At 31.5% G+C, this 72,089-nt stretch overlaps 3 protein-coding genes and 2 pseudogenes across 3 annotated transcripts; all 5 read right to left on the bottom strand.

Annotated features, from left to right (window-relative positions):
• Positions 1-23,454: 23,454 nt before the first annotated feature.
• LOC124820463 (uncharacterized) lies at positions 23,455-24,955 on the bottom strand. Its single transcript, XM_047292161.2, has one exon. The coding sequence runs from the start codon at positions 24,887-24,889 to the stop codon at positions 23,759-23,761; it is 1,131 nt and encodes a 376-aa protein (XP_047148117.2). The 5' UTR covers positions 24,890-24,955; the 3' UTR covers positions 23,455-23,758.
• A 1,092-nt stretch (positions 24,956-26,047) lies between these two features.
• LOC148205690 (pentatricopeptide repeat-containing protein At2g18520, mitochondrial-like) lies at positions 26,048-26,946 on the bottom strand (annotated as a pseudogene).
• Positions 26,947-39,199: 12,253 nt separating this feature from the next.
• On the bottom strand, positions 39,200-50,099 carry LOC124822339 (homeobox-DDT domain protein RLT1-like). The gene is made up of 18 exons (XM_088103685.1): positions 48,903-50,099; positions 48,291-48,728; positions 47,885-47,961; positions 47,033-47,443; positions 46,843-46,923; positions 46,567-46,731; positions 46,258-46,480; positions 46,026-46,126; positions 45,495-45,581; positions 45,243-45,395; positions 44,988-45,143; positions 44,478-44,687; positions 43,728-44,390; positions 43,095-43,646; positions 41,147-41,767; positions 40,950-41,054; positions 40,602-40,865; positions 39,200-40,318 (listed from the first exon to the last, which is right to left on the bottom strand). The coding sequence occupies exons 1-18, from the start codon at positions 49,102-49,104 to the stop codon at positions 39,422-39,424; spliced, it is 5,406 nt and encodes a 1,801-aa protein (XP_087959811.1). The 5' UTR covers positions 49,105-50,099; the 3' UTR covers positions 39,200-39,421.
• A 5,005-nt stretch (positions 50,100-55,104) lies between these two features.
• Positions 55,105-59,562, bottom strand: LOC124822346 (triose phosphate/phosphate translocator, chloroplastic). Its single transcript, XM_088103684.1, has 12 exons — positions 59,205-59,562; positions 59,048-59,119; positions 58,891-58,956; positions 57,947-58,025; positions 57,577-57,697; positions 57,383-57,478; positions 56,760-56,872; positions 56,549-56,626; positions 56,322-56,438; positions 55,861-55,960; positions 55,625-55,725; positions 55,105-55,395 (listed from the first exon to the last, which is right to left on the bottom strand). Exons 1-12 carry the CDS (start codon positions 59,459-59,461, stop codon positions 55,378-55,380), a joined length of 1,218 nt encoding a protein of 405 aa, XP_087959810.1. The 5' UTR covers positions 59,462-59,562; the 3' UTR covers positions 55,105-55,377.
• A 4,899-nt stretch (positions 59,563-64,461) lies between these two features.
• LOC124822347 (protein DMP6 pseudogene) lies at positions 64,462-65,721 on the bottom strand (annotated as a pseudogene).
• Positions 65,722-72,089: the final 6,368 nt, after the last annotated feature.

Here is a 72,089-nt window from a genome sequence, read left to right as displayed (position 1 = left end):
ATGAAAGAAATTGCGTTTGGGTGTCAAAAGATGTCAAAGCCCTTCCATTTTCGGGTTAAATAAACCCAATCTGCCAAATCAGCAGCAGTCGCGCTTAAGTTCGCACTTAAGTTCGCGCTCCAGTGCGCAACAGTCAGCAAAATGGCGCCCCAACGCCCATATGTAGGGGGCATCCCAGCGCGGTCCAGCCATGGTGCATTGGCGCTCTAGTGCCCATTGAAAAATGGCGCCCGAGCTAGCTTCAACAGAATTCTGATTCTTCATATTTTTGTTGTTTTTCTTGTTTTCCTTGGTTCCAACACCTTCATTTGATGCAGAGACTTCTTCCAACTAATTTAACTGTGTAAATGAAGGTGTTAGTGATCAATTTATCTAATTTATCTAATTAAAGCTTAAGATGAAACCACTCATTAAACTAAAAGAAAACTAGGATTTACAAGGCAAAAGGCTAAGAAAGAGTTGATATTTTCTCTAATTCAATACTGAATTCATGGTGAAATATGCCACTATCATTCATTTGGCATATTTGGGAGCATTTTACCTCCGAGCTGTTGAGCGCCAATTTTGAATCGTCAAGCGCTATATATTGTGAACAGTATAATGTTAAGAAATGTTTCACTAAGCATTTATTTTTGTGAATGGTTTAGCGTTGAGCGGTGTTAGGGTGTCCTTGAGTGTCATTATTGTATTATAGGTCTAGTGCATTTTAACTCTAGGGTGCTAAGCACCATAAAGTGTTGTTAAGTATAACTTTTTGCGAAAGGAATGATGCTAAGCGTCATAGCTAGCGCTGACATCACATTTTGTGAAAAGTATAGCGTTGGACGTCACCTTTGAGCGCGAGTGTGTATGTATGGATCTATTTGTCTTGTTTGACATAGATTTAAAATGACTTTATGTATGCTTGTGACTATTTTGATGATTTATTGAGATGAGGATACTTTGTGGATATGTGTGGTATTGTGTCGAGAGAATTTGAAGGAGAAATTTTGTGTGGTGGTGATGTGTAGCGTATGCATTGATATATGGGGGTTTATAAAGTAAGTATCATAATATATTACCAATCATTCAACTCATATAGAGAGGAATGGTAGGGGAGAGAATGGGAGAAGGTCCTAATCATTGGACTATTTTGGTTCTATGCGCAAAGGGGATTAACTTTGTGAGTAGTAGGGCGACAACACCTTTGTTTATAACTCTGCACAATATAAACACTACTACAAGTGCATGCCTATGGTGAAATCCAATGTCAAAGGCATGTATCTGGATCATAGAGTCTAGTGTCAACTGTTTATGAATGTTTATATGAGTGATTGTATTTTATCAATGTTTAACTTATTTATGTGTTGAGACAATTTGTTTTGTTTGATCAATTTTATAATATCTTATTTTATCATTTGTAAGCTTTCGAAATTGAGAGGTTACATATGCAACATTAGTCATTAATATGGATTGTTGTTCATTTATTTATTTACTAGTAATTTTGTGAGGGATATTCATTCCTTTATTTGGTAAGTTGAAGAGTATTTTTAATTTATTTTAAAATGTTATTGTATTTTTATAGATTAAATTGTGTCTAATAAGATTAAGATTTTGTCTAATTTTTTAACAATAGTAGATCTTAAGAAAATTTGTTGTGGTCTCATAATTTAAGTTTTTTAAATGAATTTATTTTTAATTTAATGTGAGACTTTCGTGTGTGTATATATATATATATATATATATATATATATATATATATATATATATATATATATATATATATATATAAATAAAAGATTATTTAGTTGAAATATGTTTTCACTCATAGTTTTCATATAGGTTAAGAATTAAACTTTAATTCCAACCTAACTTTACTAAATTGAAAGATTTTAAGTTATTTAAATTAACTTTATTTATAGTTATAGTGAGACTTATAATAATTTTTTTTTAATTTTTTTTTAATTTTTTTTTATTTTTTATCAACATTTTATTTTGTTAGTATGAGATATAAAAAAACATTCATCTTTTGTTTTTTGGGTTAAATATGTTTTTAGTCCCTAAACTATCAAAGCGAATTTGCTTTTAGTCCATCTTTCAAAGTAAGGTACATTTTAGTCCTCCTCCTTCAAAAAAACCTTAATTTTTAATTTTTGATCCTCCCGTGAGGATAAAAAATTAACGTTTGTTTTAAATAGAAAGACTAAAATGTACCTTACTTTGAAAAAGGGACTAAAAGCAAATTCGCTTTATAGTTTAGGGACTAAAAACATATTTAACCCTTGTCTTTTATACCTCTTTGCTAGACATCTTGAATGTTGCACTAGTACAAAATTTCATTTTTAACTCATACATTATGCCTAAGTTTTTTTGGAACCGAAGCGTATCAGACGCGGTGGCAGAGTTGTAATTTTCAAATCATTATATGCTTCGGTTATTAAATAACCGGTGTCTAAAAGATATATTGACTCGGTTGACAGAATAAACCGAGGTATATACCTCAGGTGAAAAAGTTACTGCCTCGGTTACCAAATGGACCGAGGCATATGGGCTTGGACTTGGACTGAAGCACGAGAAAACCTAGGAGCTCTCTCTTCTTCCTTTTATTTTTCTCGCTTCTCTCTCGTTCCCTAGAAGCTCTCTCACTTTCCTTTTATTTTTCTCGTTCCCTAGAAGCTTCTCTCTCGTTCCAATCTCGCTTCTCTTGTTCCAAGCTCGCTTTTCTCTCTTCCAATCTTGCTTCTGTTGTTGTAAGTGTCGCTATCGCTGCCCCGCTGCTGCCCCGCCACTGCCGGGAGCCACCACCACCTCGTCCTGGGCGACAGCTCGAGTGCAGCTTCCACCTCACCTGCCATTGAGTCTCTGGAGCGAAGAGCAAGCGGCCTCGCCGCTGCCCCGGCGCTGCCCCGCTGCTACAAGGAGCCACCACCACCTTGCCTGTGCAAGCGGCCCCATCTCTGTTGGCGGTGGCTGTTGGCGGTGGCTGTTGGCGGTGGCTGTTGGCGGTGGCTGTTGGCGGTGGCTGTTAGCGGTTGCTGTTGGCGGTGGCTTTTGGCGGTGAAAAATCTCAGATCTACAGATCTGAAGGCCCGGCTCACCCGCAACAGAGATCCCCAACGTCCCAACCGACTCTCGTTCCAATCTCAGATCTACAGATCTGATGCCTCTTCGCGGATTCGCGTCTGGGGAAGTGCCGTTCGCAACCTCACGTTGGAGCCGAGGCCAGTCGTCGGACCGCCGTTGCTCAACAAAGTCGCCGTTGTTGGCTCCATTTTTGTGTTTTCTTTTTTGTGTTTTTTTTATATTGTATGATTCTGTTATATTTATGAAAGAATCTGAATATGATTTTAGCCTTTCTGGATATTTTCCTCTTTGGTTGTGAGATTTTGCTTTCTTTTTCTGGTTGTGGTTTTACAGTGTTTGAGATTGAAAGATGCAACAGAGAAAATGATAATAAGTTAATGTGATGGAAGGCCTGGAACATTGGAAAATCGAAAAACACTATACTCACTATACTACCTCGGTTCAGGTCTCAAACGAGGCAGTAGAATCCAAGATATTAACTCGGTTCAGCAGAAACCGAGGCAAAATTCTATCATTTTTTGATTCGGGTCACAACCGAGGCAAAAAGAGGTAACCTTTTTACCTCGTTTGGATATGCACCGGTTACCAAACCGGTGTCTATAACCCAAAATAACCGAGGCTATATCCTTTTAATGCAGTAGTGTTGCTTTAATGGAAAAATCTTCCAACAATAAAAAAATTATACTTTATATTTTAAGTGAATATTTTACATTAAGATGTTTTAGGTACTATTAACATGTCATTTAACAACCAAACCGATGTATGTGGTTGATAAATATGTGCCAAATTTAGTTTATATGATTTTATATATTCAATATAAACCAATTAATATAGGTCAACTATTAATCTATTGTTTAACTGAATAATTTACCAATCATTATTTGATAAGTTCAATAACAAATTTAATGTTTAAAACTATGTCATTCTGAAAATCTAAGGATAAAATTATTTATCAATCATTGAACGCTAGTGAAGAAAATTTCATTTTGAATAAGAAAAAATGTCCACTCTTCCCAAATTTAAAATTATCAATGTATTCATTTGTTATAAATGAACTAAAATTATTAAAAGTGAATTTCTCGTATGCTAATTATAAACATAAATTAGGATAAATTATAAATTGGAATACTAATGTCTATGTTAAAAAATAAAATAAAAACCTTTTGCTGAGATTTTTTTTCCTGTACTAAGTACAGCAATTGAAGTTTGGGAAAATAAACATATTAGTTCTATAAAAATTATTGGAATTACTAATATTTTTTTAAGTTTTCATCTTTCACATTCTCCTTATTTATATGGAACAATAGATAGCATCATTATTTCATCTTTAGTGAAATTCTGGGTAGAGGAGAGTTTGTCTATGTATATTTTTTAAACTTTGTGTTTTTTGGTGACTTTTCTTTAAATATATTTTTTTAAAAATTTAATAATCATAATCAAAATAATTCAAATATTATAAATTAAAATATAAAGAGAGAAGGTTTCATTATCTAATTAAATATTAATAACTTTTATTTTATTTTCTCTTTCTACCTTGTAAACATTATGTTGTTCTCCTAAGTAGTCATGTTTCTCTCTCACAATCCTTTTCAAATAACCTTTCTAAATTAATTTCTAATAATTTTAAATGAAATTTTCAATATTTGAAAGAAAATTCTATTATAACTTTAAATTTTGATTTATAAACTACATATCTTTCAATATTTCTCCTTTTATTCTTATTTGAATTTTAAAAAAAATAGTGAAAACACATACACACATGTGATTTAACTTATTTTATAGTAAAAAAAGAAACTATAGTTATAAAATAAATATAAATTATTTTTACAATTTAATTATATATAATTTTTATTTATTTAGTTATAAAAAGTGATTAAATTAAAAAAATAGTTAAATACAAAAACAGTTAAATAATAAAAAATGACTTAAAAGAATAAAATTGAAAAAAAAAGTGATGAATCATCTTTATATAATAATATAGATATAATAATATAGATTATGAAATTAAATATATATAATTTTTATATTTTTGTAAATAGTTTTTATTTATTTTATAAGTAGTTTTATAATTAAAAAAGTGTTAAGTTTAAAAAGAGGTCAAATTAAAAAACGATTAAATTTAAAGAAAATTATAAAATTGATAAAATAATTATTTTAATTAAAAATATTATTTAAAAAGTAAATTTGAAAAACAAATATAAACAAATAAAAATCCTCTTATATATATAGAGAGAGAGAGACTCACAATTTAAAATTCAAATGATGTATTCAAAATATTTTACTTCTAAATAAAGTGATCTTAGATAAAGTGATCTTAGATACCATTATAAACTTTCAAATGTTAACATATTAAATTGTATACATACAGTAAAATTAAACAAGTATAAAATAAAACCAAAAATAAAAACATATTTGTAATAGCATGTTTGGTAAAATAAAACAAACTAATTAAAAAGTAAAAATAATATAATTAAAACTATTATATTAAGATAACTAAATTATATTTTTAAAATTCAAACTCATAAAATGAACTTTGAGTAGAGATAATGAGTTCTAACATTTATGTAGAGATTCCATGCACATGGCTACAGAAGTTTTATCTGCATTGGGTGTCTCTTATTCGTGGGAGGAATCATACAGGGTGTTGCTCCCTCCACCACCACACCTTTCTTCCTCCACCTCCCCTTTACTATTTTGCCCTTAAATAAAATTTTATTTTTAGGGTTAATTTTTTTAATTTTACCCATTCACAACCTATTCCACTAATAACCTATTTTAGTTCCTCCTACATGACTAAAATATTTTTCTTTTATTTTAACATTATTTTTCTTCATCTCTTTCTTTTGTCGCGGTGAGATACTACAAGTTGTAAAGGTTGATGGTAGTGGAAAGAATTATCAAGTAGTCTCCCTCTCGTGGTGCAGTGTCGCTCTCGTGATGCAGTGTCGTTCTCGTGGTGCAGTATGTGGAGTGGTGCAGTGCGTGTGTTGCTTCCTTAAGGTGTGTGTTTTCGAATAAACCTTCAAATAAAACCCTAAAATAAAAAACGTAACTTTTAAACGGTGACATCCTTCAACGGATGTCAACATCCGTTTAAGGAAAGAACGGATGTCAACATCCGTTTAAGGAAAAAAACGGATGTCAACATCCGTTTAAGGAAAAAACGGATGTCGACATCCGTTTTTTCCTTAAACGGATGTTGACATCCGTTTTTTTCCTTAAACGGATGTTGACATCCGTTCTTTCCTTAAACGGATATTGACATCCGTTCTTTCCATAAACGGATGTTGACATCAGTTCTTTCCTTAAACGGACTCCGAGTTACGTTTTTAATTTTAGGATTTATTTTATTAGTTTATTCTTTATTTTGGAAATATTTTAATAATTTAATTTAAATGTTTTGATTTATTATTTTTTAATATATTTTTAATGTATTTTAATAATGTAAGGAAAATGAAGAAGAAAGAATCGTATGAGGAGAAGTGAAACGGAGAAGACAAATGGAGTTGTAAAGTAAAACAGAAGACAAATTGTTAAACGAAATTGAGAGATGGAAAGATTGAGTGCAGGGAGTAAAGTAGGAGAACTAGGTTTGGAATAAATTAAAATAATAAAAATAAAAAATTTTAATTTGAGGATATAATTGGAATTAAAAAAAATTGGGGAGGTGGAGGGAGAAAGGTGTGGTGGTGGAGGGAGCAACACCCAATCATATAAATATGTGAAAATGACTCACCCTTATTTACTATTATAACCGACACCTAAGATTATATTGTGATGAAAGAGAATGGCACATATGGACACAAGCTCATTGTAGCGCATTGTCGGTTTGTGCATGACTTATATTAAGATCTTCCTTTTCCTTCATCTGCCAAAAGCTCTTTATTACTATTATATCAGAAGGTATTCCACTAATATTATTAAAACATTTTTAGACAAAATCATTTATTTTCTTTCACTAAAAACATTATTAAATAAAAACTATTTTTAAAGAAAAAATAATTAATTACTATAATAATTAATTTTAATAACAATTTATAAAATATATACACCCAATTGATTCGGACTTTTCTATTTTAACTTTCAATTTAGTTTGATCAATTTGTTTTTTTATCAGTTTCAAATTACATTAATGAAAAAATGACATTTTATAACGTACAACTAAGTCTTTGGTTTAAATTGACTTGATTAAGTCTTTACTTTATGTTAATTTGATTCAACTTAAATGGAATGAAAAAAATAAAAATAAATAAAATTTCAAATTTTTTATATTTTTGAGTATTTGAAATTATTTTATTTCAATAATTTAAAATACCTTTTAGGATGGCTTAAATTTTAATTCTTTTTTAATTATTTTATTCAAACAAATTATTTCAGTGTAAAAAATTTTAAATTATTCAAATTAATTAATTATTTTTCTAACTTAACTCATCTAAATGCTAGTTTCTTAGATTTGATGAAAGGAAATTTCAGTAAGGGAGCTATTCTCCTTAAAAATAAGTGAGATTCTTTTATGTAGATAATTTGGTTTATGGAAATTCTTAAAAATGGAGAAAAATTGAATTTTAGGATAAATTTTTCTTGTTTACATGATATTGTTTTGATTTTATATGGTAATTTGAATTCTTTTGTACACCAAAATGATTATATATACATTAGTGCAGTCAGGGAAAACGACAGCGGTTATTTTTGCTCATAGGCAGCGGTTCTCGAACCGAGGCATATCCAGGCGAGACAAAAAGTCTACTACTTTTTGCCTCGGGTGCGAACCGAGGCATAAAAGGGTAGGATACCACCTCGGTTCATCCTTAACCGAAACAGTAGATGTTTTGATTTTTTTTTTTTTCGTAGGACGCACGAGACTACTGGCAGCACACGGGTGGCAGTGGTGGACGAACCCGCAGAAGAAGAAGTTACGCAAAGGAAGAAGAGGTATACGTAGAGGAAGAAGAAGCTGTGCGACGCAAATGAAAGGTCTGTAGGTTAAAAAAACTGAAGTGGAGCTACTACCTCGGTTACTCAAAAACACGAGGTAATAGCGCCATATAGCACCGGTTAAAAGCAAAAACGAAGTATAAAGTGTTGGACAAAACGTATGAAATCTTAAATGTTAGGAGGTGCGGGACCAACGACCTCAGTTCCCGACTGAACTAATGCCTTAGGTCTGGCGTAGCAGACAAAGTACCAGGCAACGTAGCAGGTGCAGAGGTTTAGGCATCGGTTGCCTAGCAGACCGAGGCAATAGGCGAGTTGTCAGCCAAAAAGCCTGACTTGCAGAGGACTTTCAGGCAAAAAGCCTGACTTGCAAATGTGTTTAGACATCGGTTGTCGTCAACCCAAGGTAATAAGGCCTTCTGTGCAGAAGTATAGGCCTCGGGTCTTATATTAACCGAGACAATATCAACATTCCTCCACGAGTTAAGTTGTAACCGAGGTATATAGTGTTGTACGCTTCGATTTTCGCATAACCGAAGCGTATATGGTGCGTTAGAAACCACACTTTTTACTAGTGATATCAACAATAATTATACAATTTCATAGAAACGGGGATTTTTGGATTAAATAGGTTTTGTTATTGATATTATATTATTGAATTGTTTCGTAGTTTACGAATAAGTTTTGGATACTATAGGGTATATATGGGGTTTTTGAATGAAACTATAAAATCCTTCTCCGTTCACTGCTCCAAACGTTGTTGCGCCTCCCACCGTTTTAAAACATCACTTTAATTGATAATTGATTATCTTTTCACATAATTAATTATGTGTTGATGGTTATTTTTATCCAATAATTTCTTTCGTTATTATAAATAATTAATTAGGACTTTAATTTTTTAAAATTGACTCTTATATGACTTGCATTAATGAAGTATCATTTATAATAATTAATTATTCTTCTCAAACGTTTAAACACTCATTGTGCAAATAATAAAATTAAGTGAAAATTATATTGTATTTAAAAAAATTAAAGCAATCAATTATTACTTAGTATAATTAATTGAGTCATATCTAATATGCTTTTTGTAAAAGGTTTAGTGGGTTTCTCTTAAAATACATGAATTACTTTCAAAAATTATCACTTACATGTTTTTAAACTTTGTGAAATGATACTTTATAGGATCAATTTCAAGTTGTTTGTTGATCTTCTTACGTGTGTGTCTGCGCGCGTGTGTGCGTGTGCGCGTGTGCGCGTGCGTGCGCGTGCGCGCGTGCGTGCGCGTGCGCGCGCGTGTGCGCCCGTGTGCGACGTGTGCGCGCGTGTGCGCGCGAGTGCGCCCGTGTGCGCGCGTGTGCGCCCGTGTGCGCCTGTGTGCGCCCGTGTGTGCGTGCGTGCGTGCGCGCGCGCGCGCGCGCGTGCGGGCGGGCGGGCGGGCGGGCGGCGGGGCGGGCGTGCGTGCGTGCGTGCGTGCGTGTGTTTTTTATGGTATTTTTTCTTAAGAGTTATTTAAAAAACATGAGACACAAATAATTATGATTTTTTATAATTAGGTTTGTTAAACATGAGATATAAAAATATGTTATAAACAACTTTTTAGTTGGTTCTTTAGATATTTTGAGATGTGTTAGTGCAACAACAACTAAGTTCACTATATGAAAGTGTGAAAATAAACTCACTAAGACATCATGATACCTTAAATATAAATAAAAAATAGAAAATAATCAAAACTACAAAAAAGATTAAACCAAGCATTGCGTTAAAAAAAACAAAAAAAGCATGGAAAAGTGAAAAAATTTAGCAAGAGAGAACAAACAACAAAAATTGGACCTTGCAATTTCTGTATATTTTTTCACAAAAAAAGGTTTTGATAATTCAAAAATATTTATGATAAAAAATAATATAGGTAAATATGTATTTTTAGTTATTTTATTTGATATTTTCAAAAAATTATATTATTTAATTGTATCAGTAATTATCAACCGATATTATTTGTCAAATATTTTTGAATATGACAAGGTATTCTTAAATATTTTTAGATCTCCACAACAATCAAATGTAATATATCTCGAAGATATTAGATTATTATTTAGAAGATAATTGGAGGAAATAACATTATAAAAAATAAGATTACACCAACAAGAAAACCTAAAATAAAGCTCAGTCTAATTTCTATATAACTAGAGTTAAGAAAACACATTAGAAGAGCTTAGGAACCCTTTAGGGACCTAATTTTGTCCTCTCTCTTAACTTTCACCTTCTCTTCCCTCTCTTCTTCTATTTTTATATTGTTTATACATTTCATGGAGTGTTGAGCTTTTAGGATTGATTATACTATAAAAATAATGATTTTTACATTATAGCAGGTTAGCACAATGTTAAATCTATAAAACATGTCAATCAAATGAGTCCAACGGTTTTTAATTTTAATTAATAATGTATTTTGATTAAACTTAGAAACTTTCATGTGATTGAATGAGTTTTTGTCAATAATTGAGAATGTACTTTTATTAAAGGTGAAAACTTTAACAAAAATTAATCAATAATGTACTTTGATTAATTAGTTTTTTACTTGATAAAAGTGGTAAGAGAATGTACTTTGATTAGGCATAGTAATGTTTAATTGAGAATGTACTTTGGTTAAATTTACTATTATTAATCTAAAATGTTCTTACTTTTAATTGAGAATGTATTTTGGTTAAATTTAGTATGATTAATCTAAGATGTTCTTGCTTTTAATTAAGAATGTACATTGATTAATAGTTAGAACGCCAACAAATTAATTGAGAAACTACGTTCATTAATTTGAAAATCTAAGACAAGAAATAATTGAAGAATAATATTTAGACAACAAATAATGAATTCTATTTTGAAAAAAGATTGGAATCAACATATTTTCTTTATTATTATTTTTGTCTCTTTGTATCTTTTAAATTCTCTTTATTTTTGTTATTAATATTTTATTTATCTTTATTTTTGTATTATTTTTATTTTGTTTGACTCTTTTGTATAATTTTTATAAAAAATAATTTGTTAAGAATCAATTTTATGTTCATTGGGAGACGACTTTGGGTTATCTTACCCATATTATTATTATTTGCTACTAACTTAGAAATATTGAGTTGCTATAGTTTAGTAATATTAATTTGGTCACGTCAACCACGCTATCAGTAGTATTATAATATAAATATTTCACTATAATGGAAACAATCACTCCTAGGTTTAGTTGATTGATATTAGGTGTAAAAATTGATAATTTATAACCATTTAAAATCTCTTGTGCAATATTTCTTTCTCTATTTATCAATGGTGGATTTGAACAAATATCTTAAGAATGCCAAAATTTTAGTATAGATTTATAATAATTTTTGGAAGTGTCAAATATATAAAATATATTAAAATTAAAAAAATATTTCAAATTATATATATAAAAAAGTTAGGGGGCACATTCTTCCTCAACAACCATAATGATCATTGAAAATCTCGATTATATTTGGTTTTCTTATAACTTCTAGTCAAGTAGTTCAAGAAAACTTGTTAAAATTTGTTAATTAGAAATTATACCAATTCACCCCCTCTTGATATTGAATAACTTTATAGTGCTTAGAATATTATGTAATAAGAAGAAATGTCAAGTAATCTTAAATGTAGAACGAAAATAAGAACATTTCTTGCACATGTAGAATACATATTTATAAGTCTCCAATGTGTGTTATGAAAATACTCAAAATCATAACATACACAAGGTCCATTATAAGCATTTCTTGAACATTCCTTAAACACCATCATCGTGCTCACAAAAACATTTTCACCTCAATTAAAAACAATCAAAATCATAAACATACACAAGGTCCATTATAGATTTATCTCAAATAGCCAAAGAAGAAAACATGGCAAACATACAATCTGGCACTCAGTGCCTAACCTCTAGAAAAAAAAATGGCTCTCAACATCTTTCTTCTCGCAAAAAGTTACGTTTAACAAAACTTTTGAACACTCAACATCCTAGAGCTAAAATGCTCCAGACTTGCAGTACAAATATGACGCTCATCAGTGCCCTACTGCCACTCAACACCAATGTATTCGCAAAACACGAGGCTTAATGGACAAATTGGCACTCAACGGCCCGAAGCTAAAATGCTCCCAAACCTACACAACAAGGTTGATGCTCAAGGCTAGTCTATCACTACTAAACTTTGTATCAGGTTTCAACCGATGAAATTGTATGATTTAGGAGAAATGAGACCTGTTCAATTGATGAGTTTGATACTTCCCTCTTATTTTGGTCAAAAGTAGTTTTAGACATTGGAGCTCATACCAATTTGCTCAATTGCTCGAATTATAATTCCCTAAATCAACACAAAATTGACCAAAACACTCAAGCATGAAACAATAATCCAAATTATACAAATCAAATTAGCAATATACACCAAATTAGACTAATTAAAAACAACCAAATTTCATCCCCAATATGAAATAAAGCAACAAAATGCAAAACATCCAATTGATAACACTCACATAACGCAAATCAATACTAGTTTCCCTTACTTTGTCGAAACAACCCCAAAGCTTCTAAGATAACAAACACACCTCCAATTCACAATATACTCTATCTATACATAGAAACATCACAAACATTACTAGACCATATCATTATGATCACTGATCGATAGAGACTCACAAAGAAGCTTAGAACCTCACATGCAACCAAATAAGATTCATATGCAAGCCAAGACAAGTATTGTCTACAAGAAAAATAAGCAAAAGACGAATTACACAACTAAGGAATCTGATCGGATAAAAGATGATAGTTCGTTGAGAAGATCACTCCACAATATCTAATCTTCAAACAAATGACCATAGAATTAGAAGACATAAAGAGAAGCGAGAGAACTCTATAAAAATATATTTTAGAGAAATAAAGTGTTTTTAAATAATGATATCTTTTATTAGATTTCCATTTATACTTAAACATTTTAGCATTAAAATAATAATGTTTTATTATTTTAAAACATTGTGCTCCTATAATTTTATAGGTTCTTACAATTAATTTATTTATATATATATATATATATATATAAACAAAATATTAATAAGTTAATTATCTTTTTATTTTGTTCAAGTATCAATTTTTTTTTTCGTTTTTATACATATTACTTTTAATATATCTCCATCTTTATTATATTGCTTTATCTAAAAAAAGTTAAATATGAGGTTTTATTTAATAAATCTAAATTCAATTTCACTTGGATGATCATATATTTCAAGTTAAATTTATCTGTCCAAAATTTTTGCACGATTTTTATATGCATTTTTCTTAATTTGTAGATAAATTTATTTACAAGTAATCTTAGCTTTTACTTAATTTTGAATTATTTTTACGGCTTGTTTAAAGAAAAAAATTTATTTAAAAAATAGTATGGTAACCGAAATAAATAATGTAGTATTCAATGAGTAGCAAGCATGGATGGTTTTTTTAAAGTATTGAGATTGAAAACAAAATCCAAGTTATTATAAACTCATTTCTAATAGCATATGAAAAAACTTGTATAATTTAGTAAAATAAGTTTATTTACTACATATTTTAGTTAAACAATTTGTAACCAAAGAAATAAAATAAATTAGTTGAAAAGACTAATCAAATACACTTTATGTTAAATTTCTTTTAGTGCACTTTTGCACCACGTGGACCTGTGATTCTCTTCCTCATTTCCAATTATCAAACAACATCATTTCATTTGTGTTAAGGATAGTTGGTATAAAATGCCACAAATCTTAATTATACTCTTTCAGGGTTCTCATTAATATCTCACGCTTATACTAATTTGTTCATAAATAAGATGGTTGAGTAGAAATAATCACAAATCGATTGCTAACTTAACTTTCAATTCAAAACACCATTTTTACGGGTTATACACACATACATATATACACACATATAATATATATATTTTGTTTGGTTGTTTGTTTCTTAAATATTTCAGTGTAGGTAATAGGTGATTTCAGACTTTCTTTAGATTATATGTTAAAATTAACAATCATATGTAAAATAGTATTTATGTTAGAGTTTGATGAATAGTGATAAAAACTGCAGGGCATTGCTTCCTGCACCTTCATATTTTATTTTCCTGTACCTCCTTGACATGATGAAATGATCATTTTTCTAATTAAAAATTAATAAAATCTAAATTATTTTTAAATTCAGAAATATATTTTGGATTATATAATTTAAAATATGTATTTTATTTTTGAAATTGGAATTATATAATTTATTCATTTTTAGATTATACAAAATACATTTTAAAAAATAACTTAAAATATTTTGAGAATGCAGGAAGAAAATATCGGGATACAGGAAGCACTGGCCGAACTGCAGACTAAGTTGGGCCTTCATCCTGGCAGAGCAGAACAAGAGCCCATATTCTTCTCAATCCTCTTCCTGCTCCTTATTTTTTTATTTACAAAAATATTTAATGAAAATATGACAACGTAAATACGATTGTGTTATTTTAAAATTATCGATAGAATTCTGGTTTTTGTTTTTCAGGTTTCTTTTACATCATAATGATTGTAATATCATCAATGATAAAAAAGATAAATAACATGACTATTAATTAAGAAAAATAATAAAATAATATTTAATTGTTTTTAATTTAAATAATTTAAAAGGTTAAGTTTTATTCTATTTTTTTTTATATTTCTCTTCGATCAAATAATGTTATGAGCATAAAATAAAATCTTACTAAATTATTTTTACCTTTTTCTGAACCAAATAATTTTTATTTTGAATCTACTTTTTTTCTTTATTTTTCTTTTCACTAATTAATTTTTTATTCTGCTTTTTTTTAATCTACAAGGCATACCCTAAGTACCGTAGCTTGTGCCTTAATAAAACATGTCGGAGCCTAGCGTATCAGGACCTAAGTTGGTTGCATGAAAAGTTAATTGCACTTGTTTTAACTTATTAAACAAACAATTAAATATCATTTGGTTTAAACGATCTTAATTAAAAATATCTTTTTCAAATATTTTTCATTAACATTAACCGCATTTGATTGTCTAAAAGAGTTTATCTTAATCTTCCACAAGAAGCTTCTGTTCAAAATAGTATAAGAATCTAACCATTTTCTAAGAGAGGAATTGTCGGAACAATCGGTATCGTTATAGAGTCGCACAGCGGAATAAATTAATAATGATAGCGGAAAACGTGTAACGATCACAACACAAGTTAAAATAGTTGGTTTCAAAAATTGATTTTCTTAGCGAACTTTTATCGAACAGTTGATGATGTGCTAAGAGTTTAGGGATCAAGAAAATCAACACAGAATTTTTATCCTGGTTCGAATCAAAAGATTCTACGTCCAGTCGTTAATCACTATGAATAGTGATTAACCTTTTTTTTACTAAAATATGGTTTGCAGATTACAATCAGATAATCAAAATAAGCAAAGAATAGAAAACACCTTCCTTCGACAAACGAACGGAAGAACCTGCTCAGCCAACTTGAAGAGAACCGCTCCGACCTTTGACACACAAAACGCGAGCTTCTCCTATTCACAAGACTAGACAAGAGCACTCTATCACTTTGAGAACTTCCTCAGACAAACTGTATTCTCAAAATGGCATAGATCCTTTTCACTCACAGAGAGCTTCCCTTAGGCACAAAGCTCTAATACTCTCAATATTGAAAAGTTTTTTTTAAGAGCTGTGAAGACCTCTATTTATAAGCCTAGTTTCGAGTAGGGTCAAAAACTGAAAAGACATCTCCCAACTGCCACTGATAATGGATTATCATAAGTGATAATCGATTATTTGTGTCCGTTATGGGGTTTTCAAAATGGTGATAATCGATTATCCTGAGCAATAATCGATTATTCCAGAGACTTGGACAGAATTAAATGAAATAGTGATAATCGATTATTCTGTGTAATAATCGATTATTTGCGCAAGCAACTCTCTTCTAAATTGGCTCATGATAATCAATTATACCTCTTTGATAATCGATTATTTGTGCAATGATTCACTAAATACGAAAACTTCTAAGAGTTTTTACATCATTACATTTTATCCTATACATTTGTTTCTACAAAATGCGTTTAACAAAGATGCATTTAGAGTCTTCAATTCTTCAGCTTTTATCATCATCAAAATTTCACAGTAGCTTCAAGATACCAATGCTCCTCATTGGTAACAGGAATACGATGATAGTATAAAGATTCTCAACCACAAATTACTTCATAGTTTGTTCTTTTAAATTCTACCCTCTCTGCCCTTTAATATTTCAAAAACTATCCTAATTATGTGAAGATGCACAAATCTCATAAACACAAAGTCCTCTCTTAAGCCCTTATAAAATCTTCAGACGACAAAGATCACTTCTCAGATCCATCATTAAACTCATCCCTACCAGAAGGTCTCATGTTAGATAATATGTTTAGTCCTTAAGGATGAACTAATGTTCTTTAACTACAACTACTGAAAAACAATATATTAATATAGAGATTCCCAAATATTTGATTAGACATTGACAAAATGAAGGATGCACTCATATCTATTATGGAACTATCAGATTAGTCCTCTAGTTCATAGAAGAAAGGGATTACCAATCTCACTCTTACACTTCAACTACCTACAGTACAACATGAAATCATAGGCACTATATTAACTACCCTTCATGTTGGAAGCATGGTATTCCCAGTGTTTCCAAACTTTAATGTTAGCCTGAGAGATTCCATTATCTCCCAAAGACTAAAAGTTCAGATCTAGATCACAAGAGCAAAGCAAGTTTCTGATGTGCTTTCTACAACTCTTCATCACCAAATAATACAGAGACTATAAGATCATACTATTGATCTTGCACTTACTTCTTGTAAAGATAATGCCCTTTCCACCCTTGCTAATAATCAAGAAGAAACACCCTCTATTGTCCAGATCCCTCGAAACATCTCCCACCAAGAATTACAAAAACTCATTACAATGCATGGGTTACCAATTATGAAAAGGGTAATGATATATTGACTCCCTTTTGACAATCTTTTGACACGGTCACATATCAAAAGGTAATTGGTCCATTTGCTATTTTTTTAAAACAAAAATAAATGACATGGAAAGTTCATTTAGAGGTATTTGGTTTCGCGGGTTCGTGTGAAAGGTTTGAAAGTGCTTCTTCGTTCTCAAACGTTGTTATCAAAGGATCTATGTTCGTCGAACCACCATTCCATCACTGTTCATGACCAGTTTCGTCATTCCCTCAAACTTACTATGCTCATATATCGTCTCAAGATATATTTCTTTTAAGAAAAAAACCTTACCAAATCACTAAATTTCTTTGTATTGACTATATGCTCTCTTTGAGAGGTATTATCTATACCTTTAATGATAAAATTGTTTGTGTTATAAATTCTGAAAAGAATTACATTTGGTGTTTAGTTTAGTTGAGTTAAATAGTCTAAGCATATTGTCTAGGGTTGAATCAGAAGTGATTAGAGTACTTGTGAATCAGAAGTGGTTAAAATACTTGTAAACCAGGATGGTTAAACTCGGACTAGTCGTGTTGACTAAGTGAACCAGGAGATGTGAGAATATTCGTTGTGAACCTAAAGTGGTAAAATTCGTATAAACTAGACATACCTCAATGAACCAGGAGAAGTGGTTAATCATTTTTTTTAAAAGATTACTTAATAGTTCTTAAGAAAGAACTAGACATACCTCCAGTTGAGTGAACCAGTATAAAATTTGTGTTTTATTATTATTGTTCTTCAAACTCTTTATCTCCTTGATTAACTTTATCGTCTAAACTTATCCTTTATCTATCAACCTTTTGAAAAACTATCATAGGCCATTTGCGAAAAATTTTGAAAACATTATTCACCGACTATAATGTTTTCCTATATGTTTCAACATATGGAAACTTTTGAGACTTATCTATGGGAGTTACAAGATTCAGCTGGCCCAAAATCTTTGTGAAGTAAATAATTATCACCTTAAATCCCTTGATCCAAATCTGGCCAACTCCTCTCAAGGACCAGTCAACTCTTATCTTCTAAGAAAAAATATTTCAGAAAAGGACAATACTCATGGAGGAGATCTTATGTATTAGAGAGATTTTTACCATTGAACCATTTAATTAAGTCTCATTATAAATATAACATTATTTGGATATTAACATTATATTCTTCTTTACTCCCAATTTTTATTTCTTGTTTTCACATTTTTTTTAAAGGCATTATTCTCGGTTTATATTAGTGAAAACTCATGCGCATGCATTTTACTTTTTTTATGATAAAAAATAAAACTATTATTAATATAATTATGAAATTAAATGTAAATAATTTTTATATTTTTATTGTAGGCAAATTTCAGCTTTTTAGATAACTTTTTTTATTATAAATAGCTATTTTAGTTTAAAATAATATTTAAATTTTATAAAAAAACTTAAATAAAAAAGGTTAAGTTTAAAATAATGTTACTTAAAAGATAAATTTGCTAAAATAATTATTTTTAATTTTAAAAAATATTTAAAAGATAAAATTGAAAACAAAATGTGTAAAAAAATGGAATTTTTTATATATAATAATATGGATTAGTGTAACCTCATCACCATTTATATACTAAGTTTACCATTTATAATTTAGAAAAGCATAAATAATGTAAATTACAATGTATTTTTCTTATAAAAGTAGACTTTAACTTAGATTTCTACCCAAGCCATTAACATAACTAAATAAAGTCAAAGATGATTTTGAAGCTAACATACACTAGTGCAAAAACTGCATTTTAACTCGCACAATAGGCTTCGGTTTAGAGAAAACTGAAACTTTTTAAAACGCGGTGACATTTTCGTAATTTCGACCAACTTATACGCCTCGATTAAAAAGGAACTGAGGTAGAAAACCCATATTACCTCGGTTAAATTAGCAACCAAGGCCTAAAACCTTGCAAAATAATAAAACAAAACCGAAGTAGTATGTCTTGTCCAACACTGACAGTTTTGATGTGAAAAGGGTTTTAGGCATCGGTTGCATTAATAACCGAGGCGGTAAGTGGTCTATTGCCTCGGTTAAAAAAAGAACCGAGGTAGTATCTCTTTTGATATTTAACTTCTCAGAAACGTAAATTTTTTTAACCTAATAATCATTCTTCTTCCTCACCGTTTCCTCCTTCTTCCTTGTGATTTTCTTCTTCTTCCTTGTTGTTTCCTCTTCTTCTCTCAAGCAAAGCTCTTGGTTCATGGCCTTCATTTCTTTCACGCGAAGTGCCTGGTGTGGTCTCCATCTTTGTTGCCTCCATTTCTCTCGCGCAAACTGCATTATTTGTTACCGCCACCGATCGTTCATCGCCTCCGTCGATCGTTCATCGGCGCCACCAACCGTTCAACGTTGCCATCGACTATTTTTTGCCACCTTCGGTCGTTCGTAGTCGCCTTCGGTTGCTCGTTGCCGCCACCAACCGTTAGTCGCTATCTCCAGCCGTTTGCAAAGCCATGGTTCGTTTCTCCTTATTGTTTAATATAAAATATGAAAACATTATACTAACATTCTAATTTCATTACATTATCACTAGTACAAAAACAGCGTATAACGTCACACGTTCAACGTCTAACCACTGAACAAACAACGTTAAAAATGACCGGTGGCAATTTTGTAAATAAATGCAATTATTAAACATCATTTAGAATTGTAATTCGATGTAAAAATATATAAAACGTCGAATGCCACAGAGTTCGACGTCAAAAGGTTAGTGAATTCAATAAAAATTTGAGCGAGAGATTGAAAATTCATTCACTTTATCTTAGCGCGCGAGACGTTCTTCTCTTCTCAAACTTTTCTTAAACGAAGTTTGACGACCATCACATGTAATCTTTCTTTCATTTGATACAAATGCATGTTAATTAATTACTTTATGTATGATTTTTGTTTGTTTTGACAAATTATTTTCATTCTCTAGCTTCATAGGCGCATTTTGCTTTCTCTCTCACTAGTAACGACACTTTATTCCGACGAACCCACCTTTTGAAGGTTAGTTTTTGTTTTGAAGAACTTATTTTGTGAACTTGTTTGTTAGTTTTTTTTGTTGAACTTGTTTGTTTTTGTTGTTTGGTTGAACTTGTTTATTGTTATTGTTGTTTGATTGAACTTGTTTGTTGTGGGTTTATAAAATACCAAAAACTGAAATTTGTTGTTTTTATACTTTTCAGATCTCGTAGAGTTGTAAAAAAAGATCACAATTAATTAAAAAAACAAAAAAAAAATTGATTAACATCGTATATTGAGAAAATCCGACGTTAAGTTAACGTCGTATATTGACAAAAATCGACGTTAACTTAACGTTGTATATTGACAAAATTCGACATTAATTTAATGTCGTATATTGACAAAATTCGATGTTAATTTAACTTTGAATTTTTTAAATATGACATCAATTTAATGTCTCCTGATATGATGTCGTTCGCGAATTCGCCATTAAAAGCCCAAAATATTCGACGTTGTACGCGATTTTTGTACTAGTGTATATTAACCTAATGTTCATTGGTAAAGTAGGTTATGTGGAATTGAAGTGGGAAACAATGCATCATAAAATTGGAGATAAAAAAACAAAAAAAAATGATTTTGAATAGGGAAAAGACCCCATTTTTTGAAGAAAAAAAAAAGGACATTTACTGTCTCAGTTTAAAACCAATCGAGGCAAAAGACCCCCACATACTGCCTCTGTTCAAAACTAAGGCAAAAAACTTATCCTTTTTTGCCTCGCATGTATATACCTTAGTTCATGAAGCGCTGTATAAAGACAAAAATAATCCCTATCGTTTTCCTTTACTGCACTAGTGATACCACCCACCACATCATATGAATTCCCATGTTTACCAATAGGATGTAGAAATCAAGTTAAAATTTAAATATGGAGGAAATTTATTAATTTTTAAGATATTTAAACATATTAAATTCAAATTCATATTATTTTAAATTGTTTATTAAAATTTATTGTATTTTATTTTTCTATTAATTGTTTTTCGTGTGAATAGAGTATTTTAGTTACTACAAACGAAGAAAATTATTTTAATGTTAAGCAATCTTAGTTAAAATTGGATAAATATTTTCTCAATCAACATCTTATACAAAAATGAAAAAAAAAATTATTGACAAAGAATGACATTTGTGTTAGTAATAGAAAAAAATCTTTATAGTTCAATCAAAAAATTCTACTTTTGTATCTATCAAAAGACAATCTTCATGACACTAGTAGATAAAATTCTAACTAGTAACATTGAATAATAACTAATATTGAATAAGAAATAATAGTGATTTATAATAATAATAAAAATAGTCATGAAAGTTAAAAGAAAAAAAAACTATTATCAACATCAATAATAAATCTCAAGTCGATATTAACCGAAAAGTAATTATCACAATAATATTTGATCTTAATCACATTGATAATTGTTGAAATGAACTAAAATGAAAGAAAATATGAAAACAAGACACAAATATAAATTTAAAAATAGAACAAATTTAAAATTTTTACTTTTTAAGTAAAATTTAAAATTTTTTATTTTAAATTAATCTAATTACTCTTATAAGATTTTAGAATTTCAATACCCAATTTTCATACTTTATTGGAAATAATTTCAAATTCTCTATATAAATAAAGTACTCTTCTAAAGAAGTAATTATCAAAACACTATTATGCATTATAACAATATATATATATATATATATATATATATATATATATATATATATATATATATGTCTATTATAAAATTTCGATAAAGAAGTATTGATAGAAGTCCGATATTACATAAAAAACTATGTAAGATTTCTTTGAACTTGAAAATATTAATCATAATATTTTGATATTTTATGAGAAATTTGAAGCAAGAAGTAAAAGGTTTTTAAAAAATGTACACCTATTTGTGAAGGTTATTTAATTGATGCCGTCTATGGTTATTACCATGCATTGGGTGCCCCCCTCGTGTGCCTCAAACGAGTTAGGTGTTTTAGGTTATCCATCAATTAATCTAAACCTAACACTTTCAACTGCCCTCTTTCCCTCTATCTCTCAAAACATGCCCTGTCCAAATTAAGCAAATTGCTACATGCTATGCAAATACAAATTCACTTTTTCACTGTAGTAGGTAATAGGAATGAAAAGATGTGCCACAATAAAAAGGAAAAATAGTTTTCCAATTTATGAATACTATTATTGTCAAATAAGGACAAATTCTTCTAGAGTTCTACACTGTATATGAAAAATAGCTCAGACTTTGCATTTACTTGCTTCCTAGTGTCCTCCAAGTGTTTGTGGAAAGTTTCTTCCCTCCCCAATTATTTAAGGAAATGCAAGCGGCAAGTGAAGTGCTCTTTCTCTTGCCAAGTTTTAAATATTCAAACCATAACAACCTTTGGAGTAAATAAAGTGCAAACTAGCACAAGCAACCACTTTATTTTTTCCCACACCCCCAATCACGGAGGAAAGAAAGCGTAATCGATTGGGTTGAAAAATTACTCCATTTATTATTATTATGCCTCTCCACACCCAACCAATAAAAATTAATATTGATAGTTGCATCTCCACAAACCCAAATTCACAACAATTCCACCTTTCTACACCTTAAACTACAAATTGACTTCAGTTTATTTATGTCCAAAGACTGTGTAGTAAAGGGTAACCTATTCCTCTCTACTGTTTTCTGCCTCTCAGAAGTCACCGTTGAAGTGAATCAATGACTGTAGTTATAGTTCACCTTATGTAAGTTTGAAGAGTTTTCTACTAATAGAAAAATTGTGGCAAAATGGGAGTTTTCTACCAATCACACAGATGCCATTGGCTACAGCTACCGTGCATAACTAATCCACCAAGAAACAGTGATTGGTGGATAATTTCCAATGAGGAAGCTCCTAACCTTGTTTTGCATCATTGGCATGGAACCGACTGGTGCTGATTCTAGGCAGCTTGAATAGGTTATGGCTAAATACCTAAAGAGATATTACTCCAATTAAGCTGAAGTTTTTTCAATTTAAATGGAAAACAACCTTGATAAAAGGATTGACTGATACTCTAAAGATTGTCATATATACCAAATATTTTTTTGATGAGTTAGTGTATATTATTTAGCAGACATGGTCTTATCAGATTAGCATATCAGCATCTAAAGGGAGTGATTTAGAAGTATGAACTGATATGTTATTCGTTGCTAATCATTGACTTCGTTTTGTCCATTGTGGTGAAAAAGGAAAGGTATAACAAAATGATGTTTATCACTCAACTTCAACAGTGTGGTGCCCCTGTCACTGTTTGAAAATGGTATCTGTGATCATCTATGTTGGTAGGTAAGGCCAGTTGGACCACCAAAGAAGGTTTAAAATTAGTAAATTATGTTTCCTTTTATTGGTCTATATTCTCTTTCTCCTTCTGCTTAATCCTTGTGTTGCATTGCACTCGTTTAAAGAGAAAAACAACACAGAAGATTGTTCCTTTTTTAGTGAGAAAAGCGAGAAACCACAACATGTTCATAGCAAAAGTTACACATGCTTTGATACTACATGCCATATTTCCGAATCATTACATAGACTGTGCAATTCCAAAAGCAAGATTTAATAAGATTACCACCAAGTAAAACCCCTAAATAAATTATTACCCTTTAACACTTTTTGTAATTTATAATGTAAAGCACAGTAAAACATCGATCATCCACACCGACTGTGAATACTCCAAATCAAAAGCAAAATTAACTCTTCACTGTGACACTGATGACTGAAGCTCAAGGCTCGAACTCCTCCTGCTCATCTTCAAACTGCTCCTGGTTCTGATAACCTTCCATGGAGTTCTTATTCTCGTAGGAGTTCACATTGTTGTTGCCAAAGTAACCCCGGTTGTTGTACCATTGCTCGGAGTTCACTCCCCTGGATGAACCGCCATATTGTGTTGGGTTGTTGTACTTCTCAGAGTTAAGGTCATAATAGTATTTTCCACCCTCCACGAACCTCGTATCACTTAAACCCTGCCTCTCCCCATTGTAATTGTTGTTAACAGCTTTAGTTTTGTAGTACCTGTTGTTGGCAGCCTCGTTGTTGTTATTATTGTAGTAGTATCTCTCGTTGGCAGCATTGTGGTTGTTGTTGTTGCTGTTGTAATATCTCTCGTTGGCAGCATTGTCGTTGCTGTTTTGATTTTCCATGGACTTGTACCCTCCTTCTGCATACTTTGTGTCACTGAATTCATTTTGCTTACCAAAGGCATCCTTGCTGTTGTCGAAGTAGTTGTTGTTGTTCTGATTTTCCTTGGAGTTGAATCCTGCTTCAGCGTACTTTGAGTCACTCAATTCACTCTGCTTACCAAAACCATCATTGCTGTTGTAGAAGTAGTTATTGTTGTTCTGATTTTCCGTGGAGCTGTATCCTCCTTCTGCAAACTTTGTGTCACTGAATTCATTCTGCTTTTCAAAAGCATCCTTGCCGCTGTAGAAGTAGTTGTTGAAAGAAGTGCCGGTGAGTCTTGTTTCACTCAGTTCATTTTGGTTGGTGTTATAGGCATCTTTCTTGAAGCTGTGGAACTTGTTGGCGTTGTCCTCCTCAGTTGTGGTAGTTTTGTATGGCTTGAAGGTGGTGGGAGTGGTGTTGGGGGCAGCATTAGTTGTTGTAGTGGTGGGAGGGTGCAGACCAGTCTCATGACCATACAGGCCATAGCTGTTTTCTGTTTCTGGAATGAACACTGGCTGTTGTTGTTCTGGTTTGTTAAGTGAGCCTTCATTGTCGGTAAGCTCTGTCTCTTTGAGGTTGTTGTTGAGAGGGGTGACTTTGCTGAAGAACTGGCTTTCTCTGGCATTGAGTTGGAGGGAGAAGGAAAGGGTTGTTAAGAAGAGGAAAGGAATGAGTTTTGGGATGGGAGCCATTGGTGAGTGTGAAAGAGAGAAAGATGGTGTGGACAGTGTATAGTGATGATGAGTAGTTTTAGTTGTGGAAGTTTGATTATATAGAGAGGGTCTTCAACCTATCCTTCTACCCTCTTTACTTTTCCACTCATCTAGTGCAAATTGGAGAAGGCTTTCTGTGATGGTTGTGGTCCCACACCGGGGAACTTTAGGTGATTTAAATGGGCCCATATTATATTAATCTCAGCCGGACAGAGGATTTGCATCATTATTAATCTTTTCAGCCAAAAATCCTGGCTTTCTTGTTAGGGTTGAGCTCAACATTTTGTATCATATTTCGTTACTTCTAAGTAAACCCATCCTTGATTAGAGTTGCATCATTGAATCCACAAATGCAAATACTAAGTGGAATAAATAACTCACCATATATGGTAAGATTGTTAGTTTTTATTTCAAAAGGAACACTTATAAATCATTTTATAAAATGAAAATGTAACAACTTTATCGGCCACATCTATTCAATTCATATTCATAGTAAATATCAAATTTCATTTAAACTCTATTTCTAGGTATTATATGAACTTCTTTTTACTTTAATAAAAAAACATATTGACATTGGCATGATAATATACATAAATAACATATTAGTATAAATAATATTAACTATTTTAAACAAGGTACAAAAACAAAAATATGTATTTATGTATGACTTTCTTCCATACTCATTTCTCTTTTAAATTATTAAAACACTATTTATTTATTAGGTAATTTACAAAATTTATTTTAAATATTCTTTTCTATCTATACTTTTACTTCATTTAAAGATTTGTTTTACACATTTTTATGTTTACTTACATAAATCTTTAATTTATTAAGTAACTTGATAATTTAATTTATTCATTCTCTCTGACGAGTAGTCTAATATTTACTAAATTTTCTCAAATCACTAAAATGCCTTCCCTATCAATTTTTATAAAAATATAATAAATACTTTTAAAATTATAATAAAATTATAACTACTTATATTTTTTACTCTTATCAACAATTTGTATGAACCTAAAAAATAGTGTATTAGAAGTGATAGTATGTTTTAAATGATGAGACTCGCTTATTTTAATATTAAACATACAATAAATGTTTTTTGTAGAACCGTTCATAGGGTCATGCGAAACTAACAATTTAAGATTTTTCCAACTTAAAAGTTTTTTGTACAAGACTTTTGCCACAATCTAACTTCGCCTTTGAAATCATGCCCTCATTCACCAGCTTATCCACCACAAGTTGCACCAATGACGTGTCAACAGTGCACCGATTATTGAAAATCTCCTTGCACATCTCAATTGTGATCTTCAAATCACCAAACCACTTCTTAGCCACATCCAAATTCTCCTCATTCACAGAACCTTTGATGACAACATTTATGCAAAAGAGGTCAGGCTTCACACCCACCTTCTCCATTTCCCTAAAAGCTCAACAACTTCACCCACTTTCTTCTCCTTAGCCAACCCCACCAACTTGGAACAATAACCCCTCACATCAAGAGCAACATTCTTTGCACCGATTTGCCCCCACACTTTCTCACCATCCTCAAAACTACCCTTTGAGTATAACCCATGAAGCAAAGTGTTAAACATGATGGAATCAGGGTTCACACCCATCTCCGTAAGCAATGAAAATGTTGAATCAAAGGAACCCTTTTCACAAAACGCCTTAATGAAAGTGTTGTACGCCACCAAATCAGGCTTAATTGAGAGCTAAGTGGGGAGGGTCCTAAAAAGCTCATCCACGACGTCGAACTTCCTAGATTAGAGGTATGCGGCCAAGAGGGCATTGACAAAGAGAACGATGCAGTCGCATTTTTGTTGGGGCATTTCGTTGAACATCGTGCACGCGTGTTTGGCCATGCCAGATTTTCCATAAAGGAATATGAGGCACAAAGAGAAACCCTTGTTGGAAATGTCGGAATACTGCTTTTAGTGTTTGAGTGGTACTAGCTACCACTACGCTAAGAATGAATTTTACATAGTCTCAAACATAAGTTAATGTCATAGATGTTATTGAGTGGTACTAGCTACCATTACGCGTGGGCTCAACAAGAGACCTTGGTTAAGTGATCAATTATAAAAATATAAAATTGTAATTTGTTTCGTCTTAATAATATTAGTTTACTTTGTTTTGGTTTGTGTTATGTTTTTCTTTTCTTTTGTAATGATCACTATATTTTTTGTGTGAGCTGAGGATACTGTATATTCAAATAGAAGAAATTAGTAGCAAATTCTTTGGGAATAGGAGAGAGAAAGTAGATTCTCATATAATTAGGCTTTAACTTTATTTTGTTTTAAGATGAATGTATTTAATATAAAATAGTAGCATTATAGTCCTATTACATTTTGAAAAACTAGAAAACTATGAAATGTAATTGTTAGAGTGGTGCAACATAATGGTTAGCGTGAATAACAAACCAAGAGGGGGTGAATTGTTTTCTTATCGCAAATCGTGTCTTTAAATATTTTCTCTTGTAATTTAAATTCCTTAGCGATAATTTAAAACAAATAAGAGAGTAAGGAAGAGAGAAAATTGCATAAATGATTTTATACTGGTTTAGATCACAAGGATCTTACGTCCAGTTGTTAATCTCAAATGAGAATGAACGATCCACTATCACAAACCAACAAATTGTTACAATCACAAAGAAAATAAACAAGTTTAAGGTTAGAACACTTCTCTTGTTACCCCAAGAGATGAAACTCACTTCCCCTGAAAGTCACAAGGGATGAACACTTTTTTCGAATGTTTCACGAAAGGTGACCACCTCCTTTGAATCTTCACAAAGGATGATAGGCTTTGACTTAGCAATAACAACAACACTTAATCACAACTACCGTGAAAGTTCTCACTCTATGCCCACACCAAGTTCTCAAAGCCACAAGCACAAGAGTTACACAAAACCTAGAACACACTTATCATAGCATACAACAAAATAGATAAGATTTTCGAAATTCACGTATTTCGTATTTTAGAACGAGAGTCTCAATCTAATATATTGATATCTCACCCAAGGATACCTCCAAAAATTTATTGTCAGCTATTTAACGCGTGATAATCGATTATCTAAATAAAGTTATCAATTATGCATTTAATGTATGCACAATGGTAAAAAACATGCTTAAAAACTCTCATAATTGTTCGTCATAATTAATTATGGTAAGTTATGGATAATCAATTATCATTAGTTGGTAATCAATTATTTCAAGACAAAATGAGTTTTTGGAAAACTTTTAAACACATAATACATATAATAAAGGATAAATAACACCCTTTACATAAAACTACTTAATTACAAAAACTTTAACACAAAAAAAGTTTTAATAAAGATTTTCTTGTAATTTTAACACTTGATACTTTACTTGTAGAAATCATCAAAACTTTTAAAACAGTAATTCCTTTATTACTTAGGCTCTTAAAAGATTATAATGTTGTTATTAATATGATGCTATGTACATTGCATCTCTTCCCATCAGCTAGAATTATCTCTTTATCAAATTTGCAAATTCTTAATAGAGTACATAAGAATCACCTTAATTACTTAGCAGCTACATTATTCGGTTAACAACAAAATTTAACATCAAACATTCAAATTGAAAAATATAAATTTATTGAAAATAAACTATCAAAGTTTATTAATAAATTAATTAAAAGTTTTCAAATTGATCATGACTTAAAACATAAGTATGCCTTTATAATTATAATTTTATTATGTATTCCTACTTGTTAGAAGATAAATCTTGTTCAATAACCCCTTAAGTTTGTGGATGTACAATGTACAAAAAATTTGTGAGTGGAGTAATCTAAAAGAGCTGTGACACTGATTGTGCGAATAGCACCATAAACATGGCCTATAGATAGGAAGATGTCCGAAAAGAAAGTATGATATATTAGGGTTTTGGGAGGAAAGTAATGATAATGAGACCCTATAACCCTGCGAAAGAAAATAGCAATCTGAGTGATAGTTGGAAGTTAAGGATGGCATAGTAAAGGGTGGGGCAGATGAAAAAGTTGAAAGTTGGAAGATGATTAGGGCAGAAGGAGTGCGTGATTTGTGGAGTGGGTGGGACGTGAAAACTCAAAATAATGAATGTTATTCGGTACACACACCATGTGCCCTCTATGCTTTGTCTACATTCTGGACTGCACCTACCCTTTTCACTCTCTCACTCACTGTTCTCTTTATTTAAAATAATAAAAATATTCATAATAACATATGAATAATTGATATTTCTGAATATTTATAATTATATATAAATAATAAACAAAAATAAATATTTTAATATCTAGATATTTTATTATTTTTATTTACGGATAATTATTATATATAAAAATAAAAATAAAATTTGATTTATATTTTATTAATTTAAATTTAATTAAAATTAAAATTAATTCGTATTTTATTAGATTAAATTTAATTAACATTAAATTTTAATTTATATTATATTTTTAATTTTTTTTATAATTTTATTTTAAAAAGTTATAAAATATATATTTGTTAAATATTAGTGAATATTTATAGATATTTTTGAATTTTTAAAATATTAATAAATATTTCTTAAATAAATATCTGACTAATAACATGATAAATAATAAATGAATTTTAAAATATTAGTGAATATCTTTTAAATAAATATATGATGAATAATATAAGTATAAGTGAAGCTACTAATAAATAATATTCATATCTGGTCTGGTTCCATCTTTATCTTTATCACTTTGCTCAAACTGCATATAAAATCCATGCTTAAGTCAGCCATGTGAATATTAAGGAGGGTAATGTCATGCTACTAAATTTTCTTCATTCAACTCACACAATACCCGTGTGAGTTGGGAATCAGTTTCTGGTTGGAGTACCCAAAAATGGAAAAACAAAAATCTGAGTAGGTTGCCTCCACAATCTTCATTAAAATTCATTATCGGTTATAACATCAATGATGTGGGGAATTTATAAAATTATTAAGACATAAATCTCATCATATAAATAATTGATATTATTCTAACTCAATTTAAGATAATGGCTTTATATATATATTTTATGATATTTAACTTTTTTATTACTATTCCATATCAATTTTAGACTGAATTAAATTTCTGAAGTATTAATAGCTCCTAATTAGATAAAAGATAATAATGGAAATTGGAATAAGCATCTTAGAGAGATGCAGAAAGAGAACTGATGGTGAAGAAACTTCCATGTCTCATTCGTGCGTACACCGAAATCTATTTTGATTTTGACCGCATAGGAAGAAGGGGAACCTATAATCCTGCTTCTCCTTCATTTTATAAAGCAAAAGTGTAAAGTTTAATTAATTCATCCAAATTTAAAGAAAAAAGAAAAAGGAAAAAGAGGTTAAAGTTCAACTACTTGACTAGTCTAAGGACCACAGAAAAAAAAAGGTAAATTAGTTACATTGTGTTGAAGATGTTTGCAAACATTTGATTTAGAAATATTTAACCTATAGCTACTCATTATGAAAATCTATCATGGAAGATGAAATATTTACATTTTTTTCTCTCTAATGAAACAGTGCTACTTATAACGGATGATTAACCGATCATAATTATTTTAGTTTTTAACTTTTTCATTAATTGTGTTAAAAGAAACAATTCTATTTAAAAAATATAACTTATTGACACAAAAATATAAATTATATATGCAATTTTTCATTCTTTATTCTAAGTTTATGCAACTTTCTAATTATTTGGTATTTCATATAAAATCATGAACACAAAATGCATGTAATAATTGTCCATTTCCCATAACATTATTTGTAAATGAAAAACTAACATCACAAGTAGTGAAGTAGTGAAGGTAAGACCACATGATTAATTAACTCAACTTGATTATAAAATAATCGAAATAATGGGTCAACTATTTAATTACCTTAAAGACGTTTATAAAAATATGAACAGTAAGCACTCACTATATACTCCTCCATTTACATTGTAAATTTTATTCATAATCCTATATAAATTTTAAATTTTGGACACTAATATAGTGATAAACCTGGTTGTCTAACTCAATGCTTAAGTAAATGTTAATGAGTTTTTAAAAAAAAATAATGATATGGGGACACATATTAATATTTATTTGACACGTATTATTAGATAAAATAGTTATGCAAAAATAAAATTTTATATTTGTAAAAGAAAAAAAATAATGAAGGATAATATTAAATGAATATAAAAATTTTATGTGTAAAAAATATTATTATTCTTTAACAAAAGTTGAATAACTTGTCTTTGCAATTTTATAGTGAAACTCTTTTTTTAATGAATTTGGAGTGATTATTCTCTTAATGCGTACTATAACTAATATAAGAATGACCACGAATGAATACTCTAATCATATAATTATTTAAGTGGAGTCAACAAAGTTACAACTTTCTGAGTAACCAATTCCTTATTCTAAAACTTTACCTAAGGGAAAGCAAAACCCTTGTTATTTTTTGTTATGGGTAAGGAAGGTATAAATACAAGAGACATTCCAATGTTATTGTCAATAAAACACAGAGACTACTTATATAACATCACTAAAAAGACCCACTACATAGAAACAATTTTAGCTGTTAAATCAAATCAATGTTTTTTCTCTTAATTATTTAATAAATGAAGAATTTTATTTTAATTTCTTCAATAAAATTTAAGCGTAACAAGACATTTTTAAATGACTATATTTTTTTTTATTGACATATATAAATAGTTATAAAATTTCCACATATGATGTAAGAGTAGAAGATAAAGAAGTGGATGATATTACTGGTGTGACCACTGATTCAACCTCTTGATTTTCAGTTGAAAAAACATAGGAAATGAAACATGAAAACATTGCACAATCAGCAGAAAATGAGGCAACAAAAGACAAAATTATTGTTTTTGTAGTGGAAATGTATTAGTTTGATACGGGGAATTCAGTAGTTGAGAGAATTTTGTTTTTTCCTTTTACCCTTTATTCTTCTTGGATGAAGAGAAGTTGAATGCGTAATTGACGGAACTTCCATTACTTTCTGCTATCTTTCCAAAGGAATAAATTATATAAAAGTAAAAGAAATATCAAGACTGGTGGAAAACAAAGTCAAGTCAAAGGAAGAGCACTTCAACATATTTTTTTTTTTATATTTTTAAATAGTTTTTTTATAATATTTTAACATAATTTTTTTTATAATATTTTGATACAACATACACTATTTTTTTATTAGATTAAAATATGTAATATAATAACAAATAATAATGAATCAGTGAGAAAATATAGATATACTATATCCAAATATGATTAAAAAGTCTGTTAAAATATTATTTTCTTATAATTTTTTAACATATGAAAGTTGTCATTTAAAGATGTTTTAATTCTTTTGTCAAACCTTTTGTTGGAACACTCACCCGAAAACTTTTGTTCCAATGAATTCACATTGTTTGTCGTTCTCAAGTAAGTAATCAAACTCAACTTAAATGGTTACCTAAAAGAAACACCATTTCCATCTACCAACAATGGCGACTTCATTCTTATCCATAGATATATTCATTTTATAATTTAATGATCAGGATTTTGTTAAGGGTTTTTATAATAATAATAATAATAATAATAATAATAATAATGGGTCTCCATAAATATTATATTTACAACATTTGTGGTAATCATGTGTAAAATATAAAAATATTTATACATTTTTATTACGTTTATTTTACTGATATTTTGATATTTTACTTTTAAATAAAATTATATATACAACGTTATATATATATATATATATATATATATCGTTTTAATGTTAATTAACTTACCATATAAAATTAATTAAGGAAAAAATTTACATACTTTTCCACAGGTCATGTTAAATGATACTCACACCCCTCTTGTACACATGCACCTTCCCTGTTTTAAATGAAATGATATTCACAATCCTCTGTAAATTTGAAATTAGCATTAACCTTTCTTATGTTTTCATAAGACGGCATTCATTTCTCTCTTTTGTTTAAAAAACATATTCACTAAAAGTTGAATAAAAAAACTATGAAACTTAAAATTATTTTTTTTAAATAAAAATTGAAAGTAAAATTATTTAGTTATAGTAAAGTTATTTTGAAATTTATCGAAGATAATTTGGAATCCATTCAAAATTTCATCTAGTGTTTCATCATCGTCTGTTTTAATAAACATCTTGTGTTATCTTTATACTGTTGCAGTTTTTAATTGTTTTCCTCACCATATATTTTATAAAGAATGCAAATGGTGTCTCATATTTTCTTCATAATTTTGTATCTAAAATGCTTGCATTCAAATTTTGACAAAACAGAGTAAATAATGTACTTTAATTGAAGATTGTATTGTTTGTTTGTATTATATAGTATTAGAAGGTGTTAACGAACACCTTGATCATGTCCTTCCATTAAGTACAGTCATTGCCATTGAAGAGAAACTTCTTATGTCATGTAATATCATCTATTGTTAGAGAAAAAAGACACAATAAATAAAGTTGAATCGTAGGCGAAGTACACATGAAACTTCAACATATGTTGCTTATGAGAATCAACTAAAATAAGATTACATGCAAAGTAACTTGGCAGACTCTGACTTACAAATAAGTCACGTAAATGAGGTGAGGGAATGTTTAGACAAACCTTTTTAACTTTTCCTTAAAAAGTTATGAAGTAAAAAGTAAAAAAATTAAATGAAATTAGTTTCTTTGAAAACTAAAATTAGTTTATACTTAAATCAATTTGCAATTTTTTATATTAGTGTATACTTAAAATTAGTTTCAATTTGTGTATAACCTAATTCCAAGAAAAGTCATATTTTTATTTTCTTTTTCTCACTCAAAGTTTATAGGAAACAAATTATCCAAAAACCCATCCAATTATATAAAGAGCAAAAGGTGCTCTCTTTTTGTGTTCGCTGTTTATAGAAAATAATGTTGTATCCAAAAACCCATCCAACTCAAGTATTCTACGCGCGTGATGATCACCCTTAATGCTTTCAGTGTCATATAGTGATCGAATAACTAAACATGAATGATATACAGGAAACTACTCATTTTTCATTTCGTAATTGCCTTCCTGCATTAATTAAAATATGAATTTTCTGTGTTTCACTATGTATTTTTTTCCTAATATATGAGAAAGATGTAATATATTTTTAGCATCTCGGAATTTAGTGCATATTATTTATATTTAGAAATAATAGTTTTGAAATGTATTTTTTTAAATTTAGAAATAACATTTCAAAATGTATTTTTATATTTTAAAATAGCCATTCTAAAATTAAATGTATATAAATTCTATTCTAGATATTCATATTCTTATATGCGTTCATCGCGAAGTAAGTATTCTAAAATATTAAAAAAAAATATTAAAATGAGGGTGTGCATAAGTGTGAAATTTACTTTTTACTCAAATTACAAAAGATGTCGAAAGACATCAAAAGGGTGTTGGAAAAACCAACCCCTTCTGGATTTTTAGTAAAATTGTTTGTAATCTATGATCTATACCGAAAAATTCAAGTTTATTCTTATACTTCTCGCTTTGAAACATTCTTCCCATTTTCTTTTTCAATGTGTAATCGAATAACATGTGGTTGGAAATCGTATTTTTCCTAGTAATAAAAATAATTGATAAAATGTTAATTTTATTGAATATAATAAAAATTATATAGGATTAATTCCTCCTATGTACAAAATATATTTTATTTATAATAAATAAAATATAAAATAAGTCTAAAATACAAATAAAAAATTATAACGTAACTAAATATAAAAGATCAAGATAATATATGTATCTAAAATAGGTAATAATTTAATATATCTAACACTCATATTCATGGTGCATATAAATCGTATGTGCCAAACTTATTACAAATATAATCAATTTTCGGTTTCTGTAATGACTTAGAGAAAATACTTGTTAACTAATCGTTTGAGTTAACAAACTTGGTCTTGATGTTTACAATATAATCTTCTCTCATTTAAATGACAACCAATCTTAATGTGTTTTATCCTCTTATGAAAGACATGTTTGAAACTAATATGAAGAGCAGTCTGAATGTCACGTATAAGTGTCATTTGAGTGACATTAAAAGTGTAACTTTTTAAGCAATTGCTTAAGTAAAACAAGCTCACAAGGTCATAGCTCTATATTCGACTTCTGCACTAAATCTTGCCACAACACTTTGTTTCTTGCTTTTCCAATAAATCAAGTTACCACCAATGAAGACACAATATTTGGATGTAGACCTTTTATCAAAAGTAGATCATATCCAATCAGCATCTGAATAACACACAACACATGTATGACTATTGGAACCATATAACAACCATTTTTCAAAAGACCCTTTAATGTACTTTAATATAGGAATGATTGCATTATAGTGATCATCACATGAGGAATTAAGAAATTGACTTAACACACTAACTAAAAAGGAAATGTCAAGACGAGTAATTATAAGATAATTAATTTTCCAATTAATCTTCTATACTACTCGAGATTTGACATAGACTCCCCCTGATTTGGTAGAAGTTTAGTATTAGAATTTATGGGTGTGTCAACAAATTTTGAATTCATCAACCTATTTTCCTTTAAAATGTATAATGCATACTTCTTTTAAGATGCAACAATATCGTTGTTGGATTGTACCACCTAAATATCCAAGAAATATCAAAGTTTTCCAAGATCTTTGCCCTAAAAAAGGTGGCAAAAATGTTGTTTTATCTAGGAGATGTCATGTGTAAAAATGATATCATCAACATATATTATCACGTAGACACATCCATCTCTCGAGTGACGATAAAAGACTGGATGATTTGCCTTACACTAAGCCATCCAAATTATTGAATAACGTTGCTAAATTTTCCAAACCAGGTCCTAGGAGATTGTTTTAGTCCATGTAAGGATTTGCGAAGACAACATACAATTGTCGGAGCCGAAAGAGACAAAGTAGTTGGCACGAATTGAGTCATTTAGTGGTTGTTGAGAATAATGTCTATGATTGTAAACTTGAAGTGGTGGTGGAGAAGAATCTGATGGTGGTGGTAATAGTGGAGGACCACAAATAACATAAATATTGATTGTATTAAATGGAGACATATCAAAACAAGAATGACATTTAAGGTAAAAAAAGACTTATTGAAGGTGACATTTGTACAAACAAAATAACAATTAAGAAAAGAAGAAAAAACACTTGTATCATTTTTTAGATCTAGTAAATGTTAAAAAAAACATTTTTGAGACCGATGAGATAACTTATCAAGATCAAGACCAAAATTATGAACAAAACATATAGTAAGAATAACATCACTCCAAAAGTATTGAGGACAGAGAGGTTCGTGAGAAAATAAAATAGAATGACAATTTTATGATCTAAAACTGAAGAAAGCATGTGATTAATGAGATAACATGTAATAAGAATAGCATCACCCCAAAAATATTGAGGAATTTCACCATAAATTAAAAGAGTGCGAGTTGTTTCAATAAAATGTTTATTTTTGCGCTTAACCATCCCATTTTGCTAAGGTTTATAAACATATGAATTTTAATGGAGAATGTCATGAGAAGCCATAAAATATTTAAAAGAATGGGAAAGATATGTGCAACCATTATCATTTTGCAAAGTTTGAATAGAAACATCAAACTAATTTTAATTTCATTAAAAAATATTAGAATATACAAAATAATTCAAAACATTTTTTTATTAAAAGCAACCAAGTACATATGGAATAATCATTAATAAAAGTAATAAAATATTGAAAACCTAAATTAGACTTATTAACACGACTGGGTCCCAAAATTTCATAGTGAACTAAGACAAAAGAAGATGAAATACATTGGGATACACTGCAAGGAAAGAAATTACGATTATGCTTGCCTAATGAACACAACTCACACACCAAACTGGATAATTTGGATATAAGTTGAGAACACATTGTTGCAATTTGACAAGACTTCAACATGTGTAGAAGGGTGGAGATAGTAAAAACCATGAGACTTACATACAGTGTCAATCACTTATCTCGAGCTCTGGTCATGTAATGTTTAATAAAATAAATAATACAATCAAGAGAACTAGTTAGACAACTAATAAATAGTAAGTTAAAAGGAGACCTAGGGACATAAAAAACATTATATAAAAAAAAGGTTAACATCTCAATACCATGAGCTAAAAGCCTTGATATATCCGCTATTATAGTTGAAGGTAAATTATCCAAAGAGAATAAAGAGGAAAACAAATGTTTATTACCAATAATGTGATCTATGGCTCCTAAGTCAAGAACCCAAGGACCAAGAGAAGAAGATTGAGTCAGACCAATAAAAGATGTATCTAGAAAGTTGTTGATCCTCATACCATTTAAGAAAGTTGCTGATAATAATAGATTATTTAGTGATATGAGATGAAGAAGGATCCATAAAAGGTGATTATGAGAAAGGATCAACCTACACAACAAAAATAGATAAAGGATGACATCTATGTAATGCATAACACCTATCAATTTTATGGCCCAGCTTACCATAATGGTCACACTTATTACATGCTTTCCAGGATTGTGAGAGCATTTATGATCATTATATTAAGATGCTAATGCTTAAGAATCATTAGCAAAAACATGTGTATAATTAATGGTTTACTTGGAAAATGCAAAAGAGTGTAATAAGAAAAAGCCAAATTGGGTACAAAAACTAAACCCAAAATCTGATACATATTTAATAGTAAATTTATGTAATGCCAATATAATAAAGAACTTTGACCGTTGCTTGATTTATTGGGCATGAATAGATGTAAGAGGCAATAACTCATTAAATTCATGAAAAAGAGCATGAATCTTACCCATATAGTCAGCCATAGAGTCTTGATCTCGTGGAGCAACAACATTGAAAAGATTATAGCAAGCACTATAAAAACGTTGAGTATCATTGGTGTATAATAATTTGGCATGTTCCCATACTTTAGACTTGTGTCATGGGAAAGAAAAATTTGTTTTAAAGAAGAGTGAAGAGTACCCTTGATAACGATGCATAATTGAGAATCAAATTTCTTTTATTGGGAAAACCTCAGTGGAAGCAATATCAAACACTTTCTAAGTAATATAATCAACATACTCCTAACTCTTAAGGCAAAGTTTAAAAGTTGATGCCCAAACCGCATAATTAGTATCATCTAACTTATGAATAAATAAGTGCACATTAACATAATTAGTATGTATGAATGGGTCAGACACATTAATGGTAAAAGAGAGATCAGAAGAGATAACAGTGAAAGAAACCATAGATGAACAGGAGAGAGAAACCATAAAAATCCAAGGTTCTTCTATTAAGGCATTAATCATAGACCTTGAAAGAGAAGAAAGATACGATCTCAACACTCTAAATCGCTATCTAAGACATCGTCAAGTGCGACAAAAAAAACACGTAGATTTGAAACTTTGAGAGACGCATGAAGATGCGTGGGAGCTCGATGAAGGTGTGGTTGACGACATGGTAGTCACTTGACTGAGACAACCAAAACTATATGGTCATCGGTTGAAACTGGAACTTCGACGGCAACAGACAAGGGCAACAACTCCAACGACGACGATGGTTTTAGGCTCTAGATATCATGTTAAAAAATGAACTTTAAACCTAACTCAACATACAAAACCGGTTTGTAAAGTTAGATTTACACCCACTTATATATCCTATATTAGTTTTATCACTAATTAATATAAACTTTTAACACACATCTCTTACCATAAAATATATAAATATCATACGTGAAACTACATACTAATGAATGATTCGATAATAATTATCGATGAAACAATATATTTAACAAACAACATATTTTATAAAATAGACTCTAAATTATAACTTTGATAAGATATTAAATGTAATAAATACTATATAGATTATTCTTCCTTGTATAACAAATACACATAATAATGTATTTATAATAAAATAACCCAAAATACAAATAACAAAATAACAAAATAATTAAAAATAAAAGTAAAGATAAAATATCTATATAATATATCTAATAATCTAATATATTTTTCAATTTCCAACTTTAAATACTGAATTAAAAGCTAAACATGCAGCCAAAATAAAAAAGGAACAGGAGCTGAAGAGAAATTCGTTTGTATGAAACTTGTTACTTTGTAGTTTGGATCATTAAAGGAAAGATAGTGTTCATGATCTTCAGCTTGAGCCCTTACAAGTTATGTTGCAAAGAATTTTTCCTTTTTTGTTCATTTTCCCACCAATATGAAATCCAAATATAGAATTAACATTTTGCTGACTACTGGTTGGGAGCAAGAGACAATGTTCTGATTTTTGTAGCACTATTATTGATTGTATAATAATATTATAATCTTTCTATAAAAATCTTTTAAGAATCCACGCAATGGGCGGGTTTATATCTATTGTACACTATTATAGCCTACTCAACCATAGAACTCTCGAGAAGCCATGCCAAGACTTGGAACTCGGTTACCTCCTAAAGCTGCAATATAAAAAAAATGTAACGCAGCCTTTGAAAACAATATTCTAATCAGATGAATCTTCAGAGACATCTGAATCTGAGCTTTCTTCTTCATTTACAATTCTGTTTGCAGTACCATCTGAACCCTCGCTCATAACATCTCCCTCTGAATCCTCCTCTTCATTCTCTTCAATGCCATTGTCATTGTGATTGTCATCTTCAGAAGCTTCAACATCTTCATCACTTGTTCCAACCAGATCCCCCTGCCATCGGCTGGGATTACCATTAAAACCTATTTCCCAATTTCCTTGATCATATTCCACAGCTTGGCCATTGTCATCAGATTCTACTGCTTGTCCATTGTCATCAGATTCCATTGCTTGACCATTGTCATCAGATTCCACTGCTTGGCCATTGTCATCAGACTCCACTGCTTGGACATTGTCATCAGACTCCATTGCTTGGACATTGTCATCAGATTCAGCCTCTTCAGTGCTGTTACTAATGTTAGCAGTTCCCATATGGATAGGAGTCATGGGACTTCCTTTTTGATCATCCCAATCCTCATCCAAGTTTCTTAATGATTCTCTAGCAATGTTGTTGTTACGAGAGGCACCCCTATGGCCTAGCAACAGATCTTCAACAGCCTTTTTCTCCATTCTTCTTTTCCGGACTGTTCGACGACCACGTCCACCAGCTTGTCCTTGTGATCCCCCTCCCTGTTGTTTTACCCTTTGATTTAGATTCCCAGCAACCTTTGCACTGTGCCGACGGCCATTATTTTGTTTGGTTTTAGATATACTTTTACTCCGTCCTTTGAGAGCACTACCTCGTCCTCGTTTATTGTTGCTTTGCACAATTTTCACAGTATTAGATTTAACCTTCATGAATTCATCACGTCCCATGTCGGCTGTTTCAGACACTTTAATAGATTTGGAAGCACTGTGTCTTGAAGGAAGCTTCTGCAAGAGAGAAAAGTTAGATGGTTGTTAAACACCAGATTAACACAAGAATTCCAGCAAAACAGCCACACCTTGTCCACAAAATATAACCAAAAGGGACTTGTATAGCAAGCAAACATGGCAACCAATCTGTTTGATGAATGTCCTGGACAAAATAGTTCCTCTTCATTTTTTTTCAGATAAAATAAAATGGGAGCATAACCCATAGCAAACATTTCATGGTAATGCCTACGAAATTAAAAGTTTGAGTGCAAAGATAACAGGCAAAATAAGATAGACTCACTATGTACTGCCTATCTTCTTTCTCCTCACGAGGTTCAGGTTTTTCATGCAGTACGTAGACAATTGAGTCATCAAACTCAAAAAGTCTGAGAGACACGGCTGAAGTGGTCAGTGGAACCCATGGAAGTACAGCAACTGATTCAGGATCGGCAGAGGTTTGTGCAGCACTCTCTGACATAGTGTTCAACCCCAACTGTTCCCCTGTTGTAGAGAAGGTTGATGATAGAAAGTCCCGCTTCAATGCTCTCTCGAGTATGGCCAATATCTGAAAACTGGATTGTTACATATTGGTTCTTAATTATAAATGTTTGATAAGATATGGATGACAATTTTAATAAAAACGGCAAACCTGTAGCAGTTCCTCTACAGAAGATGTTTTGCTCAACTTCACACTCCAATGCCTCCTAATATCTTCGATCCAAGTTGATTGAAATGCTTCGGGTGGAATGGAAACCTGTAAATTAGAATGTGAATATAATTATAATATATCTATCAAAAAGTACCATTCTAAAATCAGAATGTAAATCACCAATACCATCAACTCACCTCAATATAAGCTAGCAGGGCCTTAAGCAATCTTGTCCGTAAGGGAAGAGACGAATCCAAAATACAAATCTCTTTTGATAATTTGTCTCCACATTGAAATGCGTGTTTAGAAAAATTAAATCCATTATTTGAGGGAAAAGTTCTGTGGCAACAACTGCAATGGGAGTCTTCATAGAAATAAGGATTGAGACAGATATCACAGACGACAACCTGAGGTTTGCATCTTTTCTTCCCGTATTTCATGGCACATAATATTGATGAATTATAGCATTCTTTCCATGTCCACTTTTGAAAATCTTGATACCTTCTCAAGGCAGATTTCTTGTCGCTCTCACTTTTCCCAAGCTCAATTTTGAAGGATGAGGAAGTTTCCAAACTGTCAGAGTTCAGGCCACAAAGGGTACTACTGGGGCTGTCAGATCCAGTATGACGATCAGGACTGGAATCTGTTTCGTCAGCTTCATTTTTAACACATGTTTCGCCTCTGCTTCCAGCTTTAGAACATTGTGTATTATTATGAACATTTTCCTTAAAGGAACCCTCAACCTTTTGCAACATTAGTCGCAAATGAGATTCCCTGACCCCACGCGAATCAAGGGAATTCAGAAGCGCATCAAAGGCCTGTAGGATTAGTTTAATAAATTATAAAAATCTAAATTTAAAATCACAAAAAAAAAAACGAATGCTACATATTACTTGACAGCATTTCTATCTTTGGCTAGTTGTAACTTAAAAACATAAAAGAATGATACTTTTGAAAGAAGCACACCAAATAAATACTGGAATAAAAGACCGGAACTGTGTTGATTTATTTTAGCAAGAGGATTGCTAAGCCATTTATAAGGGGTATGTAATGAACACAACCTTCATACCTAGGATTAAAAATTTGGATCATGAAGTTCTGAAAGAAATTAGAATTGAGAAAAGGATTGGCTGATCTTAGATAAAGGTTTTTGAGACTAATTTAACATAACAATGTGAGGTAAGGGCTCTCTCTCACTTATATACTCTTTTCAAGTTCTATTTTTAGTCCATGTGAGACTTAGTCTTTTTCCAATACATCCCATCATGTCAAGCACTATTGGGCTTGGTGCATGGATAATATAATAGGTGGCTCTTTTTTAATGGAAGTAGTGTACGAGGAAAAGGAAAGTGTTTGGTGGTAACCAAGTTGAAGGGAGATAGACTCGTGATCTTAAATAAGGAAACAAATAGGGAAAATTGATGAAATCTGAAGACCACTCCTAAGAGATCATTTAAGATACTCAAAATTCTAACATATTGTGATAATAATAGAAGATATTATAAATTACTTTCAAAATAGTCTAACACATTTTAAGGTTATCCTTCTCAATGGCATTTGCCAAAAGGACAGATATTGATGGATAACACAACTGAAACATGAGGAAATGAATTTAATGCAGTCTTTTAGGAACTGGACGAACCAACTGGTCTGACTGGTTCAATCATAGACCAGACCATTGGGTAGTTCAGCCAGGCCACAACAAATCCACAAATACAAAAGCCAGCTCCACAAATAAGCCAATGACCCACACAAACTGGTCTGTTTGCTTATAAATGGTTCTTTGTTTAATTGTTGTTAGAAAAATGCTCGAATTTGGTCATGCTAGACTCAAACTTCTGGATGTAAGTTCCCAAGGTTTATGAGCAAACCATTTTACCAACTAATCCAACAGAATACCTTTTGGTAATATTTACTTTACGTTGATATATACAATATGCCTCCAGTTTGTATACAGACTGACACTGACACAAGTTCAACCATGGGTTAATCATTAACCATAAACCAATGCTTTCACTGGTTCAATGATCAGACAATTTTATGGGTATGATGTCTATTGAAGTCAGTAATGAGTTGATCAGAAAGAGGGATTTCCATATAAAGAAAAGAAGAAAGGAAAATGTAACTAGGCAACACGCATTTTACCTCTTCAGTATCAATAAGCCTCCAATTGCCATCAAGAAATTCGACAAAGATCCGGCCAGAGCCAGGATCATTGGAAGAAGCAGATGCAACGAATTGCCAATAACGGTTACGTCTTCTATCTTGCCCAAGGGGTAAGGATCTGTAGGCACACATCTCCTCTGCTATGTGGAAAATATAAGATTTCAACTGAGACCGTGACCTTTTTGAATACTGTGCAAATGTCTGAATCTGAGGGTTATCTGGGCCAGTGCAAAGATCTTGAACTGAAGAGTGTTTTTCAACAGACAGGCTCTGTACACCTGGAGTGGCTTTTTGATTTTCTGCAGTGCTGGGAGAGGGCACAATATTACTATTGTTGCCAATATTAATACCAAGCAATGAAGGGCTTTGGTTTCCCTCTGCGGCAGGACAAGAATATTGTATTTCAACTTTATTCCCATTGAGAGATGGAAAATCAGATTTACTGAAAATATCATCTTTTAATCGAAATTTATCCAGTTGTGCTTCTGCCCACATTTGTTTCTTCAGAGCATTTGCTGCTTCCAAACGATCCTGAACAACTACTCATGTCAATTTGATAAACAACACAAAAAAAAGGTACGGACAAAATACGTTATATGGAATAAAGTTTACCTCAAGAACAACACGGATTGAATTTCCTTCATTTGCCACACCAACCAACACAACAAGGGCACTTAGACGCTCCTCTACACTGAGGTCAGAATATTCTCCTTCTGCAAGCCCTTGAACCCATGATTCTCCAAGCTTGCTTTCATCAATTTCCATATTATCTTCACCAAGATTTCCAACGTTCAAAACTTCACAAGCACCAGGTTTCCTCCCGGTTACAGCAATTGGAGTATCAACCTTCTTGGAAGAACTCTCAGGAACATGAGGCAGATCCTTATCAAACTCACCCTGAAGTCCAACATCATGGCCCAAATTTTCTTTTCCATTTGATGAGAAATCATCACACGGTTCAGATGTTTTGTTTGCACTTGACGAATTTACCAAATCATCAACTTCAGGGTCCTCGTCAATTTCATCACTCTCTGACTCTTCTCTTTCAACATCATCAGTATCCTCCTCAGCTAGAAACCCATTTTCAAATATCTGAATTTTCTTTCTTGCTTCTGAAAGAATGGACTCGGCATCAGCAGGGTTCTTTCTAAATGCCTGACGTACACAATATGTTGACGGAGCTATTCTTTCAAAAAGCTTGGTATCTCTTGTTAAAGCAACAGAAATTGATGCCTCAGGTGTCTTGCTGGTTGTCAGATCTCGAAGACCAGATTTCTGACAGGTAAAGTGACATAAGAAGTCAAGAACAAACTAGACAATACAAAAGATACCTTAATATGGATATGCAAAGTATGCACAGACCTGAATTTTTTCTGCAAGCTCCAGTACTGTCAATCCCTTGTCACCCTCAAGGGATAGAACATGAAATGCTGCAAATTTAACTGTACCAGGAGTTAATCGATGTCTAGATCTTCGAGGGGCTAACAGACCTCTCTCATGCATTTTTGCAACTGCATTTTCAGCCGCTGAACCATTACGAAGTTTAGAAATGATATCTTCACAACTTCTTCCCTGGATTTTAGATATAGATTTCAATCATTTATTGGATAATAACATTAAATCCCCAAAAGGAAAGCCTTTAATTGATTACTAAAACGCAAGCAAACCAAAATTGTGAGCAAAAAATTTCATGATAACAAAAGTTTCCCAGCAGTTCAGGATAAACAAAAATGGCTAAACACGAAATCAGCCAACTAAAAATTTATCTTAATTGTATATACTGCCTTTAATCAATGCGGAGGTATTCACATAATGAAAGAATCTTCAAAAGCTGAATCTAAAAATGATAAAGTAAAACTAAGAAAACTGAACCTCGTCTTTATTATTTGCATATGAACAGGTAGCACTTCTTTTCTTTAACTGTGGTCCATATCCGGCAGATAAAGCTAGCTGTCGGAAAATTTCTGGCCATGTCAATAGATTCAAGTGCTTATGCCAATTCCGTATGTCAAAGCCCCATGCATATGCCTGACATGACAAAGGCAATATTACATGAATGGAGTCTGCTAAATAAAACCACTTATCATAACAAAATTGAGAAAAAATGCTAAAAATCCTAGAACTTACGCCTTCCACAATCTCTGGATGACCACCTCCGGCGTTAGCAGCACCGTTTTGATTCGATCCTAATCCGGTAGAAGGTGTCCTTGCAACATCTTCAATGTCTTTTATTACCACCTTAAGAAGAGCAACATGTATCTCACCCAATAGTCTTGAATCCTGAGAAAAAATCATTTGAAAACCCAGAATGAGAAAAGGGTGAACAAAACTAGTTAAACTAATAGCATGAAATCACTAGCAAAGTCCAGACTGACTCACATAGTCATGAAATGCTTGAACAAACTCATCTAGAGTAAAAGACCATAACTCCAGAACATCAGCAAAAGTAATCAAAAATCTCCAAACCTGAAATAGAACAGTACAACTTTCAAACCTTCAATTTAGAAGTATTAAGTAAGAGAGAAAATTGGTACATCCCCATAGCTCTGACTCAGCAAACAACACCATACACTAAAGATTACAAGAGAATAACTACCAGAACTATAGATTGCAGAAAGATAAATTGCCGAAGCACAATTTCTTAATGCAAACGTCAAAACTAGATAAAGACCAAAGGAAATATACAGGTTTACCTGATATTAGTCTAACATACATGCAACATTAACACAAAAAACCTGAAGTCTTTAACTGTCTTATACAAGCAGATATAACAACATTAATCTATTATTTGAATTAATAAAAGAACTGTAATTATAGATCACTGTCAGGACCAGAGCAGAATAATGGTAAATTAAGGATTTTGTATACTATGAGTGTGAAAAAGAGGCGAAAGCGATTATAAGAACATACCATGAGAAGATTGCCAACATTCTTCTCTGAGTTGATCCACGGTTTGATTGCAAATGGTTTTCTTAGCTTGACACTCTTTGGTGGGAAAACACACAATGAATCTATAATATAAGAATGATTTTTCAGTACTAAACGTAGAAATGCCTTCCCTTTAGTCTTTGAATCAATACTTAGCCCCCAAAAAGACCGAATATATAAATTACAGATGGCAAAATAAAAATAAATTTCTCACCCCTAAATGACTCAATATGTTGCAAAGTATCAAAATCAAGGTGAATAATAGAGGAAAACCCCTTGCTTGAGGCAGCCAACTCCATCATTTCCAGCTGTTCATCCTCAATAAGTTCCATAGATTCCTTAGCTATTCTACGAGCAGTAGCCTTCTCAAGGGCAGCTTTCCTTCTCTCTGCTTCTTTCTCTTTGCGAAGCTCTTCTCTTATCTTCATTTTTTCTGCCTTTTATGGTAAAATATGTGAAAATAAATCAAGCATTCTCAGATGTCTAAACATAAAAGCTATCATCATAAGGCTTGGACACTCACTCTTATATTTTCTTTCAGCAAAAACTTTTCCCTTCGCTCAATTTCGCGTTTTTGCTCCCGTCTTGCTTTCTCCTCTTCTCGTTGTCTCTCACGCATTAACCTCTCTTCTTCCTTCTTTCTTTCACGATCTTGTTTCTCTATTTCTTTTCTCATCCTTTCTTCATTCTAAAAATGAGGGGAGGAAAAAGAGATTAATTCAAAGAACGTGAATGCAATTCATTTCAACCCTTATAACAATTATGATAGCGGGAAAAAGTGAGTTCATTTCAATGAAACCTTTCGTCTAAGGTTATCTTGCTTCTCAATCTCTTTCCGGATTTTCATCTCATGCGCTTCTACGTCACGAACATCATCACTCTACATCAATAGAATTAAAATTATAAAACTCCACTTTAGAAAGAATATACCAAATATTGAAAGGGATCACTTAGCAAAATTACAACATTAACAAAGAGCTCACAGATACCTTTCGTTTCTTCTCAATCCGTATTGCATTGTTGTTATGCAAAACTTGACCACTAGGTTGAGCATGGAGATTTTCTGGCACAACAATTTGGTGATCAGCAAAGTGAGAGCTCGTTCCAACATTAAGTATGGTTGGGTCCAATTCCCTAGTTGGGGCGGCATTATCATCCCGCGTAGGAGACTGATATGGAATCAATTGCTTATCTTGTTGCGACAAAAGACGAGCACGGAATTGACCTTGACTAGGACGAATTCTAGGTACAGTTTCATTTCCAAGGGCCAAATGAAGATTTCTGGCAGGACCTTCCATTGCATCATGTAAATGAGATTTGCTGAACGGTCCAGAAGTATCAGACCTAGTGCCAGCCTGGGTTGGAAGAGATCGATAGTCACGAAATGTCCTTGCCATAGCCTAGAATGGAGCTCAACTTAATCAAAGCTCAAATAAAGCAACTAACTTAAAATAAAAATAAGCATCAACATGAAGACAAATAATTTAAACAAATATAACAGCATGTTCTTCAATTCCTCAAACTGTCAAGAAAAACAGACAGATCATTTGCACAAAAAGGGCATTTAAAATGATAATCTGTGTGCCAAGGAAGCCAAAAGGCACTAAATTAAACATCATAAAGATGTACTTAACCAAGCAAACACTCAAAATTGCTGATAGAAAAGAAGTAAAGACCAAAATCTAGACATGATATTAACAACTCAAGCAATAAAAGCTTAGGCAACCTCCAACCTTGCCACCAAAGTCTTTCCAATTTCCAATTTGTGACTAATAAGCAGTACAGGAAAAGTTTCATTTTATTAACCAAGATTTCACTGTTGTAGCAGAAAGAAAACCAACCTTATTGGCTCTACTATCATGTCTTTCATATATTTTACTGTCATAGGCGAAACTAGGTAGCTTCTGCTGTTCGGTAGCTGCTCCAAAAGAGAAATATACAAGAATGTCAGTAGCCAAACAAAGGTCATACGCCTATAACAAACATTTACCTATTTTTCTAGTTATTTGTTTAAATTATAAAAGTAGAAGACGTAGAGTCGGAGAACATAGCTGTATATGATAAGTAAAAACGAAATATAAGACAAATTTTCACGATGCCAAGGTAGAGAAGAAATGCAAGGAAGATAAAGCAGTCTAAGTTAAAATAGGACCTAAATAACACAATGTACAATATAAAGAAACAGAAGCATTCAGTTAATTCAGCAGGTCAAGATAGAATCACAAGTTTCTATGATTTTTTGTATACCTAAAGGTGCTCCAAAGGCATCTGGTGGCAATGGATCAAACTCTACTCCTAGAATTGGTCCATCTTCCCTCAACGGCTCCCCTAACTGCGCCTCAACACAAGCAATTGCTCTACTCTCCATCATAGCCCGTGGGGACTCGTAATAACCAGGCACACCCCGGGGAACAATGTTCAGGGGCTCCACTCGGGCATAAGGGCTGGACCCTGAACCGGACCCGGATCCATACTCATTACCAAGCTCCGGGGGGCCAAGCATGGGGTCATCTGTAGGTGATTCCGGCAAAGGTTCTGCCACCACCTTCCGTGGCACTTTCTTGGACGTCAAGTCCTTCTTGTCCTTCAACCTCCTATGGCAGAACCACATCTGAAGCTGCCGATCCGACAAACCCAATTTCTCAGAAAGTTCTCCCCTCATCGTCTCCGACGGATAATTATCCACTAATCAACCAAAAAAAAGTCACAATTATTTCCCAGGCCTCAGCAAAAAAAAATAAAAAAAAAAACACCAAACTCCCCAATTAAAAAATTACTGCAACAAACAGAACAAAACAAAAACACAAGAAAATTGAAAATTGCAAAATTCAAGAAACGATAGGAGGGCAAGGAACGAACCAGCATAAGCCTTCTCGAGGGTTTCAAGTTGAAAAGGGGTTTTCATCTGGCGCTTGGGCTTGCTCTGCCCCTCATTAGAATTCACAATTTTGCTACTAATTCCGTGATTGCTGTCGTTGTTGTTGTTATTCTCATTGCTATCATCGTCTGTGCCACCCCTTTTCCGATTATTCTCTCCCTCGGAACAAGCCTCTCCCTCCATGGACGAAAAGCGATCAAAGATCGAGACTTTCCTATCCCCGCTTCACAAAACCCCAGAAATTGCAGAACCCCTAAAGTACAAGAAGCAGGAACAAAAATTAGGGTTCCCCAGGAGAACGAACTTATGTTGTTCCTCCAATCCTTTATGCCTTTCTCTCTCTTGCGATCAAATCCCAATTTCGTAATGACGATGAATGGAAGAGCACAAGGGACGAAAACAACAACATGGATAAATAAAGGGGAAAATATAACAGCTGTGTGCAATGTGAGGATTGAAAAGATAGAACAAGAAAGAAGAATAAAAGAAGCAAGATAAAAAACAATAGTAAGATAAGAATATTAATAATCGAAAATCAAAAATAATAAACCAACAACAACAACAACAGTTGCTCTTGACTGCTACTCCTACTATAATCCCACCATCATCACCTCCACCTTTCATAATAATTCCCTTTTTAATTTTTTTTCTTCTTCGAATAATAAACCGATTTCTTTTTTATTTTTATTTTTGTTCTCTTTTTTATGAACGAACGGTGTCAAAATGAGTGTGTGTTTTGTTGTTCCTGTCAAACAGGACTTTAACGAACAATAACACGCCAAAGATAAGAAAATATGCCTTTCTTTATCTTTTGTTAAGATTTCTCAATATTACTTATTTCTTATCTTTTGAATTTTCCTTTTGTTTGATTAGATAAGATTTGTACCTAAAATTTTATGGGTTTTTGTTTTGATTTTGCTAAAACTAAAACTATCTAAACACGAAATGTTTTGCTGAGTTTTGCATGTGTGTACTGTTCCTGTCTCCCCGGTGTGTTAATTTTGATGAACATTTTTCGGAGGTTCTGGTCTGGGATTTTCTATTTTATTTTTATTTTTATTTTATTTTTGTTTTGTTTTTATTATTTTGTTGCTAAAATGTAACTTTTGTGTGTGTGTGTTTGGTTTTTGTTTTCGAGGAAGGAAAGAGAGAGGAAAAGAAACGAATTAGTTGTTACTCACCTTGGGATTGATTGGTTCTTTAAACTTGTTTTTTCGTTTTCAGCTCAGTCTCGGTTTCCTTGATTTTCAGTGATTTGGGATCTCTTGATGTTTCACGTTTATGCTTTTGTGGGTCCCTTTCTTTCCTCGGACACCAATGTACTAATTGGGCTTCCTTTAAAGGCTTTTTCTTCGTAATTTCTATATGCACCTCCAAAATTTTAAAATGACCTATTCTACAAATCTTTTGGAACAAAATTTTCATAACAAAATTTCTAAAACATAATTTTTAGAATAAGATTTTCAAAATAGAATTTTTTAAATAAGCTTTCCAAAACACATAAATCCCTTCTCGAATAAGCTTTCAAGAATAGAATTTCTAAATCAAGTTTTTCATAACATATATGATAGTATCTCGAACAAAATTTCCATAAAGAGTTTTTCAAAAGAAGCTTTCCGAAATATGTGAACTGCGTTTTGGAGTGAGTTTTTTCCCATCTTGCTCTTCTTCCTTTTCAACAACGATGGCGTAACAATGACAGCAATGACAATATCGGTCGGTGTAGTACAATTAGGGAGGGTATTTTAGTCTTTGTATATTGTTATAGGATGTAGTTAGTAAGGTAGGGATGCTGGAAGAAAAACCTTAATTAAATGAGATTTATCCTTCTTCACTGTGTTTTCTATTTGCACTTAAAAATAACTATTCTATAATGGTGATGGGTTTGGTTTTTGACTATTAGAAAAAAATTGTTGGTAGAGTTAAAGTGTTAAAAATGTTCCGGCAAGTTATGTGATAAATGTCAATATTTTTAGTACCAATGGAATTTTTCATCACTATGATATTTTTTATATATATCTGAAAGTGACATAGATTGAATAATTTTAAATATTAGTTTTGAATTATATGTTATATGAATTCTACTTTTCTAGAGGCAAATAAACTTTTATTGAATAATCCTAGAAGAATAAAGGGAAAAGTTTTAGATTGCATAATCCTAGAAGAATACCTCATACGAAACATTTTGGATTTTACAAGGTATTTTTTTTAATAAATTCATCCATAAAGTCATTAAAAAAAAGGTGAATCATAACTTTAGTCTTGCATAATTTGAAAAGTCAATTGAACCATTTCAAATAAGGTAATTCGTTAAACACTTTGTAGTCACGTGATTCATAAATAGAATTGTGATTTCTAGAACAACCTATACTAAATTATGTAATGTGGAAGTTTTCTTTATAGTATACCTCTTTATTATGCACAAAATTTATAAATAGTAGTTTAAGGTAAGGAGATAAGTTATATATTAATTATGTATTTATTGTCCTTGCAATCTGAATTAGTTTGGTTTTAGTTTGGTTTTGGTATCAGAGGATATTTGACTAGTATTCATCGACTAGTGTTTGATGAACAGGACTTGGAGTTGTGAACGACCAGTTGAAGACCGACAATTGGATGTGAAGACTCGACTCACACCTAAAATATTTTGGCACCTACCGTTAGACTAGAGATCAACTTGTTAATCTCATGGTGACTACAAGGAACACAACAAGAAATGTAGTTATGCAAGAAGTGAACAACCAGCCTAATCCGATAGAGATGATGAGAAATCTACAAAGACAATTGGAGAAGATGTAAAGAAAATATGAAAAATAGTTGAGGACCCTTCGCGCGGAAAACACTCATAAGGCTTGCACGCATGCCCAACTATACGGATGCAGTTGGATCAACGCAACATTTAACTCCCGTAGACAGCCCTCCCTACCCATTCACATAAGTCCCGAGCCCAACGGGAGCGAGTTAATGTACTCACGAACTTTGAAGGACGCCTAATCATAGCCTGGGACGACTAGGAGATTTAGCTCATCCCTCATTAGAAATATCAACCTCAATTTTTGCAGTTGAATCCTCCTCATTAATGTCAGGAAGGTTACTTTTATTCTCCTCTATATTTACATTTGGTTTCGCTTTGCCGACCAAGTCTAGACTCTGCTTGGTTGATCCTTGGATATCGTGTGGAGACACCAACAATGATATCAATGACGACGACACATCATTTGCATTACCCCTACTGTCTTTGTTATAAGACTCCTCAAACAAAGAAACATGAACGATAGACATTAATATCTTGAGTAAGAAAATGATCGGTTGAGCGAGAAGCAGATTAAGAAAAAGGTGAAAATGAAAGGCCAGACCTACCCTTATTTATAGGAGTGTTCATATCAACCGTCTCCAATACTCCACTATAAGATTTGTTCACATCTTATGGTCCAGAAAGTTTCAAATTTCAAATTCTGACATATGCGAAGATCAAGGCATCACATCTCCCTCCCCCCTTCAACTATTATAATTTGGAATGAATGACCAATGTGGTAGGAGGCATAACATCGAGTGTCCAAAGTATAAACCCCCTCACAAATTATTTAATTTTAGGGCTTGGTAGGCCTATGTAAAGTATACTCGTACGATCAAATATTAGTCAGATGGTTAACCCTATCAGACTGGACGATCTAAACACTTTGGAGACCGATTGGTCAAGCTAAAGTAGATTAAGTCCAAAATCATTTCACTTAAAAGTTAAATCACGATTAGTCATGTTTGGACCATAATAAGACCAACCTTAATCAAAAACACATCACAAAGTTTATAAATAGTGGTTCGAGGTAAGGACGTATGTTACACATTAATTACGCATTTATTGTCCTTACAATTTGAACTAATCTGACTTTGACATCGGAGAACCTTTGATAGGTACCCACCGATTGATGTTTGACGAACAAGACTTGGAGTTGTGAACGACCAGTTAAAGACTGACCAATTAGATGTGAAGACTCAACCCCATACACAAAACACAATGTAATTGTTACTTTTTCTAATGTATGAATTCGTGTGACAAAATTGCAATGGATTAATTTTGGAATAAACTATGAGACAAAGTTGACATATTAACCAGGGTGGATAAACTTGATGATATTATAAAATTTGGTTCAACAACATAAGAATTAGTTAATAAGGATTACATTACATTTTTCATGGTATGAGGTAAATATTGTATTTTGTTATAAAATGCAACAAATGACTTATATTTATGCAATAATGTATCTATGTAGATGTTTGATTTGTGAAAAGACTTGTTTGAATAGATTTGTGGGATACCATCTATACTTGTAATTGTCATTATCATATTAATGTCAGATACAATAAAATATCAACAAAGAAGGAAGACAAGTGCTTTTAGGTTGTAAAAGATGTGGTAGATATAAACATTGCAAAGATGATCACAACTCAATGTAATTGGAACAAGAAAATGTAAGTATCGTTTCAATTTCCATGAAAAATTAGTGAGCATGACTAGATGATGATTTATGAAGTTACTTTATACATATCATAATTAATAACTAATAATACATTAGTAGGTTTTCCACGTGTTGGGAGGTCAAAACTAATGAGAAATTCATACTTGTTGAAGTGACTATTTTATAGTCTATAAGAGTTTTATTGACTTTGAAGGATAACAGCAAGGATAGTGTCATAATTATATTAACAAGTATACATGATATAAGGTATGCATATTGAAGATGAAAAGGGAAAATCTAGAAGTGAAATGAAACAATTAATGATGTTGCTTGAACATGACAAGTATATTTCTTAGAAAAAGTTTGATAAAATCTCAAGATTTTATGACGAATGGTTTTTTTTTACTCATTTGAATTAAGTGAAACTACTAAAAGCATTTAACATTATTTAGTTGACGAACAATATATACAAAACTAACACGTATAAATTGCTTATACTTGTTATTATTGATATAACATTTACAATATTGACTCTCTTTTTTTGTGACATTTCTGTTGTTGGAATATAATGAGAATAAACAAATTGTTTCTTAGAGGGTTGTTTCTAAAAAAAATGTTAAAACAAAAGGGTAAGATGTTAGTGCACCTAACAAAGACTTGAGAGTATTTATACTTGAAGAATTCTCATGGATTGTCTTATTTTAGTTCATTTGGATATTCTATACAATCTTTTGAAATCATTTGTTCACTATATTCCCTATTTGTTGAATACGTTAAGAACATATAAGTAATTATATAAGAAGAAAAGTTTGTTAAAACGTAGGAAAATAGAGTTATACACTTAGGAAATACATTAAGTATGTATATGTATTTTGTTTGTGTTAGTTAATTTGTACGCAAAATTATTCTTAATTATGCATTTAGTGGAAGCTACTCAGTACAAATATTAGTGGATAGTATTTATTTGGAATAAAACATAATGTTAGTGACACCTTTCGGAAGCATAAAGGCTAACTAAAGGCCAAGGCCTTCCTTCAAAACCCTAATGTGGTCAAGCTAGCAACTAGTTAGTTCTTCTTAATTTTGCTTTTTCCTCATATGGACCTATACAACAAGTTGATTAAAAACCATTTTTTCAGTGGTGATGACCTTTGACAAGGAGTATAAGCTATTTCCTTTCCAAGTGTAAGCCACACATAATGCTTTCTTGGCTTAAAACGATTTTGTTGTAGCTTAAAAATGACTTCTTTTATGAGGTTCACTACTTTTTCCAACATTTATAAGCAGTGGTAACATAGTGATTCACCTTATCTCTCAAGTGCAATGTCAGTTGGTTGAGGATTTCGGTTTCCTTCATTACTTTTTGGTCTCTTATTGTCTTAGTCTAAATATATTCGCGATTTCCTTTAGTAAGCTGAAATGGCTAGCTCCAAACAACCCATCTGGTAATTGTTGGTCTTTAGCTATCTACCTACTCATGCATTCTTTCAAGCACAATCAAGATAATCTTACACTAATTGCCATTTATTTTGTTAATTATTTCACTTATTGTATCATCTGTTTATATAAAGCTTGGTCACCATTTTATTCAATCAGTGCAATCAGAATGACAATTCCCTCAAATTCATTCTGTAAATCAAATTATTTGACATGACCTCTCTCACTCAAGCCTAGAGTTTTTTTTTTTATCATGACCATTGACCCAACTGCATTTGACTGCTTACTATTTTTCAGCTTTCAAAATAGTTTCAATAGCTCTTTATGGGAATCAAGGGTACATCATTTTTCAGTCGAGACGACAAGACTGCAAATCAGCAGCAAGACATTGTTTTCTGAATAGAGAAAAAGAAAAAGAAAATATTTAACAAAAAGGAAGAAGGAAAAATAAAAGCGCGCTATCACAAGGATAGTACAATACTGAACCAGTCACTCAATTATTTTGAACGAAATTTGGCGTGATTTACAGGGCAAGACCTCCTCCAGGTTGACCACTTTCTTCTTATGCTGCTTTCGCTTGCTGACAAGAGACCAGGAGCAAAATTGTGTCAATTAAATTATAACACTTTCAAAGACATTCTATGTTATCAGTTGAAATTATTAGGAAATCACTTTCAAACACATTCCATGATTACACTTTCAAAGACGAAGGCATCTATGAAGAAAGTGGTTTAACCTTGCATATGAAGAATAACTTTCCAAGTTTCAACCAATTTAATGAGGTACACAAAAATTGAAAAGGGACTCACTCGTTTCTCTTCCTCCATCCTGGCTTTGATGAGAGAGTAGAGTGCCACTCCAGCAATTGCAATGGCTGTTCCTATACCAGTTTGGGTGCTAATCTTGTTACCTGTGTACAGCAATTAGCCATGCAGAAATATGTTTAGACTCCCAGGAAGATGATTTTTTCTTCAATGGCAAGGAACAAACAAAAACTCGTGAAGGTTAAACTTTAATAACAAGGAAGGAAGATAACGATATTTACCGAAGACTATAATTGAAAATCCAATCACAAATACACGTTTCAGTACGTTCCCAACTGCATGAGTGAGAGGAGCCACTCTCTCAAGAGTGTTGGTAGCCACCTGATGACCAAAAATGTAGATAAGATAGTTGAGTATTGAAATAACTATTCTACAGATTATTCCTCCATCGCCTTTTACATCTCTTCTAAGATCATTATACAAAAATCAAGAAATGTAATAATTCAAGATATTGTGTTTATCCAAAAGGAATTTGCTAGAAGAATAAACCAAAATGAATTTATTGAAGCAACATTTTAGTACAGAAAATGCTCATAAAGGCTCTAAGGAGTTCAAAATCAAAATTATTAAATGAAAAATCGTTTTTTCAGTAATCAATGTAACGTTTTTCCGTTAATTTCTCAATTTCAAGGTAATGTTTCATCCAAAATTTAGACTAATGCATCGAAAAAGAAGGATTTACCTGGTTGTAGAGATGGTAAAACATCCCAACCCAGAAGAGATCTGAGACGAACTTGACCAAACCTACTTTAGCAATAGCATCATTGAAGCCGTGCTTCAACAGAGCAGGGCCTTCCACCTGTGATATCAAATAATGATTAATCCTGATACGATGCAAAAATAGAAAACGTACATAAATTCTAAAATAAAAATTGAGTTCTCAAGTGAATTAAAATACGTTTCACTCACAATTACTGCAGGAGGTATGCAGACAATTAGAGCAATGATGGAAATGTAGGCATAGATATTGGTACTATCCATATCAGTCTGCACAAGAGTTATTTAACAATAATATGAAAGAACAATAGTCAGTAAAGTAGGAGGACATGTAGCTGATATAAGTAATTTGGAGGTGTATATCAAAATTTGGACATGTAACATGGGTAGCATAGGAGATAACCATGGCTTTCTTTGAATAGATGCTCCGGTAGGTGAAGGAAATGTTTGAAATCATAGCACTTATGAAGCCAACCCAGTTGAATGAGAGCTCGGTCAAAGATGCCATGGACACACCTGCTCAGTACATGGCATGAAAAATTATGTTAAGTTCTCCGTTCACTAAATATTTCTCAGCAAATGTTCAAATAATACTTGTATTTTGGCATCATCTGTTCACAATCTTTTAGGTTTAAAATCCAAGTTGAGTTAACAAAGAAAATAATAGTCCATATATGACTGAGGTTAATTTTCAGAGAATAACTTTGAAGATCTCTAAAGAAGTGAAAAAAGAAAATCATTCCCTAAAATAACTGAACAAAATGTTTACCTTGACAATTCAGAAAATGTCCATGCATTAATGAAAGAAGAGTGCTACTCATTTCAACATAATCTCATATTTAAAATGGATAATGAGATAAGATCCACATATTTAACAGGAACCCTGTGGATTATATCGTATTGGAAAGAGTGTGTATTAGAGAGACGAGGGGTAGAAAATTCGTTGTGAACATTTTTCCCATTGAAATAGCTGGTTAGTGGAAACAGTGAATCTTATCTCAGTTTAAGGAAGAAGAGGGGTGTTACCAATAACAACGGGAGCCAGAGACAGCCACAAAGTGATGGGAATGGATTGGCCAAGGATGAACTGTGAAGCAGCAGCATTGAAGAATGGTTCAAGAGCTGAAACAAAAGTTTGTCAAATGTTGTTATTAGAAAGTAGACACACCTAAACAATTTCAAGCACCTCTTATTTGATGTATAAGATAAACTTTTATCACCTTTAATGGTATGCGTGAAAGAAACAGCAACTGCAGCAAATGAGACATTGCTGGTCACATGGCCTAATGCATGGCACACAGCCACCGGAATGAGCAACTTCAGCAGGTTGGAGTCTATAGGCTACAGAAACAACAGCCTTATCAGTACAGTACTATTTATATACAGCAATAGTATTCTATGTAAAATATTCATCATGAAACTAAAATTAATGTCACAAGATGTAGGTAAGTAGAATCAATGAACCATTTGTAATACGCTGATAAATAGACTAACAGGGTCAATCCAGAAAATAACGTGAAATAGCACTTAGGAGTTAGATTGTTTTTTGGTTTATGTATTCTGGGCTGGGCGATATTGAACTTGACTTACAGCACGCTTAGGAAGGCCCACGGTCCAGCTCGCCAAACAGTACACCACACCGACGAATAAATGGATGACGGATACGAAGCTGCATAAAAGCATAGCTAATCAAAATAAAAATGGTGATGGTCGACAAAATAAAATATGAAATCAAAAACTGATGTGGAACAAGGGATATTCTGGAAGAATTTTTATTTATAATAACCTTTGACTTTTTTCTGTTCATGATACACTAATACATAATATATGCAGGATAAAAATTTAATCATAAAATTCAAAAGTGACTCACGTTTAAATTAGTAAATTATTAACGAAGGATATAATTTAAACAGACAGATTACAGATTTATTTCCTTGTCAAAATTTAATATACAAGATTATTGAGATTTAATATTTTTTTTTTAAATCATACAAACAAATCTGATTAATAGAGTATATAAACTCATTATTGAATTGGAGAAATTCAAAGCAAAACCATGTCCATGAGAGTGAGTCTCGTCAATTTACTCTTTAAAAAATGAAAAAAAAAATTGATTTAGTGTGTGGCATTTTTGGGGCACTCAAAAAGTAAATTAGATTTTTGTTTTCATAATTTAAGAAGAAAATTGAAAGGTCTCCACATTGGTTATTTGCTCAATTAAAATATATTAACTCTTAGTCTTAGACAATGGTTTGCTCTATTCTTAATATAGATTTAAAATCAAGAGAATCTGTATACATCATTCAGAACAGACCGTTCTAACTCATTTCATAGACACTAACAGAGTGTCATTTTATTACAAAATATAATAATCAAGAAATACGAAATCAATTATTACGATATTCCTTAAGTTGACCTTAACTCAATATTAATCGACTTTAACAAAGCCAAAGACAATGTTTGCGCATATGATTTCATTGATCAACGAGCCAACACCAGACAAAGTGCAAGATAGAGAGTCGCTGAACACTTACTACGGATAGGGGAAATAGTTGTAGATCTTCTTGTTGAGGATGTTGAAAATCACGTTCAAGAAGTACCTACATCAGGAAAACAAAGGCGACGTAAGCGGAAGCCACTACAGAGTCAGAGATTGATGGCATGTAACAAGAACAGAGTCAAGTGACGTACCACGTGAAGAAGAAAAACCCTGTGACAAGAGCGGGGTATTTGTCGAAGAATCCCGCGGGAGCAACCTTTTCCCTGTAATGAAAAAAATTGAACGGCATTAGTTAGGAGAGTGACGTGGCCGAGTTGGCCGAGTCAGAACGGATGAAACGGACCTCACCCGGCGGAATCACCACCCTCGGCCGGTGAGGAGGTGGCGGCAAGGCAAGGTCGGAGGAGGACGGCCTCCTTCTTCAGCGCCGGCGAGCAGAGCTCCGGACGCAGCTGCCTCCCCCAAATCAGATTCCCACCTTCCGCAAGGGACCCCACGGTCTTCACCGTGACGAAGGAGGCACCGCCAGCGACGTCCCGCGGAGACTTGCGGAGGTGAGCGAGGGAGGAGAAGGCTCCGGCGCGTGACAGCACTCGCGACTCCATCTGAACCCGAACGAGGAAGAGGGAATGGCGAGAATGAGAGAAGAAGAGAGTGTGTATGCGATATTGTTCTGGTGAGAGTACCTGTGGCTCTCGTTAACCGTCTGGTTTTGTTTATGCAGGGCTGTGATCGGGTTCTTCGCGGAGTCAATGCATGCGATGCGCTTGATTGTGTGATCAGGGTTGGTGAGTGGAGTGATGGAATGGAGGGTGAGAGATGGTGAGGAAGCAGGGTGGTTTGGTGGGGTGAAGGATAGGGAAGTGGATAAGTGGGACCCTCTTATCTGTTGGGAAGAGATTTTTGTATAGGGCGTAAGGGATGATTGGTGGTGAAAGAGGGAGCTTGTGTGTGATTGTTTTTCGTGATATCAAGGTCAGGCCTTATCACATTCTCTTTCTCCTTCGCCTTGTAAAATTGTGACGGAGGCTATTCAATTGCCATTGGCTGTTACTGTAATTCACGTCACGGAATCCCTCATTCTCTCACCAAAACTTTAAATCAAAAATAAATAAATACAAAAGCCCAGAATCTCATGATTTTCCTTTTCTTCCTCTTTTATCTATAAAAATGGTGAGAAATTGTTGAATGAGCATGACTTGATTGAAATAACGTGCATGTTTGTGTGTGAGAGAGATATGGCGTTAGATTTTGACGGTTTGGAAATGAAACTTAGTGTTCACTCATGTGAAGCTGTCACTAGAGACAAACAATGTGTCTTATTTCTAAAGATAAAATGAAATTGAGGTTGACTTTGGTTTCAAACTTGATTATAGCTTATTATTTAGCGAGTTCATTTAATTTAATTTGATGTATTTATTTTTATTTATTTATTAGTGAGTTTAAAAAATTTAATTTGATTTATTTTGGTATAAATTGATAGGTCAAATAGATTGACTCATTTAATTATAATTTTTTTTTTCAATCTTAAAATAAAATTGTAAATTTTTTTCTAATTGAAATTTAAATAAAATTCAATCTAAATACAATGCAAAACAATGTTAAACTCTAAATATAATTCAAAATCCCAAAAATACAATACAATCCAAATATATTTAAATATAAGAGCTTTTAGTACTTTTGTTTTTTTAATATTTTAAATTTATAAGTAGGTTGGTGAGTCAACCTAACTCACCATGGATTCAACCTGAGTGAGTCGAATTCTTAGTATACCGAGTTCATTTGTAGTCTGTGTCGAAATTTGTAATTTTTTTAATCCAACCCGACTCGAACCCATAAAGAACCGGGTTGACTAGTGAGGTTTAACACATTTCAAGTTTAGTTCTAATCATTTATAATATCAATAAATATTAGGTTAAATTATTCTCGAGGTCCTTATTTTTTGTTCGAAGTCTCAAATGAGTTTCTCATTTATTTTTGTTCTTAATTGGGTCTTTACTTGTGAAAAATTGATACAATTGGACCTCTATCGTTAAAATTGGCTTAATAACGTTAAAACTACGTTAACATGACACCTTGACGTGGCACATTAACATGACACGTTGATGTGACTTTTTTAAACAACATGTCAGAGTGAGGTTATTAATTAGGGGGATTTTGTTATTTTGAAAATAAAAAATTTGGGATTTTTTTGAATCCCTAATTCGTTGAATCCTTAATTAGAGGATGCTTAAGGTGTTTGTCGTTGTTCTTCTGCCATGTTGTTGGTGTTGTTCCACATTAACCAAGTTGTAATTTGTTCTTCTACGACGATGTTGGTGGTGGTTGTTCTTGTGCTGCGAAATTTTTTAACCTCATTTGTGTACTTCTTTGATGTTGTTGGTTGATGTTTATTTTGTTTGACGTGTTGATGTTCCTTTCTTTTGTTTGCGTTGTCGTTGGAGTATTTGAAGAATGACTATGGGCCATTCATGTTCGTCTTCCACAAGTAATGGGTGGCAGAAGCAAAGCTCTAATCTCTGTTGTTGTGGTGGTGAAGGATCAAGGAGTTTGAATGTTTCACCCATTTGTCATTGTGGAGAGAAATTAGTATTAAGAACTACAAAAACTACTAAGAACTAAAGGAAATAATTTTGGAGTTGCCCTAAGTGCAAGGTAAAATACATGAAACCTATGTTATTTGTGTCATTGTTTTTCAAAAGAGACCATTATTGATTTTTTTTTTACAGAATGGAATACTCAATCCTTGTGGTTGTTGATTTTTTTAAACATAATGAAATTGAAGATGTTGGTTGCAACTACTCCAGATGGTGCACTGATTATGGGTTTGATGAAAGGGGTACTTATATGAAGTGTGAAGGAAAGGATGACAGTTTCATGAGCACTAAAGAAAAGGAAGCTGATAGGAAGATGATACATAATTTGGAGAAAGTTATGTTGATCCTTCAAAAGTGGATGAAGGTGTTGATAGGGCTATTTTTTGTTTTATGTGTCATTAACATAATTTTAGTTACAATGTTGATGACAACTCCATGATGTCCTCCAACATGATAATTGTTGATGAGGGAAGCTATGTGAAAGCTAAACCCAAACCCTTGTGTGTTTTTTTATGATGACAACAACATAAATGTTTCTCCTTGAGCTATAGTTTCCTTAGGAGGATTATAGTTTCTAACTATCTGTCTGCACTAAGATGCATGATGGCCTAGTTTTCATACACAAAGCAATTTTCTTTTTTCTTAAAAGTGAGGTTAGATCCCTTAGGATAGGAATTTCCAAAATATTTCTTCTTGTGATTATGTTTTTTCTTGTACCTTTTTGGAGTTGATTTGTCTTATACCATATTTGCTTTTGTTGATAATGTCTTGGCACTTGTAACAACACACTCCTTTCAGTTGGTGTCTTTGATGATAATGTACATGATAAGGTTTGATGGTGACATTTATCTGTGTTTGTGCTTTAGTTGTTGTTTGTAGTTCATCCAAGATTCTAGAAGCTTTTCGATTATAAGTTTTAAAAAGAACTCATCAAATAAGACTATTGCTTTAATATCTTCGAACAATTTATGGTTCTCGTTGAAAAAGATATTGATGTCATTATTTTGTATAATTTTCCAACGGTAGTAATTTTTGTTGACGATCCTTTGGCTCACAACATCTTTGGTAGTGTAATTGAGAATCAACGAGTCCCAAATATCATTGGCTTTCTTGTAAGAGTAGTACACAACGAACAAATCAATAGATAATGCATTGAGTGAAGTGTTTTGGCATACCTTATTCAAATGAATACAGTCTTCAATCTCTTTTACAAGACAATTGAAGTCAGGTTTGATGGTTGTAAGAGCAGAAGCAACTTTATACGTGTCTATTAGAGTAGACACACATTTCTAGGTCGAAAATTTAGTCCCGCGAAGACTTCGGTCTTTGAAACATCTAAAAAGGATTTCGGAAAAGTATATTGAGTTCCGAAAATGTTGTTCTACTTCTTCAATGTAGAGTTATTGTCGATGTTTATACCATCAACTATAAGTCCCTAGGGTTAGTAGAAGATGATGAAAAACATGAACAAAGTGGACTTCCTAAGTCATGTATATTTACTTTCCTTAAGAACTTATTCGTAATGTATTACGTAAGTTTTCTGTGATATAATAGAAACTTCTCAATTGTTTTCGAAGAACCTAAGAATTAGTAAGATAAAGTCTTAAAAATAAATAACCCAAAGATTTTAAGAAAAGAAAGAAAGAAAGAAGAGAAAACAAGAATGATAGAAGAAAAGTGGAGAGAAAGGAATGAAAAGTGTTTTCGGAGGAGAATAGAAACACCTATTTATGATAGGTGCTGGATGAGTTTATGATAAGTCAAATAACCACGACTCACTAAAAAAATCTACAACAAATCCAAGATGCTCACCATGATCTGCTAAGAGCCACTGAAGGAAGAGGAACAACCATTAAGTCGTTTCAGATGAAGTTTCCCATGACTTGCAAAGGAAGTGCACAATGCACCAAAAATGAAACTCCTTATCTTTCTAGGAGATTTTAACTGCTTTTGTAATACTCATATTTATTTGAAACAATTTTTATTACATAAGACACTCACTGAAAGACAAAGGATTTGGTTTCAAGAAAAACCCAAATAAATTAAGAAAAAAGTATTAATGTAATTTATATATATAATTTAATGCTAATTTTTTAAATTAAAAATAATTGAAAGCAGTCATATATCTTCAAAAGTTTGTTTTACGATCAATTCTTTCTCACCTAATTTCTTCAGAAGTTGAAATGTATGAGTAGATAATAACTCGTGGAAGAATTCAACTCATTTTTAAATTTTTAGTTCTTCTTCTATAAATGTTTAATGAAATAGTTTATTCAAGCATAATTTAGTTGTAACATAATTTCAACTTAGCCAAATTTCATAGGAAGTTTTTATGACTACCCTATATGGACCTCTTAATTTTCTTTAAATTTTCCATCCTTGGCATTCTTCATACCCATGTCAATAGTTATAACTTGTTTAGTTTTGAACTCCATTTTTTTCCATCTTTTATACGCATTTAAATTTTACTATATCTAAACATTAAAAGAAAACATGCATACAGACAAAAAAAAGTTAGAAGATTTATCAACTAACTTGTTTGGTGATTATATAAAATTTAGAATATTAAACCCACTTAGTGATTTATTTTTTCTACTAGGAATCATAATTTCTGGTATATTACACGGTCGAAAAGTATAAGAATAATACCATGTTAACATTAAATTATAAGCATATAAGAAAAGTTATTACCAAAAAGAAAATTTGGAATGAAAAATTAGGAAGATTTTATTTTTAAATAAAGAACTAAATTAATAAATAAAATCGTGATTCATTCACTATTAAAAATAAATTAAAAAAATTCTACAGTTACCTTGATAATATAAAATAATAAATATATTATGTTATGGAATAAATTAAAAATAATATAACATCTCAATTTAAAACATTTGTCATTATCCTAATTATTATTTTACTTTTAGTCTAAATCAGTGATACTTAATAGTAGAGACTAAAAAACACTTAAAAAAATCTATATTTCTAAATAATTTTATTTATGAGGATGAAAATCAAATAAATTCGATACAAAGCTTTTGAAGAAAATAACTTGAGATTTATTCTTGTGGAAATATTTAAATTTAGTTCTCATGCTGATGCCATTTTAGTACTGATATATGCAAGAAACAAAGAAAGAGATTTACATGACTGCACTTTTTTCTAAACATATGGATAAACTCTGATACAAGTTATAGCATCTAGGTTTGTTCATTCATAGAGTTCTGCTTGCTTGCTTTCCTTGTGGGATGGCTGTGAAACTTTTCACACAGGCTCTTCACTGAAAGCTATACTGAAATATGCAGATGATCTTGAATAAATAAACTGCAAATCCTATCTCTGCTGAAACTGTGTATATATATAAGAGCACATAGCTGTATTTAAAGGAATTTGTGATTGAATCTATCACGTATCATGGAAAGGGGTCTATATATTATATGTACCAGTGTTTGATAGAATGAAAAAAATATTCCACTTTATTTAGATGATAACACAGCAATGAAATTCACTTAAATTCCTCTATAGTATTGCAGACAAGAGAATCGAATTGATTATCCAACTTTTAGTTCGGTGATAGTGGGAAGCCAATTCCATGTCTATGTGTGGGAAACGCCACAAAGAGCATGCTGCAAAAAATCCCTGTGGCCACAGGCAACACTGTTAGGATTTCCCGTGCCTCGGTTGAAGGTGATGGAAAGAAGCAATTCACCACATTCTGATCAAATAATGCAACTGCTGCAAACACCAAAACTGACATCACTGCATGCATGAAGTCGATAAACTTCAATCTAAATTTTGCACCAAGCTCAGGTGGAAGAGTGGCGGATCCATCAATGACCCACAAGCCCTTGAAGGTGGCAAGTCCATAACAAACATTCCCCTTATCATTCCTGAAGCTATCGGTAAAGCATTGCAAGAAACAAGAGGCACCACAGAGAGCCACGACTGTAGCAGTCATGAACTTGCAAACCGAGTCACAGTTGCCTTGATTTGTGACTATTGGAGACAGAAGTTGGAAAGCAAGAACAGTGCCAGTTGGTAACAGATTTGCCAAATGGGCTGTGCTTTGAAATGTTTGACTTATGGCTCTCTGAATGAGGCTTCTATCTGCATCTGGAACCCCCATGTTGTGCAGAAGTGGTAGCTTTTGTTCACCATGATTATTATACATATTCAAGTCTGCTTTAATAATAGCATCCATTGTTGGCAATAGATTTTTTCAGCTTCCTAATCTGCCTTCTGTGTTGTGCTTTGATTAACTCTTTTGTTTTGCATGTGATTGTTAAAGTTGCATTCTTGTATGCAGTTAGGCTTTGATATATATTGGGCAAATGCTAAAGAAAAGAAGCAGTGTTGCCATGACTTGCAAGAAACAGTAACTGAAAAGTTGATATATATGAGGTTTTAACTTAATCTATGTTACTTGGTTTCACGAAAAGCAAGTTAGTTAGAAGATGTGGTTCCTGTGTTTTCTGTTTTAAGCAGACGTGATAGTTACGAATGCACAAGTTTCCAGAATATATAAGAGAGAAAATGCGTGGGATTTCAATTACCAACTTCGTAAGAGTGAAGTTTGGTGACAGAAGAAATGTTTTGCTGAGACGCAAGGGCTAGAAACTGAAATTTGCATATGTTAGCTTTAAGCACATGATATTAAAGGGATTATTTAAACAACAAATACATGTACTAGGAATCAATCAATATAATATTATTTGTGCAAAAATAGGTTTTTTTTTCGTAAACATTGTAATTTACGTTTCAGTTATATGTTATAAATAGGGATATACATATACTTACTCCAAGAGTAGATAAAATATGAGTTACTCTTCGTGGTAGTCCTTCATTTTATTTCAAATTCAGTGTTCAGATTAATTAAATAATAAGTGAAACAATTATTGATATTTTTTCTCCAAACACTTTCCTCTTCCTGTTTAATAATCATTTCCATATGCTAAAGAGTATTATGAAAATTTTCATTACTCATAAACGTACGACTCATAAAAATACTTATAATAAATATTAATTTATTTTATTAAAATTATTACATTTTGTAATATCTATCTATATTTTAGTTAACTTTTCAATAATTTAAAATTTAATTAATTTTTTAATGATATAATTTTTAACTCTTTAAAATATTAAATAAATAATAAAGCATAACTTTAATTTCGATCATGCATTCTAAATAATAAAAGTATATTTAAATATTTATTTTAAATGTAATTTTAATCAAAAACATAGATTTGTTTAATATTTTTTTCATAGAATCAGAAATATGATAGAAATATATTTAAATTTTTATTTACATTATTTTAAAATATAAGATATTATTACAAATGTTAATAAATTTAATAAACTGATAACATTATATTAAAATTTTATATTTAATTATTGTGAATAATATTATTTCATTACAACATTATTATAAAAAAAATTAATTAAAATATAAATTAATTTTAATGTAATTATATTTAATTAAATTATACTTATTTTATAAATTAAAGTAAGATATTTAAAATGAGTTTTTTATCAAGTGTAAAATTTTTGTTATCAAAGATTTTTATAATATTTTTTTCATAATTAAATAATTATTAATAAATAAGAGAGAGATATAATACTTAGAAGTAATTGAAGAAAGAATGATATTTCTTATTACATAATTAAATTAATGTACTTATTATTTAATTAATCTTATAAATAGTTAATTTAAAATAAAATAGAAAATAAAAATATATAAGTAAATTATTTCAGTTACTTTTAAAGTAAAAGGATTCTTATTCATAAATAAATGTTGCATTTTCTTAAGACTGATTTTTTGAAGTTTTCTGTGTACCGGAAATTGATATTACTCATTGTACTGAGCTATACAGATAAATGTTATATTTTGTTCAATAATATATAGGTTTTCTTATTAAAATGGTGTAATTGTTTTACTAATTTTACTATAATGAATAATTTGACTAATTCTGGATAAGTAGTGAACAACTTTCTTTAAAAAACCACATTTTATACACATGACTTCAAATTAAAATTCCAACTTACATAGAAGTCGTGCAAATATAAGAACTTTAGTTTTGAAAATATGATTTCTAGAAGTCGTGGAAAATGGATTATGATTACCTTTTCCACCAAAATCGTGCATGCGGAGATCGAAATTTGACTTTACCTTTAAAACCCATAAATCGTACTAAGACTAGGACAACTTCTATGTAAAAAGTAGTAAGTTATGAAATATTATAATACAGTTAAAAATATTACCAATTATACAATACTTTTCTAAATTTGTACTATAACATTCCAAATTAATTAAAATTCAATCTACTAGTTTAAAACATTACATAGCTGATAAACATAACCAAATTAATAAGTCCAATCACAAAAAAAAGTCAAAAAATATCATATCACAATAGCTCATTTATCATATTTCCATATAAATCTTAAATCATCACATCATGGCATACCTATGTAGTTTACCCCAATCCAAACTCATCTCATAAAATAATTTACCTACTATTTATTTCAAAATACATTATAATAATTCATCATTCATTTTCTATTACATTTGCATAATATTCACTTACCTTGTTTTCATCAAATACATAAAAAATGTGAGATACATTATTTTAGCCACAATCTTCTAATTAAATATCACAACGGTCTAAGTAAAGAATTATGTATCTAGAATCGATTGTCAAAATTTTAACTCGATTCAATGATTAACAAAGTAGGAATCTCAATCTTCCGGAGGTGACTAAGAACAAAAATAGAATGGCGCCCAACGTTGGAAAAGTGGTACACCACAAACTTATGGGACTCGTTGATGTGAGAGCACTCAATGGTCCATAAGTCACACCCAACGCCCTTAAGTCAGTGGCCATTGTCTAAGTGGCACCCAACAATGCTACAACGGTGCCTGATGGTATACCGAAAGCGAAACTTTCTTTTTGAGTTTTAATTGAGCAATGACTTTGCTTAAACTATTCTCCACTTAATAAACTTTATAATGCTTTAATATATCGATCTCTTAGCTCAAGAAGTTCCAGATCTAATCACCAAAGATATTATAGAGAAGTTCCTATTAACAACTAAACCCCAATTTTAAAAGAACAAACACATACTCCAATACTAATTGAAACAAAGCTATCAATCTTTGAAACGAAACCATTATAACAACAAGATTTTACACATAAAAATTATAACATAGTTCAAGTAAATGACAATTGTACTACTTTAGGTTTCAAATGGTGTTTTCCCTTTTTTCTTCAAAATTTTTAATGAAAAATCAACTCGTCAAATGTACTACTTGAAACTAAAGAAGTTAAATTTATCAACCCTTGAGACCAAAATGCTAACAATTGATGCTTTCACATATGCATCTCACATGACAACAATTCAGCATAATTTAATATCCAATAATTCAAATCATCCCATTCAAATTACGCATCAATTTCACTTAATTACATAACAATTCTAAAAACAAAACAAATTTTAAATAGAAAAAACACATCCTAACAATCTTAATTGAACAAAGATTCGACTTGAATCCTGAAATTCTACATGTAAGCCCAAAGACCCCACATACAATAAATTTCTTAAAAAACTAAAAAATAAGGACAAAATATGAACTCACTTTGTTCAAGATTCTAATCGAATAAGATTTTAAATCTCAACGTCAAAAATCCTATGACGTACTCTGATCTTCAAATAGATAAAGAATAAAGTCAAATATTTATAAAGAAGATAGAAGAGAAGTTTAAAGAAATAATGTTCTTTATAAAAGGAATTAATAGAAAATCTGTTTATATAGTTTCAACCTTTTATTATGAAAATATTCTAGTATCATGTTTTTAAAACAACCTCTTAGACCATTTCCTAAGTTCTCATCTAAATTACATACTTAAATAACAAATTTCATTTAACATAATAAATAACTAAAAATTACTCTTTAATGCATGCAATATATTATTAACAAAATTATAAAATAAATCAAACAAATTACGAATTAATTCATTAAATTTTTTTTTCTACTTCAAATAGTTTTTGGATATTTTTGCTAAAAACATTTTCTTAACCATTTATTAAAACCAAATCAAAATTGGTGTTAGATAAATTTTTAAATAAATCATACAATCAATTACAAAAAATCTTAAAACAAGATAGAAAATTTTTCTTCCCTGTGACATCCTATTTTGAATCTCAACAAATTAATAAATTAATGTAATTTTGTATCCCAACCCTAATTTGTTAACCTAATATATAAATCTTTTTATTCAATTTTCATACATATTTTCGTTTGAAAATAAATTACAAAAATAAAAACAAGTCAAATGTTTTTCCTCAAATCATACATAATAAAGAAATAAAATAAGTTATCGTATTCAAACATAATTTGAATTGTGTGGTTTTTTTTTTATCAAAGCCGTTCACTCTATGCATGATTTCTGATTTAACCAATCAAATGTTGTTCTTAACAAGAATGACTTATGTAACCTTTGCACTAAAGTCATGTTCTCCTTCTATGAATTTTGATTATAAAAATTAAATTAAAAGTCGTCTTTTGTACTCACCATTTTAGTGTATTTCTTTTTGCATTAAACTCGTCTAGCCTTAGCATGTTTTTTAATTTTTAAAAACAAAATCAAATCGTTCACATTGTTCTTTTGTAAATTGTATTTTCACTCGGAAAAATAATATTTTATGACAATTTATTATAACCGATAAAACTTATCTGTCTGGTTAAAGGAATAGTTCGACGGATAAACATTTTCCTAATAAAAAATAAGATATTTTGTTAAATGCTCCTTTATTTGAAAAAAAATTAGAATATGTAATTGCTGGACATCTTTCGTAAACCTATGGCCTACTAGGAGATAAGATATTTTGGGCTTTTCTGCAGGCCTGTTTTGACGTCAACTTGTGCAACCGTTTTACTTCGTGTACCCAATATATTTTGTAAAATATTTTATGTTCAGATAATGATTTTGTTTTTACGTAAATGTTCTATTTCTATTGTGATTTAAAAATATATTTAATTTATAATAATAAATATATTACTATTATATATTTTGTATTTATCCAATTTAAAATGTTATTATTATCAGGTTCAAAACAACTTTGTAAACATTATAGTTGTAAACATTATAGTCAAGTGTGAGATGTGAATGAAATATTAAAATCTAAAATTAGGAAAAAAATGATATTTATGTTAGGTTTAATAAAGAAGAGGTTTAATAGAAAGATACAACACCGGTAAAATTTGAGTCAAATTTCATAAAGAATTGGCATTACTATACAATAATAGAATCGTTGAAGGAAGAAAAAGATAAGAAGGGAGAGTTAAAGCCAACGATAACAAGAGGGCTTCTTCCTGCACCTCACTGCATTCACCCTACACCTCCCATTGTTTTGATATTTCTAACTGTAACCCTTTGTCAAAGAATATTTTGATTTTTAAAAAAAAGATTGACACATCCATTCAATAAAAAGAAGCAAACCCTACACTCCTTTATCCACTCCAGTGCCGCATTTCACGTTTAAAAACCTTTCTCCACTCCAGTGCCGCATTTCACGTTTGAAAACATTTCTCCACTCCAGTGCTGCATTTCACGTTTGAAAATCCTGCATCCATTTTTCCTCCTTTCTTCCTCTATGCCGTATTTCATATCTCACAACATATACACCTTTCTTTCTCCTCTCTTCTCGCAGTCCTCCCCTCCTCCCTCACTTTGACCATTTATTTTGAATCCCTTCCTCCCCTCCTCTTTGTTTCATGGTTTGGTGGCTGTGTGGTGTTGTTGTTGGTGGTTGTATGGTGTTGCTGTGGTGGTGAGATATGGGGTTGTGGAAGGAGATACGAGAGGGACGCCTTATAACTGTACCTGGAACTGCGACTAAGACAGAGCTGCACTTGGAAGGGAGGTTGAGGAGCGCCGTAGTTGAAGGTGTGGCTGGTGTTTCGCCGAAGTTGGAGTTTTGGTTGCTGTTGGCCAAAGTTGGAGACGCAATCAAGCTTTTTTTTGGTTTTCTTTTTTTGGTTTTCTTTTTTCTGCGTTTATGAAAAATTATGTTAATATATTAAAGTTAATTTTTTTAATATTTTATATATTTTTTTTGTTAACATGTTTTCGTATTATGTTTTGCTTTTTTTTTGTTTGTTTTAAATTTGTTGTTTTTTATAATTTTAAATTTTTTATATATTATTTATTATGTATATTTTTTTGTTTTATTTTATTTTATTTGTTTCTGAATTTTTTTAAATATGTATTTTTTTATGAAATTATTTATTTCTTTAAATAATTATTATTATGCCTAAATTGTTTCTAACATTTGCATGATATAAATTAAACTGGTTACCAAACACAGTATAAGCCATAAGAGTATATGACAATAAACGAACAAGAAATATGTAAATCAAGATTCAAAATGCAATATTCAAATAAACATCAAATCATCATAAGCAAACATGTGAACTTGTAGGCTAGGCTTAAAAATAACAAAAAGATCTGCATAGTGAAACCGCACTTGGAAGTGCAACACCCCTCAACCGCAGTTCGAAGTGCAGTTGGGGTCCGCCGAAATTCAAATTTCGGCTATGTCTAACCGGCGATGAGCTCTTTGTCTTCTTCCTCCTCCACTGCCCACA

Source organism: Vigna umbellata, chromosome 1, assembly GCF_029865625.1.
Source record: "Vigna umbellata cultivar VRB3 chromosome 1, Vumbellata_1.0, whole genome shotgun sequence".
NCBI classification, from domain to species: Eukaryota; Viridiplantae; Streptophyta; class Magnoliopsida; order Fabales; family Fabaceae; genus Vigna; species Vigna umbellata.
The sequence above is the reverse complement of the archived record's forward strand: the minus strand, read 5'-3'. Positions and strand labels throughout refer to the sequence as shown.

Excerpts from the sequence above, each read along its gene's own strand:
- LOC124820463 (XM_047292161.2), bottom strand. The coding sequence starts at position 24,889 with ATGGCTCCCATCCCAAAACTCATTCCTTTCCTCTTCTTAACAACCCTT.
- LOC124822339 (XM_088103685.1), bottom strand. The coding sequence starts at position 49,104 with ATGGAGGGAGAGGCTTGTTCCGAGGGAGAGAATAATCGGAAAAGGGGT. Across the intron at positions 43,647-43,727 it reads CAATCCGTGTTGTTCTTGAG|GATCGTTTGGAAGCAGCAAA; the intron begins GTAAACTTTATT and ends GTAGTTGTTCAG. Across the intron at positions 40,866-40,949 it reads CTGTAGAGGAACTGCTACAG|ATATTGGCCATACTCGAGAG; the intron begins GTTTGCCGTTTT and ends TCCAGTTTTCAG.
- LOC124822346 (XM_088103684.1), bottom strand. The coding sequence starts at position 59,461 with ATGGAGTCGCGAGTGCTGTCACGCGCCGGAGCCTTCTCCTCCCTCGCT. Across the intron at positions 58,957-59,047 it reads GGGTTTTTCTTCTTCACGTG|GTACTTCTTGAACGTGATTT; the intron begins GTACGTCACTTG and ends TTCCTGATGTAG. Across the intron at positions 56,627-56,759 it reads TCTATTCAAAGAAAGCCATG|ACTGATATGGATAGTACCAA; the intron begins GTTATCTCCTAT and ends ACTCTTGTGCAG.